The sequence below is a fragment of the Bos indicus x Bos taurus genome, chromosome 20 (assembly GCF_003369695.1).
Source record: "Bos indicus x Bos taurus breed Angus x Brahman F1 hybrid chromosome 20, Bos_hybrid_MaternalHap_v2.0, whole genome shotgun sequence".
Classification (NCBI taxonomy): domain Eukaryota; kingdom Metazoa; phylum Chordata; class Mammalia; order Artiodactyla; family Bovidae; genus Bos; species Bos indicus x Bos taurus.
Window position 1 is genome coordinate 39,583,275 of NC_040095.1, and position 71,801 is coordinate 39,655,075.

General features: G+C 44.0%; 2 protein-coding genes across 3 annotated transcripts; one reads left to right on the plus strand and one right to left on the minus strand.

Moving 5' to 3' along the window:
* Positions 1–5,702: 5,702 nt before the first annotated feature.
* On the plus strand, positions 5,703–44,375 carry SLC45A2 (solute carrier family 45 member 2). 2 transcript variants are annotated; one of them, XM_027520328.1, is made up of 7 exons: positions 5,703–6,716; positions 8,543–8,719; positions 27,148–27,233; positions 31,666–31,809; positions 32,469–32,592; positions 40,646–40,851; positions 44,109–44,375. In XM_027520328.1, the coding sequence occupies exons 1-7, from the start codon at positions 6,188–6,190 to the stop codon at positions 44,331–44,333; spliced, it is 1,491 nt and encodes a 496-aa protein (XP_027376129.1). In that variant the 5' UTR covers positions 5,703–6,187; the 3' UTR covers positions 44,334–44,375. The 2 variants fall into 2 exon arrangements, with proteins under 2 accessions (XP_027376129.1, XP_027376128.1); XM_027520327.1 differs by having other exon boundaries at positions 5,704–6,716; positions 27,148–27,473.
* A 5,695-nt stretch (positions 44,376–50,070) lies between these two features.
* On the minus strand, positions 50,071–53,815 carry RXFP3 (relaxin family peptide receptor 3). The gene has a single exon (XM_027520454.1). The coding sequence runs from the start codon at positions 53,787–53,789 to the stop codon at positions 52,413–52,415; it is 1,377 nt and encodes a 458-aa protein (XP_027376255.1). The 5' UTR covers positions 53,790–53,815; the 3' UTR covers positions 50,071–52,412.
* Between the last annotated feature and the right edge of the window lie 17,986 nt (positions 53,816–71,801).

A 71,801-nucleotide genomic window follows, 5' to 3' on the forward strand; every position in this document is an offset into this window, starting at 1 on the left:
TTCACTTTTCACTTTCATGCATTGGAGAAGGAAATGGCAACCCACTTCAGTGTTCTTTCCTGGAGAATCCCAGGGACGGGAAGCCTGGTGGGCTGCCGTCTATGGGTCGCACAGAGTCGGACACTACTGAAGCGACTTAGCAGCAGCAGTGCTATGCAAGGATTGTAAATCTTTATTTTACATATAGTAGTTTGTATCTGTTAATCCCACGCTCCTAGTTTATCCTTTCTCTACCCCTTCCTCCCCTTCCTCTTTTGTTAATCATAAGTTTGTTTTCTATGAGTGTGTTTCTGTTTTGTATATATATTCATTTGTATTATTTTTTAGATTCCACATATTGGTGATACTATATAATATTTGTCTTTCTCTGACATTAAGTATAATATTCTCTAGGTCCATCTATATTGCTGCAAATGACAATATTTCATTCTTTTTTTTATCACTGAGTAGTATTCTATTGTATATATATACACCACATCTTCTTAATCTGATTGTCTGTTGATGGGCAGTTAGGTTGTTTCCATGTCTTGGCTATTGTAAATAGTGATGCTATGAACATTGGGGAGCATGTATCTTTTCAAATTAGAGTTTTTGTCTTTCCTGTCTATGTACTCAGAAATGAGATTGCTGGTTCACATGGTAGCTCTATTTTTAGTTTTTAAGGAACTTCCGTTCCTCCCCCCACCATGGTGACCTCACCAGCACACACCGCCATCAACAGTAGGATGGTTCCCTTTTCTCCACACTGTCTCCAGCATTTATTAGACTGGCCATTCTGACCAGTGTAAAGTGATATCTCCTTGTGGTTTTAATTTCCATCTCACTAATAATTAGTGATATTCAGCATCTTTTCATATACCTGTTTGCTATCTGTATGTCTTTGGATAGATGTCTGTTAGGTCCTCTGCCCATTTTTTTATGTGAGTTGTTTGTTTTGAGATGTTGAGCTATATGAGTTGCTTGTATATTTTGGAAACTAGGCCCTTGTTGGCTGCATCATTTGCAAATATTCTCTCTCATACCATAGGTTGGCTTTTCATTTTGTTAATGGTTTCCTTTGCTGTGCACAAGCTTATAGGTTTGATTAGGTCCCATTTGTTTATTTCTGCTTTTATTTCTATTGTCTTGGGAGACTAATCTAAGAAAATATCTAAGAAAGAAATGATTTATGTCTGAGAATGTTTTATCTATGTTCTCTTCTAGGAGTTTTATGGTGTCATATCTTATATTTAGGTCTTTAAACCATTTCGAGTTTACTTTTGTATATGGTGTGAAGGAGTTTTCTAGTTTCATTGATTTACCCACATAGCTATCCAGCTTTACTAACACCACTTGTTGAAGAGACTGTCTTTTCTCTATTGTGTATTTTTGCCTCCTTTGTCTAATAGACTATAGGTGTGTGGGTTTTTTCTGGGCTCTGTGTTCTGTTCCATCTACATGTCCATTTTTGTGCCAATAGCATGATATTTTGATTACTATAGCTTTGTGGTATTGTCTGAAGCCTGGAAGGGTTATGCCTTCAGCTTTGTTCTTTCTCCTCAGGATTGCTTTAGCAATTCTGGGTCTTCTGTGGTTCCATAAAAACTTTAGAGTTACATTTTTCTAGTTCTATGAAAAATGTCTTGGGTATTTTGATAGGGATCACACTAAATGTGTAGATTGCTTTGGGTAGTATGGCCATTTTAACAATATTAGTTCCTCCAGTCAAAGAGCATGGTCTTTTCCATTTCTTTGAATCATCTTCAGTTTCCTTTATCAATGTTTTATAGTTAACAGCATATAGGTCTTTCACCTCCTTGGTTAAGTTTATTTCCAGGTATTTTTAAATGCAATTTTAAACAAGATTGTTTTCTAACTTTCACTTTCTGATAGTTCATTGTTGGTATAAAGAAATGCAACAGAGTTCTGTGTATTAATCATGTATCCTGCTACCTTGCTGAATTCATTTGTTGGTTCTAATAGTTTTTGTGTAAAGTCTTTAGGGTTCTCTGTACAGAGTATCATGTCATATCCAAATAATGACAATTTTACTCTTCCCTTCCAAATTTAATACCTTTGATTTCATTTTCTTGTTTGATTGTTATGGCTAGGACTTCCAATGCTGTGTTGAATGGAAGTGGTAAGAGTGGGCATCCTTGTTTTATTTATGAATTTAGCAGGAAAGCTTTTAGTTTTTCACTGTTGAGTGTTATGTTGGCTGTGGGTTTGTGGTAAGTGCTTTTATTATGTTGAGATATGTTCCCTCTATACTCATTTTGATGAGAGGTTTTGTCATGAATGGATGTTGAATTTTTCAAATGCTTTTTCTGTCTATTGAAATGATCATGTGGTTTTTGTCTTTTCTTTTATGTTAACGTAATGCTTCGCATTGATTTGTGCTTGTTTAACCATCCTTGTGACCCTGGAATAAATACCACTTGATCATAGTATATGATCCTTTTTATGTATTTTTGGGTGCAGTTTGCCAATATTTTGTTGATGATTTTTGCTTTTCATTAAAGATATTGTCCTGTAATTTTCTTTATTGGTAATATTTTTTGTCTGATTTTGGTATCAGGGTGATGGTGGCTTCATAGAATGACTTTAGGAATGTTTCCTCCTTTTTAATATTTGGGAGTAGTTTGAGAAGGATAGGTGTAAGTTCTTATTTGTATGTTTGGTAAAATTTCCCAGTGAAGCTGTCCAGTCCTGGGCTTTTGTTTGCAAGACGTGTTTTGTTTTTTGTTTTTTAAAGTATAGGTTCTATTTCACTTCTAGTGATCAGTCTGTTCACATTACCTGTTTCTTCTTGACTCAGCTTTAGTAGATTGCATTTCTGTTGTGTTTGTGGAGGGAGTTAAGCTCAACATCTTCCTACCCTATCATCTTGATTTTCCTCCTTATGTCATTTTTAATCACTAATGGGTCATAAGTGCCTGTTGTACACTGTGCAGCTTCTCATGTCTTGGAATCAGATTGGATGTCAATATCTTCGTTTTCTGTTCCACATTGATATTTGTAATGCTTCTTATGTCTGTGGAAAACCCAGCTTTACAATAATCTAAAGTCAGTGAAAGGATTGTAGTGCAGTCTTATGTTGCGAGTATGAACTGTTTCACTCTTCCTTCAGGTGTTATCTGAAAGATGTTGAGTTTCACTGTGTTTACTGCCTTAAAAATTTTAAATCTCCTGAGATACCCCTTTGAGTTCATTGTGGCTCCCTGGGTTACCTTGGCACACAGTTTGAGAAATACCAGTTTAAGTGATCTACTCAGGGAAATACAGGAAGAAACAGGCAGAACCAGCATTTAAACTTTAATATTTTGACTCCAAGTCTTGTTCTTAGACCATTTTTACTGTCTTTCCTATGAGATCATGTTTCCCTTGCCACGAAGACTTTCATTTGAATTCAATGTCCAACAAGGAAAATACAACCCACTAGAAGTCTTCAAAACAGAGGAAATTAATATCACCAATTATTACATTAGTGATAAAAGAGATGAGAAGCCAAGGGAGGCAACGCAGATACAAGCAACCATAGGAATCTAGGAACACTCCCATAGGTGCAGGATCGATGGGAAAGGTAGTGTTATGGGGACCCAGAAGCTAAGGTTGGCAGCTGGACCCACAGTGGAAATGCAGCCACTGCCAGAGATGTCTCAGGATACAGAAAGAGGGGGAGGAAGTATCCTGATATCTTCCTTTCACCTGCCTCCTGTCTTCCCACCAGTTCCTCCCACTAGACAAATCTACCTGGAAGCTAGAGAGCAAGGGAACCTGGGAAACGTAGTCCCTTAGGTATGGAGCATAAGATGAGGAGGAGGGAATGGATCTGAGCAAACAGGCAGTTGACCAGCACTGCAAAGTGTAGCATATATACTTTATAATTCCTTTAGCAAACATTTACTGAGGACCTACTAGGTGCCAGGTATCATGCTAGATGCCATATGAGCAGAACAGACCTGATCACTGCTCATTAGAGAATCAAAGACTAAAACAGAAGGAAATGACAGATGAATGGATAAAGAAGTTGTGGTACATATACATAATGGAATATTACTCAGCCATAAAAAAGAATGCATTTGAGTCAGTTCTGATGAGGTGGATGAACCTAGAACCTATTATACAGAGTGAAGTGAGTCAGAAAGAGAAAGATAAATATCATATTCTAATGCACATATACAGAATCTAGAAACATGGTTCTGAAGAATTGATTTACAGGGCAGCAACATGGCAAATAGATGGGGAAACAGTGGCTGAGTTTATTTTTCTGGGCCCCAAAATCACTGCAGATGGTGATTGCAGCTGTGAAATTAAAAGACATTTTCTCCTTGGAAGGAAAGTTATGACCAACCTGCTGCTGCTGCTACTGCTAAGTTGCCTCAGTCGTGTCTGATTCTGTGCAACCCCAGAGACGGCAGCCCACCAGGCTCCCCCAACCCTGGGATTCTCCAGGCAAGAACACTGGAGTGGGTTGCCATTTCCTTCTCCAATGCATGAAAGTGAAAAGTGAAAGTGAAGTCGCTCAGTCGTTCCCGGCTCTTAGCGACCCCATGGACTGCAGCCTACCAGGCTCCTCTCTCCATGGGATTTTCCAGGCAAGAGTACTGGAGTGGGGTGTCATTGCCTTCTCTGATGACCAACCTAGACAGCATATTAAAAAGCAGAGACATTACCTTGCCAACAAAGGGCCATCTAGTCAAGGCTATGGTTTTTCCAGTGGTCATGTATGGATGTGAGAGTTGGACTATAAAGAAAGCTGAGCACCAAAGAATTGATGCTTTTGAACTGCGGTGTTGGAGAAGACTCTTGAGAGTCCCTTGGACTGCAAGGACATCCAACCAGTCCATCCTAAAGGAGATCAGTCCTGGCTGTTCATTGGAAGGACTGATGTTGAAGCTGAAACTCCAATACTTTAGCCACCTGATGAGAAGAGCTGACTCATTTGAAAAGACCCTGATGCTGGGAAAGGTTGAGGGAGGAGGAGAAGGGGACAGCAGAGGATAAGATGGTTGGATGGCATCACCGACTCGATGGACATGGGTTTGGGTGAACTCCAGGAGTTGGTGATGAACAGGGAGGCTTGGCGTGCTGCGGTTCATGGGGTCTCAAAGAGTCAGACACGACTGAGCGACTGAACTGAACTGAACTGAACTGAAAGGAGAAACAGACATAGAGAATACACTTATGGACATGGGGAGAGGGGAGGAGAGGGTGAGATGTATGGAAAGAGTAACATGAAAACTTACATTATCGTATGTAAAACAGATAGCCAACAGGAATTTGCTGTATGGCTCAGGAAACTCAAACAGGTGCTCTGTATCAACCTAGAGGGGTGGGATAGGGAGGAAGGTGGGAGGGAGGTTCAAAACGGAGGGGATATATGTATACTTATGGCTGATTCACGGAGAAGGCAATGGCAACACACTCCAGTATTCTCGCCTGGAAAATCCCATGGACACAGGAGCCTGGTAGGCTGCAGTCCGTGGAGTCCCTAAGAGTCGGACACGACTGAGCAACTTCACTTTCATTTTTCACTTTCATCCATTGGAGAAGGAAATGGCAACCCACTCCAGTGTTCTTGCCTGGAGAATCCCAGGGACAGGGGAGCCTGGTGGGCTGCCGTCTACGGGGTCGCACAGAGTTGGACACGACTGAAGCAACTTAGCAGCAGCAGCAGCAGCATGGCTGATTCATGCTGAGGTTTGACAGAAAACAACAAAATTCTGTAAAGCAATTATCCTTCAATAAAAAAATGAATTAAACGAAAAAAGCAGGAGAATAAACAGAACTATGTCAAGTATGGAAGAAAAATATTGCAGTGCTGTGGGAGAGTTAGTAATTTAGAAGGGGCAGCCTCTCACTATTTTAAGTCTAGTTAATTGACTCGATGTGTGTGTATGTAGAAAACTTGTGTTCAAGGAAGGACAGAATATTATATCCAGAAAAAGTTTAGAAAAAACATTGACCCCCTTCATACTTAACATCTACATTATAGGGCTTTATTGTCCCAAAGCTATGTGTGATTGTGTGTAAATGTGTGTGTGTGTGAGAGAGAGAGAGGCAGAATCAGAGAGAGAACAGTACAAAGGAAGATTCCTTTAGAAACACGTTCAAAGGAGCCAGAGGGCTCCCAGCTGGCTAATCTCCATCATGCTTTCCTGGCCCCTCCCCCTTCCTTCTCATCATAACTTGTGATCTTAGAGGCATGAAAGAATTTGAGCCCCGCCCCCAGCCTGGCCGTCTCTGCGGGCCGTGCAGCCAGGCTCCATGTCAAATCCACCTGGGAGCGCGAACCCCAGGGCCACGGAGAAGGTGGTGGGCTTGCAGGCAGGTTCCCCGCCCAGTGGCCATGGGCGACAAGAGCGGGCAGTCTCCCCTACGCACCTATAAATCCCTTGATGAGGAGGGCCTCTTCGGCTCTGCGGAGCTGCCCAAAAGACCCACGGGGAGCCTGGTTATGCACAGCATGGCCATGTTCGGCCGGGAGTTCTGCTATGCGGTGGAGGCGGCCTACGTGACTCCAGTGCTGCTCAGCGTGGGCCTGCCCAAGAGCCTGTACAGCATGGTGTGGCTCCTGAGTCCCATCTTGGGGTTCCTGCTGCAGCCCGTGGTGGGATCGGCCAGCGACCACTGCCGGGCCCGGTGGGGCCGACGGAGACCCTACATCCTCACGCTGGGCCTCATGATGCTCCTGGGCATGGCCATGTACCTCAACGGGGATGCGATCATATCAGGTCAGTGGACTGCACCTGGTAGGCTAGGTAGGCTGGGTGGGAGAAGGTCCTGTTATGCAACTCAGGACAAGGAGAATGCAAAGTTCTTTCTGTGACAGTCAAAAAATGGTTAAAACTGATTCCCTAAGTTACATCGACTTTCCACCTTTGAGTGACCCAGATTCTGTAGTTAGGCACCTTTACTTTTAGAAACGTCAGGATACATTATTTTTTAATTGTTGTGAGAACTTAAAAATGGGATTATATTTTTACCTATTTTATTATATTATGTATTGTTACGTTTATCAATTATGGGGTTTTGTGTGTGTGCCCACCATACCTTATTTAGGACTTTCTCAAATTAACCAGCTGCCTAATGGCTCCATAAATTTTTCCAATAAATGTGTGTCCAAAGAAGAGTTAATGATGTTCACAGCTTTATATGGAGTCTTGTAACAGGTACAGGGCATCAGCCTGGCAGCTCAAGGGGACATTTTTTCATTGCAAATCATGGACATAGACCTGATGGTGAGCACTTTTTCTAGCCATTAAACAGCTGCTGATTAATCAGTAATTGGTGGTAGTATATATCACATTGAAAGAAAGAATTGTTAAACTTAAAAATAGCACACATTTTCTGACCATTAACTCTCAGGGTAGCAGAATGGATGATAATGAGCCATGATAATCAGTTATCATCTCTATGTATTTAAAAGTGGGCATGAATCTATAAATGTATATTTCTGGAAGAATTTATATAAAAAAAAATACCTGAAAAGAAATTTTGCCTCTAAGGAAGGGTGCTAAAGGCCTGGGGGTGAGAGGGGGAAGTTAAGCTTGTCGTTCACTTATTTTTGTAGTGAATTTTTAAAATCAGGTGCATATATTACACGTTTTCTTAAGTTTAAAAAATAAACTGAAAGCATGAGAAATAGTTATGAGGGGGTGAATGAACAGTGGTATGGTCATAGGATGAATATCATTTAGGTGTTAAAATTGTGACATTGCTCTTCATCCACCGAAAGGCAAAGGTACGAAGAGAGTTGGTTAAAGATGCTCACTTACAACCTGCTCCCATTACTCAGTGCTCCTCCAAGCCAAGCCCTCCAGCCTGTGGCATCAGCCTCACTGGAGGCTGATAGAGATGAAAATTCCCAGGCCCTACCTTCCGCCTATTGAGGAATCATAGGAGACTCATGGTAGGTGAGGCCCAACAATCGGTTTTAACAAGTCATCCCGGTAATGGTTAAGGAGCTAAAGTCTGAGAAGCACTGCATGAGGGCACAGATGCACACCTCTCTCTATTTTTGTGCATAAAGGGATGTCTGAAGGATGACCATCTCTTGGGCCTGGGATCTTGAAGTATTTTCCCCAGCTTTCCTATATGGTTGGAGTGGTTTACAGTCAGTACATATAATTTTTTAAACCGGTTTATTTAAAAGAGATGATGCACATACCATAAAAGTCACCATCTAAAAGTGAACAGCTCAGTGCTTTTCAGTATATTCTCAAAGTTGTATAACCACCACCGCTATCTAATTACACAACAGTTTCATCTCCCCTCTACAGAAACCTGGTAGCCATTAGCAGACACTCCCAATTTCCTTCTCCCCCACAGTCCTAGGTAACTGCTCAATCTATGTTCTGTCTCCAGAGAGCTGTCTTTTCTGGACATTCACTGCATGACTTTCAAAACTTGAAAAAATAATGAAGCTGTATTTTATTTGGAAGAGCAAACACAACGAAAGAGTAGGGAGGTAATATGATGACAGGAAGTTTGTGTGGAAATAAAAATGTGGATTGTTCTAAACCGGGATTTAGGAGACCAACGGTTGTTTCTCTTTTAGCTTTGATTGCTGACCCAAGGAGGAAGCCGATTTGGGCCATAAGTATCACCATGATAGGTGTGGTTCTCTTTGATTTTGCTGCTGACTTCATTGATGGGCCCATCAAAGCCTACTTGTTTGATGTCTGCACTCATCGAGATAAGGAGAGGGGCCTCCACTTCCATGCCCTCTTCACAGGTAGGGAATATCCAGAAAGTCTATCCTTCAGGTCTCCGGGCAGGGAAGCCCTTCCACTGAAGCCATCCAGTGTCTCAGCACTCAGATTTTTTGAATGAATGGATCTGTTGATGCATCGCTCCCATCACGCGGGCTCTGTCTTCCAGGGCATTCCTCTTGTGACCAGGCTTTGGAGTTTCTGCAAAGGAAGTTTGTAGGAGAGCTCTCTGAAGAGCCATGTGTGGAGACATTTACAATGAAATGAAAAGAAGCCTTGTAGACTTCATATTTTGTTTTGTTCTTTAGTCAGTAATGTGTATCATCAACATTATTTAGAAGCTTGCAGCTTCTTGGGCCCCTCTTCCTGTTATTTTAATTCAGCAGGTTCGGGGTGGGGCCCAGAAATTTGCTTTTTTAATGACTTTCCCAGATGATTCTGTGGCAAGTGTCCCAGGAATCACATGAACCACATTTAAAAACAGAAATAGGAACAAACCAAGCAAATACAAAGCCCCAAGTCTTAGGGACTTCTTCCTTTTTTTAAATTTATTTACTTATTTGGCTGCACTGGGTCTTAGTTGCAACAATCAGGGCCTTTAGTTGCCCCATGTGGGATCTAGTTTCCTGACTGGATCGAACTCCAGGCCTCCTGCATTGGGAGCTCAAAGTCTTAGCCATTGGGCCACCAGGAAAGTCCTAGAGATGTCCTAGTTATATAAACAGTTGGCAAATCCTCAACCTCCTGTTTTGGAAAATGCCATGCCAAGAGGACACTTCTTGGGGCCATTGCTGGCCTTCTTTTGTGGCTGTTGGGCCCTTCATGTAGAGCAATGCTACTAATGTTCAACATGCATTTCTAGAGCTCCATTTGTTGTTCAGTCACTCAGTCATGTCCCACTCTTTTCAACCCCTTGGGCTACAGCATGTCAGGCTTCCCTGTCCTTCACTATTTCTTGGAGCTTGCTGAAACTCATGTCCATCGCGTCGGTGATGCCATCCAGCCGTCTCATCCTCTGTCATCCCCTTCTCCTCCTGCCCTCAGTCTTTCCCAGCATCAGGGTCTTTTCCAATGAGACTGCTCTTCACATCAGATGGCCAAAGTATTGGCATCAGTCCTTGCAGTGAACATTCAGGACTGATTTCCTTTAGGACTGACTGGTTTGATCTCCTTGCTGTCCTTCCAGTTGGGACTGTTCTAGAATTGGGGTGTCATCCACAGGACAACAGCATGATCCTGTCCTGGGAGCATTGTTAGGTCTAGATGTAAGGACTTTATTTCATTTTCTCCAAGGCCCAGCCAAGGTATTTTTATTTTATGTTTTGTCTCCTCCCATGGTCAGATATGTCCCATGAGAAACAGAATCTTGAATTTTGTTCAGATTATATCTGCACAGCCAAAAGCAGGCCTGCCCACAGAAGCCGTTCGGTCAACAATTTGTTGTTTGTGCAGATATTTGAATGGTGAACACTGGGAAGAATGGGGCTGCCCGGCAGAGAGCGGCCTGGAGGAGCAGGAGTCCAGCCCATCTGTCTGGGACCCCTGAACACTTTGTCTACCAGCTGGAAGGTCCCAGAATAGAGATTCAAACTTCATTCTCCTAACTTAAATCCCACAATTCCTACTGCTATGTAATAATCTGCTGAAATTAATTATGATATTGCGGGAGGCTTTTTGGCTTTTGAACCTGACACGTTGAGAGTTTTGTTGCTCTAAGTACTTTGGGAAATGTGGTCACTCCTTCCCAGCTTATATCAGCGTTAGTCTTGGCCTAACAACCTTTGCTTTGCTGCCTCTGATATTAAAAGACTGAGCTCTGTACTTTGGGAACTTTTCCAGGGTTAATACGTGGTAGTATTTCTGTTGAGTTTGATAAAATGTCTTGAGGTTTTCTTTTGATATTAGTGTATTGTGGTTTCAGCAAGCCTATAATTCATGTGTAATTTTCATGTGACCTCATTTCAGGCTTTCACTGTATCTTGTCTGAGCTTTCGTACTTACCCTTTAACTGATTTTCCAGTCTCTAATTTTTTCCTATTCCAATTGTGCTAACACACAGCTTCTAGAGCCACATTCCTAAAAGACAGCTTTGACTGGGACACTTTCATGTTCAATGACCCGCAGTGGCTCCTGTTGACAAAAAAATTAATGAATTAATCAATAGTCAATTTAAGAAAGAAATAGAGAATTTTATTCAAGTCAACCTAAAGATTATAAATTGGGAAACAGTCTCTCAGAGAGCTCTCAGAACTATTCCTCCCATCAGAGGTCAAAGCACAGTGAAATATGAGACAAAGTGTTGTACATCTAATGACGTACTGACAGTTTATGTAGTCCGGGTCTGCACATACAAGGCGAGTAGTGGGTCATTGTGACCGCTTAAAGGATTGAGAAAGGACTGTTATCTGCTAAGGAGTTCCCTTGCTGGTGCCAGGACAAAGTTGCTGCTGTCAAGGAAGTATTCCTGTGACTTCTATGACTGTGGTCTGATTAATATATTAATGGGAAATAGACGGGAAAACAGTGGAAACAGTGTCAGACTTTATTTTTCTGGGCTCCAAAATCACTGCAGATGGTGAATGCAGCCATGAAATTAAAAGACGTTTACTCCTTGGAAGGAAAGTTATGACCAACCTAGATAGCATATTCAAAAGCAGAGACATTACTTTGCCAACAAAGGTCCGTCTAGTCAAAGCCATGGTATTTCCTGTGGTCATGTATGGATGTGAGAGTTGGACTGTGAAGAAAGCTGAGCGCTGAAGAATTGATGCTTTTGAACTGTGGTATTGGAGAAGACTCTTGAGAGTCCCTTGGACTGCAAGGAGATCCAACCAGTCCATCCTAAAGGAGATCAGCCCTGGGACTTCTTTGGAAGAAATGATGCTAAAGCTGAAACTCCAGTACTTTGGCCACCTCATGCAAAGAGTTGACTCATTGGAAAAGACTCTGATGCTGGGAGGGATTGGGGGCAGGAGGAGAAGGGGGCGACAGAGGACGAGATGGCTGGATGGCATCACCGACTCAATGGACATGAGTTTGGGTGAACTCCAGGAGTTGGTGATGGACAGGGAGGCCTGGTGTGCTGCAATTCATGGGGTCGCAAAGAGTCGGACCTGACTGAGCAACTGAACTGAACTGAACTGAACTGAAAGAACCCTCTGGGTTCAGAGTACTTGGAAATCTTCTGGGCTAGAGGTTCTCTAACTTGTAGTCTGAGAGTCTTTACCTTTGCCTCGGTCGGACATGACTGAGCAACTGAACTGAACTGAACTGATCGTGCAGATGCATATTGCACACTCCAGGGGAGGGAGGAGGCCCAAAGGGGAAAGTGTTATATTTAAATCTAGGCCCAGCAATTCCAAATGTTTTTCAAATAAGTGCCAAAGGGTTCACTGCCAAAATGTTCTCTAGCATGTTTCTGAATTTTTTTTTTTTTTAAAGAAAAGACCCTACTGGCTTTTGGGAATTTTAGTCCTCTAACTTTTTCTGTCTTATGTTTAAAGATAACTCTACCTGCCCTCCACCCCTGGTGTATGTGATAGCCATGCTGGGTTTAGTGGATCCATCTCATCCCTTCTGGATTCCCTGGTAGCTCAGTTGGTAAAGAATCTGCCTGCAATGCAAGAGACCCTGATTCACTTCCTGGATCAGGAAGATCCCCTGGAGAAGGCATAGGCTACCCACTCCAGTATTCTTGGGCTTCCCTGGTAGCTTAGACAGTAAAGAATGCGCCTGCAATGGGGAATACTTGGGTTCGATCCCTGTGTTGGGAAGATCCCCTGGCAGAGAGCATGGCAACCCACTCTAGTATTCTTGCCTAGAGAATCCCCATGGACAGAGGAGCCTGGCTGGCTCCAGCACCTGGGGTCGCAAAGAGTCAGACACAACTGAGTGACTAAGCACAGCACAGCCTCATCCTTTCACCTCATGCCTTTACCTCTGGGGCTGTGGAACCCTCACTCACCGGAAAGAAAGGAAATTCCTCCCTCGAGTCAAAATGCTTGTAACTGAGGATCTGTTGCTATTAGTAAATTAACCCGAGGCCTTGCTGTCCTGAACAGCAGTCTCCATTCCACCCAAGGAGGCTGGGATGAGGGCTGATGGTCAGTAAAGTTTGTGCCAGTTCAAATCCTGGCTCCTCCTCCTGCCCAGTCCCTAGTGTTTCTGAACTTCTTCTCAGGGTTGTGAATCTATCCACCATGTTAGTTACTAATATCCTGGCAATATATTGGGGCTTCCCTCATAGCTCAGTCGATAAAGAATCTACCTGCAATGCCGGAGACCTGGGTTTGATCCCTGGGTTGGGAAGATTCCCTGGAGAGGGCAATGGCAACCAACTCTAGTGTTCTTGCCTGGAGAATCCCATGGACAAAAGAGCCTGGCAGGCTACAGTCCATGGGGTTGCAAGAAGTGGATGCAGCTTAGCAACTGAATCACCAACCACTGCCACCATTCTGGCAAATGGTCTCAAGCAATGGTTCCTGAGAAAGGAACCCTTTAATAGGATTCAGCACCAAATGTATATATTTACTATATGTTCTCCATTCCCACCAGGCTTGCAAAACTTGCGTTTGTTTGTAATGACTTGGTAAGGAACTTGCCCCAAGTGCATCTCTGGAAGAAGAATGGGTAACGTGTTAGGCTTAGCTTCTTTTGACTGTTTGGTTTCTTTAATACTTCAAAGTTTGCATAAAAAATGCTTTTGAAACAAATACTCAGAATAGAAATAATTAAGAGCTAAAAAAAGAGTTCTAAAAATGAAGTTTAGATATGAGTCCCTTTGACCAAATGTATACAAGTGGAAAAAGGCTGTGTTTCATGGTAGAGTCGATTTTAACTCCTCCTTCAGGCTTCATTGCTGCATGAGTGGATTTCTTTCATTAGCTGAGTTTCCTTTGAAGTTTCTGCCCCTAGTGAACTTTCATGTCTCCTCACTCAGGCAGGAAAGGATGTGGCCAGAGCAGAAACCAGGGTACAGGAATTTCAGCTTTGAGGATGACATGGATAACTTTGGGCGAAACAGATAAGGTCTACAAACTGCCATTTCTTATCCCAATTCAGCACCTACCTCTCGAGGAATCTCAAAGGCAGGTTAGAGATAGGAGCCCCTGAGGATATTTTTTCATTTACTCAATACTGTGTATGTGCTTAATCATTCATCTGTGTCTGACTCTTTGCAACCTCATGGACTGTAGCCCGCCAGGTTCCTCTGTCAATGGAATTCTCCAGGCAAGAATACTGGAGTGGGCTGCCATTCCCTTCTCCAGGGGATCTTCATAACCCAGGGATGGAACCTGGGTCTCCTGCATTGCAGGTTAATTCTTCACCATCTGAGCCATGAGGGAATTGTCTACCAGAAATCTCTTTCCCCAGATACCAACTGGCTGGCTTGGTTTGCTTCCTCTCTTTGTTACAATCTCTGGTCACATAGCCCCTCCTCAGCGATTCATGATTACTTGATAATATATTATTTATTCATTTGTTTGTTGTTTATTATCTGCCTCTAGAGCCAACATATAAGCTATCTGAAGACAGGAATATTTCCTGTTTGTTCCAAAATCACTAGTGCTTAGAATAGTCCTGGAAATATGCTGAAGAAATATTGATGAGACAAATATTCTATTTTAACATCCTCCTTTTACCTGTGAGGAAGCTGTGTTGCTGAGAGGTAAGTGACTAACTCAAGGTCACACAGCTGGATGTATGTACTAAGTCGCTTCAGTCACGTCCAACTCTTTTCGGCCCTATGGACCATAGCGCACCAGGCTCCTCTGTCCATAGGGTTTTCCAGGCAAGAATACTGGAGAGGGTTGCCATGCACTTCTCCAGGGCATCTTCCCAACCCACAGATCGAACCTGGGTCTCTTACGTCTCCGGTTTTGGCAGGCATGTTCTTTACCACTAGCGCCACCTGGGAATACAGCTAGTGGAAGATATTGAATCAATCTTTATGTCTGAAATGGAAGTGAATCCCCAACCCAAGGGCTTCCCTCATAGCTCAGTTGGTAAAGAATCTGCCTGCAATGCAGGAGACCGGGGTTTGATCCCTGGGTTGGGAAGATCACCTGGAGAAGGAAATGGCAACCCACTCCAGTATTCTTGCCTGGAGAATCCCATGGACAGAGGAGCCTGGCAGGCATCAGTTCATGGGCTTCCAAAGAGTCAGGCACAACTTAGCGACTAAACCACCACCCCAACCCAAATGTAGTTTAATTGTGTCTGTGTTGAGCCCCATTGGCCCAGGATGGTGAAAACTTAGTGTCAGTCCCTTTGGAATACTCTCCTACACCTTTCCCTGAGTCTTGCATCTAAAAACTTGGAGCTTAGAGGGCAAAAGTTTCAGGTAGCAAGGATCTGGGTTTCAGTATCATGTGTTCTCACTGGCATTTACTAGGCCGTCCTTGGTCCTGCGTTTCCCAGTTGTGAGGCTGAACTGGTCACAGTCACATTCTCGCTCATCCTTGTCCACAGGACCCCTTCAGAACCCCCAGGATTCTCAGCTCCCCACCACCCACATGGCATCCTGCTCTTCCAAGGCCTACAGATGTGAGCTGCAAACTCTCCATGCTCTGGTTTCCTTGTCTCTAAAAGAGAGGTGGAAATTCAGTTGAGCCTTATTATTCAGGGATTCTATATTGTGAAGTCATCTGCTTACTAAAACTTACTGGTACCACCAAAATCAATACTTGCAGCTCATTCTCCAACATTTGCAAGCATCTACAGAGTGGAGGAGGAAAAAAACCAATGTGACTCACCCAGTGTGCTTGCTTCCAACTGTGGTTGAGCAAGGTGACACTCTGCCTTCTTGTTTTGATTCTTACACTGTAAACAGATGTCCTTTTTGTGATATATTTAGTGCCATTTTTTTTTTCTTTTCTGTTTTTTTTTTTTTTTTCTTGGTTATTTCAGTATCTAAAGTGGCTCCAAATGTGGTGCTGAAGGCACTGCTTGGGTTCATAAGTGCAAGAATGTTGTGATGTGACTTCTGGAGAAAATATGTGTCCTAAATGTTGTTCCGGTGTGAGTTACAGTGCCGTTGGCCACAGGCTATTCAATGAGATATCTTTAAACAGAAACACATGTAAAATAAGGTTCTGTGTTGTTTCACTGATGAAAACGAAGACTTGAGGCTCACAGGAACTTAATCCTTAGGGCAGGAATTTACTATTCACCAATTCAGGGTTTAAGGAAACTTTCTGGAACGTAACTACTGGTAATAGTAAGATGCAGCGGTAGTAACTTCCTCAAAGGGTGGTTGTGAGGATTAAGTGAGTTGTAAACGTCAAGCACCTAGAATGGAGCCTGACACTCGGGCTCATCTATCTCTACCCACCACAGAGCCCTTGCTTCCTTGAATTCTGAATGTCCCCCTGGGGTCTTCCTAGGAAATAAAGTGTTGATCCCTTCTGCTCTTGGGTTCTTCAAGCCATCTGGGAGGTTCTGGTCCCCACCCCTCATCCTCCTATGCCAGCGAGGTCCAAGGATCGAGGAGCAGAACCACTACAGCTTTAGGGACACACCAATTCACCCTTCGTGAATGCTTTGCCTACCCTGGGAAGCCTTGTTCTTAAATCACTTTTTTTTTTTTTTTTTTTTACTGAATCTGTTGCAGTAAAAAAGAGAATGGAGGAATGAGTTTTTCTCTTTCCCTTTCCTGAGAAAGTGAAGTCGCTCAGTCGTGTTCAACTCTTTGTGACCCCCTGGACTATAGCCTACCAGGCTCCTCCGTCCATGGGATTTTCCAGGCAAGAGTACTGGAGTGGGGTGCCATTTCCTTCTTCAGGGTTTCTACCTGACCTAGGGATCAAGCCCAGGGCTCTCACATTGTAGGCAGATGCTTTACTGTCTGAGCCACCAGGGAAGTCCAGTGAAGAAGATAAAAGAGAATAGAGAGCAGGCCTGAACAATCCTAACTGGTCCTAACTCTGCATGTCTACAGTTTAAGTTTGCTTTTCTTCCCCCTAACTCTGCAGGAGCTACATTTCTCACCAATTTTACCTTTGACTTTATGCTAAATACATCCTGCATCTAGTTTTTACCCTTACAACATCCTTCCCTTTGTAATTACATATCAGAGCCACCAAACTGCCAGACTCAATTACTGGGTTACTGACACCAGACTCTGACTGTCTTTGAAACACTGCAAGAGGAAGAAATCAAGATCCTAATACCTTTGTTCCTCATCCCTGACTCCTGACTAAGCCCCTAGACTCCCATGGAGAGGGAGCATTGTTCTTGAGGCATGAACCTATTGTCTTTCCCTCTCTGCTGGCTGAGAATTAAAGCCACCTCCCTATTTCCTCCATACTTGGTCTCCGTATTTTTTATTCAGCTCCGGTGGGCTAAGAGAGCCAAGGTTTTGGCCAGCAACAAATCTACCATCAGTGCCTTTGGAGCCTAAGGGCTTCTGAAACTCAGAAGCAAGGAGACACGTTCTTATTTCTCTGCTTTCTACTTTCATGTTCTTCCCCAAAAGCAATGAGCCTGGCTCAGTTTGAACATGAAGGAAGGGCCCAGGGAAATACCAGGGCAGTTGTGGGTGGACGGAAGCTGTGGTCAGCACTTAAATATATTTTCTCACATCTCTTAGGAGATGAGTTGCCTTGCAAATCTCATGAAATGTCAGGTCTTGGATGCTCAGTCTCTAGAAGGGAAGTCATGTCTGCCTGGTTCATTGCTGTGTCTGCAGTGCCCAGCGCAGTTCTTGGTGAGAGTTGGTGTTCCATCCATTTCTATTGATTAAAAAATATCTCTCATACACACACACACACACACACACACACACTCCTAGTAGCTGATACTTATGTTAAGTCTCTGGGATTTTGTGTGTATGGTGTAGGTAGGAACTAATCTGACACCTTCATTGCTATTTTCTCAACACACAGAAAAGAATCAGAAGGACTCTTCCATGAACCTTCCAGGAATGCAGGGTCTTTCATCTGTCCCCTTGCTGAGATACTGAAGCCGGCAGCACACTGATAACTCTCTTCTCCTTGAGCTCTTTCTCCATTGCTGTTGAGGTTGTTTAGTCACATGCCTGAAGCCAGGAAAACAATTACAGATGCATGGTAGGTGCAGAGTTTGACTCTTTAGATTCCTTGTTCCTGAAACTCTCCCAGTTTCCCATTTTACCTATTACATGTTGTGTTAGTCACCCAGTCATATCCGACTCTCTGTGACACTGTGGGTTGATTGTAGCCTGCCAGACTTCTCTGTCTGTGGAATTCTCTAGGCAAGAATACTGGAGTGGGTTGCCATTCCGTTCTCCATGGATCTTCCTGACCAGGGATTGAACCTGGGCCTCCCGCATTGCTGGCAGATTCTTTACCATCTGAGCCACCAGAGAAGCCCTTTACTTATTACAGTTGTAGATTACAGAAAGAAATAATACATATTTCTGTATGCTTGGACTTCTTCCAGGAGGAACCATTGTTTAAGCTATATTGTTAGATATGAAATACACTGCTGAGCCATTCATTCCAGGGGGTTGGCTCTGGTGTGAGTGACATCACAGCCTGGCTCTGTCAGGCTAGGACAAGAGCTAGCTGGACCCTTCTTTTTGCAGAGGCTGGTTATCTAATGTGGTGACAGATGCCCTTGAGATGCCCCAGCTTATCATATGGCCAATAGCCTGGGGACTGACTCCAAGAGCCCCAGGAAGGCTGATGTTGGCAGTAGAGATAAATGTAACCTTGATATAAATGTGGGAGCTGATGTCAGCCTTTGTTGCAACTTTGATGACTAGACTTTGTTTAGGAGACTATTTTGAAGATAAAATCCTTAGTTTAAATAGAGGATGTTAAAAGGAAAGCTTTCAGTAAATTCCTACAGCCCTCTGCTGGGCCTCATCAGATCTGAAGGTGTGAATAGATAAATGTTTCCATCCAGAGTTTTAAGATGCTGCCTAGTAGAAATGGCATCCCACTTCAGTATTCTTGCCTGGAGAATCCCATGGGTAGAGGAGCCTGGTGGGCTACAGTCCATAGGGTTGCAAAGAGTTGGACACTACTAAAGCAACTTAGCATTCAGCATGGCCCCACTATTCAGCAAGGCATACTGTTATAACTTTTAGCTGTGTCCCGCAGTAGTGCTGAGACAAATGAATTAGTTTTGCTTGTTTTGTTTTTTCCTCTTTCCTGAGAGAAGAGAGGACTGGTAAATTTTTTAAGATACTTGTAGCATGTTTTACTTAACTGATTAGTGGAGGAACTGATTGGGAAGACAAAGAGTTTCCCCAAGTTCTTTCAGGATAAATTGTGTGTGTGTGTGTGTGTGTGTGTGTGTGTGTGTGTTTAGCAAAAGAAAAAAAATGCTAGATTAGATACAAACCTGATTAACATTCTACAAGGTAATATAACTGTAGCTCCTCTATAATAGTCCTACCAGGTTATGAAAATATGGTTACAAACCTTATTAATGTCTGCAAATTATCCTTAGTTTTACAGGATTGTACATCATTGCGCTTTATCAGTTGTGGCTTGTTGGTCAAATATCAGATGAGGGTGGTTCAGGTTGCTTAGAAATTGCTCTATCCCCTGAGTGCTCAAAAAGTGATATTTGGACTAACAGGGGTGGATTGGCACTGGGGAGCTTGAAAGGAATGCAGAGCCTTGGGTTCTACTGCCATCTTTAAAATCAGAACTTATGCTATAGACTTCCCTGGTGGCTCAGACAGTAAAGTGTCTGCCTATAATTTGGGAGACCTGGGTTCAATCCCTGTGTCAGGAAGATCTCCTGGAGAAGGAATGGCAACCCACTTCTGTCTTCTTGCCTGGAAAATCCCATGGACGGAGGAGCCTGTTAGGCTACAGTCCATGAGGTCGCAAAGAGTCAGATATGACTGAGCGACTTCACTTCACTTCACATGCTATCGATTGAATGTTTGTGTCCCCCTCAGAATCCATATGTTGAAAACCTCATGCCTAATGTGATGATGTTGAACACAGAGTGCCTGATGAACTATGGATGGAGGTTCGTGACATTGTACAGGAAACAGGAATCAAGACCATCCCCAAGAAAAAGAAATGCAGAAAAGCAAAATGGCTGCCTGAGGAGGTCTTACAAGTAGCTGTGAAAAGAAGAGAAGCCCAAAGAAAAGGAGAAAAGGAAAGATATACTCGTTTGAATGCAGAGTTCCAAAGAATAGCAAGGAGAGATAAGAAAGCCTTCCTTAGTGATCAATGCAAAGAAATAGAGGAAAACAATAGAATGGGAAAGACTAGAGATCTCTACAAGAAAATTAGAGACACTAAGGGAACATTTAATTCAAAGATGGGCTCAATAAAGGACAGAAATGGTATGGATCTAACAGAAGCAGAAGATATTAAGAAGAGGTGGCAAGAATACACAGAAGAACTGTACAAAAAAGATCTTCATGACCCAGATAATCATGATGGTGTGATCACTCACCTAGAGCCAGACATCCTGGAATGTGAAGTCAAGTAGGCCTTAGGAAGCATCACTATGAACAAAGTTAGTGGAGGTGATGGAATTCCAGTTGAGCTATTTCAAATCCTGAAAGATGATGCTGTGAAAGTGCTGCACTCAATAGGCAGCAAATTTGGAAAACTCAGCAGTGGCCGCAGGACTGGAAAAGGTCGGTTTTCATTCCAATCCCAAAGAAAGGCAATGCCAAAGAATGTTGAAACTTCTGCACAATTGCACTCACCTCCCACGCTAGTACAGTAATGCTCAAAATTCTCCAAGCCAGGCTTCAGCAATTTGTGAACCATGAACTTCCTTATGTTCAAGCTGGTTTTAGAAAAGGCAGAGGAACCAGAGATCAAATTGCTAACATCTGCTGGATCATTGAAAAAGCAAGAGAGTTTCAGAAAAACATCTATTTCTGCTTTATTGACTATTCCAAAGCCTTTGACTGTGTGGATCACAACAAACTGTGGAAAATTCTGAAAGAGATGGGAATACCAGACCACCTGACCTGCCTCTTGAGAGACCTGTATGCAGGTCAGGAAGCAACAGTTAGAATTGGCCATGGAACCACAGACTGGTTCCAAATAGGAAAAGGAGCACATCAAGGCTGTATATTGTCACCCTGCTTATTTAACTTCTATGCGGAGTACATCATGAGAAACACTGGGCTGGATGAAGCACAGGCTGGAATCAAGATTGCTGGGAAAAATATCAATAACCTCAGATATGCAGATGACACCACCCTTATGGCAGAAAGCGAAGAGGAACTAAAGAGCCTCTTAATGAAAGTGAAAGAGGAGGGAGAACAAGTTGGTTTAAAGCTCAACATTCAGAAAACTAAGATCATGGCATCCAGTCCCATCACTTCATGGGAAATAGATGGGGAAACAGTGGAAACAGTGGCTGATTTTATTTTGGGGGGCTCCAAAATCACTGCAGATGGTGATTGCAGCCATGAAATTAAAAGACGCTTCCTCCTTGGAAGGAAAGTTATGACCAACCTAGATAGCATATTGAAAAGCAGAGACATTACTTTGCCAACAAAGGTCCATCTAGTCAAGGCTATGGTTTTTCCAGTAGTCATGCATGAATGTGAGAGTTGGACTATAAAGAAAGCTGAGTGCCAAAGAATTGATGCTTTTGAACTGTGGTATTGGATAAGACTCTTGAAAGTCCTTTGGACTGCAAGGAGATCCAACCAGTCCATCCTAAAGGAGATCGGTCTTGGGTGTTCATTGGAGGGACTGATGCTGAAGCTGAAACTCCAATACTTTGGCTACCTGATGTGAAGAGCTGACTCATTTGAAAAGACCCTGATGCTGGGAAAGATTGAGGGCGGGAAGAGAAGGGGATGACAGAGGATGAGATGGTTGGGTGGCATCACCAACTCAATGGACATGGGTTTGGGTGAACTCCAGGAGTTGGTGATGAACAGGGAGGCCTGGCGTGCTGCAGTTCATGGGGTCGCAAAGAGTCAGACACGACTGAGCAACTGAACTGAACTGAACTGAATGTGATACTGTTAGAAGATGGAGCCTTTAGAAGGTGATTAGGTCATGAAGGCTCATGAACGGAGTTAGTGCCCTTAGAAAAGTTGCCCAAACCAGTTCCTTTGCCACTTATGCCAAGTTAGTGATGACAGTTAGAAGATGGCTGTCAATGAGGAAGTAGGTCCTCACCAGACCACATCTGCTGGCACCTTGATCTTGCATTCCCCAGTCTCCAGAACTGTCAGAATAAGTGTCCGGTATTTATAAGTCATGAAGTTTATGGCATATTTGTTATAGCGGCTGGAACAGACTGAGACAACCTGTATCATGACGAGGCATCGTGTGATTCACGTGCACATTAACGTTTAAGAAGCCCTGCTTTATAATGAGATTTTTAAGAAATAAGGCCCTTTTAAATAGTTTTTGCTCTTTCCAGCTTTGAGATACTTATTTTTTCCGCAACAGTTGCCATAGGCCACACTTAGTCTTAGTACTCAGTGTGATTCCCTGATTCTAGTCACTGGACCTAGAATGACTAAGTCCTTTCTGCCAGCTCCAGGCAGCTGTCAGCTTCTCTTGCCTCTGAGCAAGGCTTTGGGATTAAGGTTTCTGTAGGAAGTCAGTAGCACACTCCATTTGAAACCTGGCTCCCTGGTGGCTCAGATGGTAAAGGATCGACCTGCAATGCAGGAGACCTGGGTTCAATCCCTGGGTCAGGAAGATCCCCTGGAGGAGGGCATGGCTACCCACTCCAGTATTCTTGTCTGGAGAATCCCGTGGACAGAGGAGCCTGGTGAGCTACAGTCCACAGGGTCGCAAAGAGTCAGACACGACTGAGGGACAACGCTTCCTGCTTCCTTCCTTCTTCTGCTATCTGTGCTATTGCTTTATATGTATTGTCACACCAACCCTCACAAGACCCATATAAGGAGGCATCACTATGCCCACTTTCAGAGAAGTGCCCAAGGTCACATGGTTAGAAAACACACAAGTGGGCATTGAAATCAGCATAATTATAAACCCTCCCTTCTATGTGTTCTCCTGTCACCCACTGCAGTCTGCAGGTCTCTTATCTAATTCAACTAGACCAGCTGCAAACATCCTTCCACCTCTAAAATCTCTGGATTCCTTGATTTAGTGAACTCTTAGGAGCTTCATTGCTAATTAAGAATTCTATAATAATTAGTAATAATAAACTCATCAAAGCGCCTCTATTCTGTTTGAATATCTAGCTCACAGTTCTCTATTTGTTACAGTTTTTATTTTTTTAAGTAGCTGTTTGTTTCGGAGAAGGCAATGGCACCCCACTCCAGTACTCTTGCCTGGAAAATCCCATGGATGGAGGAGCCTGGTAGACTGTAGTCCATGGGGTCGATAAGATTTGGGTACAACTAAGCGACTTCATTTTCACTTTTCACTTTCATGCATTGGAGAAGGAAATGGCAACCCACTCCAGTGTTCTTGCCTGGAGAATCCCAGGGATGGGGGAGCCTGGTTGGCTGCCGTCTCTGGGGTTGCACAGAGTCGGACACGACTGAAGTGACTTAGCAGCAGCAGCAGCAGCTGTTTGTTTATCTGCTTCTTCTCCTTGGAACTATCTTCTGGGGAGGAAAGGATAGAGGTGCTGTGTCTTATTTATGTTTATATCCCCAGAAGCTAGTAGAGGTTTTCTGTATAAATTTAGTACTCAAATATTTATTGAAGTACATGACGTGGGTAGACATAAAACTAGACTAGGAAACCCTCCAATTGTAGCAGTCAAGTGTTCAAGTCAGTATCTAATATAATCCACCATTATGATTATATCCATATATTTATATTCATAAAATAAAACCAACATTCTATTTGCACAGTGGAAGGTTTATTTCGCACATCAGTTCTTTCAAATGGGCAGGGATCTTCTGCTCTGTATTTCCTCTGCTCAGTGGAAAAGTAAATTTGAAGAAAAGAGGCATACACGATAGGAGAACTTAATGGCAGTATAACAACCATTGATCTAGTCACAAATGGTAGTTTTGAGAAACAGATATATACGTTTTGCATAGGATCAATTAAGAACAAGGGTTCTCAGTTGGTGCCCATTTGTCCCCCTGGGGGACATTAGACAATGTCAGGAGACATTCGTGTCTGTTGACTAGAGGAGAGGTTGTACTGGCATCGCATGGAGGAGGCCAGACATGTTGCAAAACATCCTACAATGCACAGAACAGCCTCCAACAAAGACTTCAGTTCAGTTCAGTTCAGTTCAGTCACTCAGTCATGTCTGACTCTTTGCAACCCCATGAATCGCAGCACGCCAGGCCTCCCTGTCCATCACCCACTCCCGGAATTCACTCAGACTCACGTCCATCAAGTCAGTGATGCCATCCAATCATCTCATCCTCTGTCGTCCCCTTCTCCTTCTGCCCCCAATCCCTCCCAACATTAGAGTCTTTTCCAATGAGTCAACTCTTCGCATGAGGTGGCCAAAGTACTATCCATCCCCAAAATGTCAGTCATGCTGGGACTGAGAAACTCTGGTCTAGACAGACCCTACAATAGAGCTAGGCTTTTAGTACATTTTGTTTGGTTGACTGCTTGGCTCAGCACAGACATCCTCGGCATCTCCATGATTGAATAAAGAGCATCACTGTCTAATGGTGATCCATCGCATCACATGTCCCAGAACTGCCCCCTGAACCAGCAACAATGTAACCACCTCCAGGGCTTCCCTTTCTTCCTGGAGCCTACCAGGGCGCCTACCATCCAAACAGGTCACTCTATGTACCATGTATCTGTTTAAATACATGCACCTCACCCATAACTAGACTACATATTCCTTGTTAGCAGAGAACATATGTTTTTTTCATTGTAACCCATTGGCCACTGTTCCCCATAATTCTGCCTTAAAATGCTTTGTCACTCAGAGCATGACAATGATGTGCTTGGAATTCAGTGGTTAAACATTTGTTCATCTGTAAATACTCTCTATGGTAAATTGCAATTAGACAGAATGTGAGGTGACTAGAATCATCCATTCTTCCAACATTCTGGATAAATTAGGATTCATATTACCTGGCATTCAGATTTGTGTTCCTGGGATCAGGGTTTAGGTAAGTTTAAATGTTTAAGGTTTGAGAGAGAATTCCTTAAGCTCTGTTTTATTCCTTAATTCTCTGATTTGTGAGAATATTGTATTTTTTAGGTTTTTTAAAAAAAAATTATTTATTTATTTGGCTCCACCAGGTTTTAGTTGTGGCTTGAAGGATCTTCGATCTTCTTTGCAGCATGTGGGATCTTTTAGCTGCAACATGCAAATTCTTAGTTGTGGCACGTGGGTTCTAGTTCCCTGACCAGGAATTGGACCCAGGCTCCCTATGCTGGGAGAGGGGAGTCTTAGCCACTGGACCACCAGGGAAGTCCCAGGATGTTGTCTTTACCTGGCAGATAAAATGGAGACTTCACTGCTGCTGCTGCTGCTGCTGCTGCTGCTAAGTCGCTTCAGTCGTGTCCAACTCTGTGTGACTCCATAGACTGCAGCCCACCAGGCTCCCCCGTCCCTGGGATTCTCCAGGCAAGAACACTGGAGTGGGTTGCCATTTCCTTCTCCAATGCATGAAAGTGAAAAGTGAAAGTGAAGTCACTCAGTCGTGTCCGACTCCCAGCGACCCCATGGACTGCAGCCTACCAGGCTCCTCTATCCGTGGGATTTTCCAGGCAAGAGTACTGGAGTGGGATACCGTTGCCTTAGAAAAACAAACACAAAGCTGATCTGACTAGGTAGATAGATATTTCTCTTTGGTAAGACAGGATGGAAGGTTGATGTTTAAAGATATTTGCAGGAGGATCGGCCCTACACTTCGTTGTAGGTAGATGTGTTTGGCATCCCTCTGCTTACTCCCCTGGACATCCTCCGACCCCATGGTATGCTCCTGCTGCAGCCCAGCACTCTTGGATGTCACTGGTGCCCACGGCCAGGCAGACCATCTGAGGAGCACTTACTGCTTCAATATTGAGACCTGCAATAGCTTGTCTGTACCAGGAGCACTTGCTTTTTAAAACAGGAACCCCAAAGAATGAATCACTAATGGCAGAATTTCAAATGTTAGGCTGTAAGGGCAGAATTCTTTTTGAGAAATCGCTTCTCAATGTCCCTCAGATCACACTGTCTTTAAGTGTAAGAAGATAAGGCAAGCACCGGAGAAAGCAATGGCACCCCACTCCAGTACTTTTGCCTGGGAAATCCCATGGACAGAGGAGCCTGGTAGGCTACAGTCCATGGGGTCTTGAAGAGTCAGACACGACTGTGCGACTTCACTTTCACTTTTCACTTTCATGAACTGGAGAAGGAAATGGCAACCCACTCCAGTATTCTTGCCTGGAGAATCCCAGGGATGGGAGCCTGGTGGGCTGCTGTCTATGGGGTCACACAGAGTCGGACATGACTGACGTGACTTAGCAACAGCAGATAAGGCAAGCACCAGAAAGACTTCAGGTCAGGATCCTGGAACAGGATAACAAGATTTTTAAAAATTCATACTTAGGGATTTACCTGGTGGTACAGTGGCTAAGACTCCATCCTCCCAATGCAGGGGTCCCGGATGAAGGAATGAGATCCCACAGGCCAGAGCTAAAGAGTTCAAATGCTGCAATTAAAGAACCCGCATGCCACAGTGAAGACTGAAGATCCCAAGTGCTGAAACTAAGACATAGCATAGCCAAATAAAGAAATAAATATTTTTAAATTCATATTTAAATTTTTGTTTTTATTTTTTCTGTGGTTATCAACTGGTATTAAGTACCTTTAGCTTTTGTTTTCTATTTTGTTTTATTGAAGTATAGTTGATTTACAATGTTTCAGGTATACAGCAAAGGGGTTCAGTTATACAGAGGCTTTTTCAGGTTCTTTTTCATTATAGGTTATTACAAAATATTGAATATAGTTCCCTGTGCTATATAGTAGGTCCTTGTTTTTTTTATCTCTTTTATATGTAGTAGTGTGTATCTGTTAATCCCAAACTCCTAACTTATCCCCCCAAGTCACACTTTTAACTTGTCATAGGGGAAAGAAGAGAGATTCCAAGGCTGTTTGATCTTTGCAAACTTGTGTCACCCTAAGAAACTTATTAATAGATCAATGACAATGCAATAATTATATTTTATTGCAATCAGAAACTAGGGCTCTTAGGGCCAGGAGTTTTAGTTCTTAAGCCATGTTGAGAGTACAGTTTAGAAAATCATGGGACTTCAGATGGTGGCAATGTTTACTAAGTGCTTACTATGTGTCTAGCATGTTACTTTTTAAAAAAAATCATAATCCCCATATTATGAATGAGGAAGTTCAAGTTCACAGCAAGTGTATACTAGAGCCAGGCCTTGAACCCACACATCCAGCCCAGGTGTCTTAGCCTCTCCCTGTGTTACTTCTCCAGTTATAACCAGGCCACCTCTGCTGTCCTCAGGGAACTTTCCCACTGAAGTAGAGGGCCTGCACATGATGAGAGAGAAGACAGTTCTAATTAATGCTAATACAGCTCCTTCTTTCTTTGCAGGTTTGGGAGGTGCTCTCGGTTACCTTTTGGGTGCCATTGACTGGGCCCACTTGGAACTGGGAAGACTGCTGGGCACGGAATTCCAGGTCATGTTCTTCTTCTCCTCGCTGGTGCTCACTTTGTGTTTTATTATCCATCTGTGCAGTATCCCTGAAACCCCACTTAGAGATGTTGCAAAGGACATTCCCCCACAGCAAGCCCCCCAGGACCTTGCCTTGTCATCAGACAAAATGTACGAGTATGGGTCTATTGAGAAAGTAAAAAATGGTTATGTAAACCAAGAGTTGGTGCTGCAGGGAGGAAAAACCAAAAACCCTGCTGAACAGGTAAAGATGCAAGTTCCTTTTTATTTACTCAGGAAAAATACTCTTGTTCTTTCCTTGTGTTCATTCTTTTAACATTGATCCTTGTCTTTGTTTTGCTTGATTATTTGATGTAAAGAGTTTTGTTATCCTCAAATTGAAATTTTGTGAATCTACCAATTGAATCTGCAAATGCCCATTAGCTATTATCCCTTGGAATTAAAACTTTGCACCTAATAGAAAAATGTGTGCATTTCCCTCTTGTCCTTCTGCCTCTGACTCTTTGCAGACCATCAAATCAGGGAAGATGAAGCTGACTGTAAAATGTTAGGCCATAAGATAAGCCTGGAATTATCCATCCTCAGGCTAAATTAGGATTATAAATTTGTTATTCCAAATAACAGCATCCCCAGTTGGCAACTGGAGGAACTAAGAGGCTATTGGGATGGAGCCTTCATTTTATTTTGATCATACAGTGAATAGAGAAAATAGGAGAATCTAGGCCTCCATAGACCTGCTGAGACCTTGGGGCTCCAGACTGCCTGTGGGAAAACATTTATACTCCCTGCTGGTATCGGGTAGGATGGAGTCCCCTTGCTCTGTGGTTCTGCAAGGCAGCAGCATGGGATTCATGGAATAGCTACACAATGGAAGCCATTTGATCATTAGATGTGTGTGTTTTTGAAGCTTTATTTAAGACATATCAGATAGAACACACACATATATACAAAATGAATGTTTTTTTCCCATTCCCTGAGAGAAGAGAGGATTGAAAATTTGCCATAAAGGATATTTACAGATGAACAACTGTTTAACCATGAAATTCCAAAAAGACAGCGTCCTTATCATGCCCTGAGTGACAAAACATTTTAAGGTGGAATTAAAGGAAACAGTGGCCAATGGGTTGAGATGAAAAAACATATATTCTCTGCCCACAAAGAATATGTAATTATGGGTGATGTGCATATATTTAAACAGATCAATGGCACATACAGTGACCCATTTGGATGGTAGATGCCCTGGTAGGCTTCAGGGAGAAGGGGAAGCCCTGGAGGTGGTAACACTGTTGCAGGTTCAGAGGGCAGTTCTAGGATATGTGGTGTGACTAGATCACCTCACCATTAGACAACCATGCTCTTTATTCGATCATGGAGATGCCAAGGATGTCAGAGGTCATTTGCAGAACCAAGTGTTTAACTGCGAAGAATTTTCCACAATGGAGATTGTGGGAAAAGCTATGCAGACACAGAGAAAAAAACAGAAAAGATATACACCCAAAATGCTCATTGAAATTATTGTCTTTGTGTGGTGGGCTAACAGGTGGTCTTTATTTTCTTTTCTAAACCCTTCAGTGTATTCAGCATTTCTGTAATAGACACGTATTACTTTGAAAATAAAGAAAAAATAATGTCAGGGTTAAAGGAATAAAACCAGACAGAGTTTACTTAAGATAAGTAGATATGATGGATTATGACTGCCTCTTTGCCCTCTTTGCGTCGACTGGCTCTCAAAGAGTCACCCAACAGAGGCTGTCTCAGTCTGCCCCGAGGCTGTTGTGATGACTGAATGAAATCAAGTGTGTGGAAGTCTTTTGAAAGGCATAAAACCCTCTACACCATTAGGAGAAGAAATGCATCAAATACAATTAACTTGTGTCAGCATATGCCACATGCACAACACTGTAGGCTCTGAATGCTTCTATTACATAGGGGAAAAAAAAAGAATAATATATCTTAGGCTCAAAGTCAAGCACCTGACTGCTATTCCAATAGTGCATCTCGGGAGCTTCCAGCTGAATAGTGGGCATCTCCACAGTGTCAGGTCCTAACATTCTTGTTTGTCAAAGTCATTACTTTCCAAAATGAGGGTGGCTGTGCAATTTGAGAACTGGGATTTTTTTTTTTTTTTTAATGTCAAGAGGCCTGAATTATTTCATTGTTCAAACTGCATACCATAAAAATCCATCTCTATTTCCTCCCCACCATCAGTTGCTCAACATTTAGTCTCCTTCCGAGGGTACTTTTGTGCAGTTCTGTCTCCCCCTCATGGCTCTGTTCATTTTTCATTTATAGATCCATCATGACCCAATCTCCAGTTGACAAATGCAAGCAGTAAAACAACTCCCAACAGCTCAAAATCATCGCAAGGGCTTTACTAAGGGAACTGATGAGTCAGTGAATAAGATGCTAGCTGAATTTTCATTCTGAGTTAAAATATCCAGAAAGACTGAGTATTTATATTCACAGCTTTTACAGAAAGGCATAATTTTGAAGCTTTTATTTATTTTGGGGAGAAAGGAAAAAATTAGGTTAACAATGAAAACAGGCTGAAATTATATATAAGGCCAAAGCATAAATTAATATTTGAAATGAGGCTGGTCAAATTCACTTTTTAAATTTTTGAATTTTTGGAAAGAAGGGAAAGAAATTAAAGATGAATCACGTGGTCTGAGATATGAAAATCAGGCTGTTATTCCTCAGTCTATATCATTAATTGTTTCTTCCTGTAGTCAAGGGAAAAAGTAATAGTTCTACGTTGGATTTCTGCTATGGTCACCATTTATTTAGACAAATACCATGTGCTACATGCAGAAAATATTTTTTTCTTTACTCCATAGTAATGTCTATGTATTTTTTTAAAAATACTGAGTAAGTAGAAAAAGTCAGTGGAGTCATGGTCATTAGGTTAAATACTATAAAATCCACGAAATAAAAACTCAACTTGTACAACAACCCTACAATGAGTGAATATAATTTCCTGCATCAAAGAAGTAAAAAGCATTATCACAGAAGATTAAGAGTTATAAAACAATTTTCTCTTATAGTTAAAATGGAAAAATCTTGGGAGACTATCTTGTAAATAAACTAGCTAAGATCCAATTTTATTATGTCAAGATTCAGGACAAATAGAAATCAGACAGAAAGAAAGACCCATCACCCTACCATGGTTAATGTTTTCTGTCTCAGTGTCTTCAGGGCAGCTGATTTCTTAATATTCCCAAGATATTTTTCTTCTCTCATATGACAAGCTATTAAAGGCTGTTAAATTACAGCCTCTGGTTTTAAGATAATTCAAGTCTAGGTTAAAGAATTAGGGGGCATATGTATTCATCTTACATGTGTCTAGTTTTGTGCGTATGTGTATGATCTACAATGTTCTCACTTCTGACTAGACTTAGGGCTCATTTACACATGTTGACTGATGGCAGGATCCAGAGAAATATACCAAGAGGAGGTACCTGACCCAGAGCAGGGAGCTGATTGGCTCGATGTAGTAATTTTCTACTGCAGCATAACAAACTACCACGGATTTAGCAGCTTAAAGCCACATGCATTTATTATCTCAGAGTTCTGTAGGTCAGAAGTCTGGGTGGGCTCAGTCAAGTGCTCTGCTCAGGGTCTCACAAGGCTGAAATCAAGGTGTTGGTGTAGCTGCCTTCTCATCCAGAGGTTTGAATGGGGAAGAATCAGCTTCGAGCTCATGCAGGTAGAAGCCAGCTTCTTGTGGTTGTCGAGGTCCTTGTTTTCTTGCTAATTGATGGCCAGGGATCAGTCACTTCCTGGAGGTCACACTGAAGTTCTCCCCTGTAGCCCACTTCACCTTCAAACCCCAGCAATTCTTGTGCTTTGAGACTTTCTGGCTTCCCCTTCTGCTCCCAGCCAGAGAGAAACCTATGCTTTTTAAACGGTTGATGTGATTTCATTAGGGTCACCCAGATAATCTCCCTGTTCATTAACTTGAAGCCAACTGGTTAGTAACCTTAGTTACTTCTGCAAAATCCTTTTGTCATAGAATAGAACAGAATCATGAAGACAGAGAGTATAGAGGCCATCTTGGAATTTGGATGACCAGATTTTAAGAATCAAGAGATCTAAGAATTATAACCATCCAGGGCCTCACTTAAATCCATGAGCTTTATCCTTATACAGTGGTTCTGTCATTCAAAGACAGGAAGTTTGATGGGTGGCTCTTACGTCTTGGCTTAAAGCAAGTCTATTTCTAGTCCCTTCGCTCTTACGTCCTTAAAGCCCTCATATTGGCCTGAAGCTGTGAAGTATCTGCACATACATAACAAAACACCTCCTATGAGAACACTCCATGGAAATGATGGTGCCATGCCCAAATGGTGTGACCTTGTGTGATGGACTACTAACAGATCCCACAGTGGGCTATGTGTCTACACTGAATGTCACACCTGTTTGGTGTTTTATTCCAGACTCAGAGGACAATGACCTTGAGGTCACTGCTGAGGGCATTGAGGAGCGTGCCCCCTCATTACCGCTGCCTTTGCATCAGCCACCTCATTGGATGGACTGCCTTCCTGTCCAACATGCTCTTCTTCACAGACTTCATGGGCCAGGTAACAGACTTGTCTGCACACGCTCTTTGTCTCACACACCGATCGCTCCATCAGCACCTGTGGAGCTTCTGAGCACGTCTAGGATGGGCACAGTAAGAGCAGAAGAGAGAGTACCTTCAGGGAGCTGGCTTATAAACAAGTTCCAGAGGGAAGTTTCTACACCCTGAACAGTTAGAAGACACTATGGGACCAGTACTCGATCAAATACAACAAATAAGGAAAATTTGAGGTGAGCGGTAGTGGTCACAGCAGGCTTAATAAAGGAGGGGCAGTGTGATTTGCTTCTTGAAGGGTGAGTAGGAATTGGAGAGGGAGGGGACGGGAAGGAAACATTCCAGTTGGAGATAGGACTGGCGTGTGTGGAGATGAGTCTGAAGCCTGTTGGCTGTACCAGAATAGGGTGACAGGGTTGCCTAAGCCAGGGGGAGCCAGATGTTAGACAGGAGGAGGGATGTTCAACACGTGAAGGATGTTTAGATTGCAGGCAGTAGGCATTAAGTCGTCCTGAGGGTCCTTGAGTGGAGGTGTGAAAGGATGAAAGGGGGACACAGACACCCTGAGGTCTGTGCCCCCAGCAAGGGGAAGAGACACAGAGCACATGAGAAGGGGTCCTTACCAACCTGCACTGGGAACTCAGCGGCCCCAAATCTCTCTTGCAGATCGTGTACCACGGGGATCCCTACGGTGCCCACAACTCCACAGAGTTCCTCATCTACCAAAGAGGGGTCGAGGTTGGATGCTGGGGCTTGTGCATCAACTCTATGTTCTCCTCACTTTATTCTTGTAAGTAAGCCTCCTCCTCTTGAGGGTGTCTTCTAAGGGCTCTGGTCTAGCAGAATCTTGGACTTTATTTTTGGTAAATATATGGAGATCAGGAAAACCCTTTTACCTTAGAAGAGACTTCATCAAGTAGCCTTTTCCCAGTGAATCCTGGGTACAATTCTCCACAGCAATTACTTTGTACTTGGAATCAGGGGGCTCCTGATCAAGATATTTTGGGAAATAAGAGGAAACCTTGGAAACAACATGGTAAAGTATTGGATGCGTGAAGGATCGTCACAGCCAAGATGACTGATTAACAGCAGGTCTGGGTTCTGCTGCAGTGAGATCACCATGAGGTTTCATAAGTACACTTATTAATCTAGACAGAAAATGGGAGGGATGGTTAATATGATAGGTGACAAAAGTAACATAACCTTAGCTCCGATCAGTAGGGTGGTATGTTATAGGAGCCCTCTTCTAGATTGAGAAGGACAGCTTTTCTTCTCAGGCATCAGCTTTCCATGGGGTCTATTAACTTCACCCACCCACCCCCAACCTTGGCTAAATTTATCTATGGGGACACTGTATTCAAAGGGATTTCTGGGATTGGATTTAACTATGTCCAAATGGATGTCCTCTAACTTTAGGGCATCACACAGGCTCATTTTGTGCTTGCTAATTTGTATGGAAATCTCCAAGTGCTGTACACATTGAGTTAAATGAAAACTCAGGCCTTTAAAATGTATGCAGGTCCCTCATTTGGAATGGAAATTTGGAAGCTTCTTCAGTATTGTGGGAAAAATAGCTGATCTGCAGGGCAGAGGTCCAGGCTTTGGACAGGCCCAGGGGACAGCAGGGTTATGGCCCAAGTGGAAGCGGGGGAGGCAATGGAGGACAATCCGTGGTACCATTCCCAGGGGCATCATTCTGTCACTGAAGTGTGCTTCTTGTTGGGGAGGAAAGTGAATGTAAACAATGTCCCATAGCCTGGCATTTAGCCCTTTGCCCAGCTAAAACACAGCTGAAAACCTGTTTTGAGGTCAAGAAAATCTCTTTAAAGTATAGCCCAAGTGGGGAAAGGGGACCTAATATAAGCATATCCATGAACCCCATAATCATCAGATCAGATCAGATCAGTCGCTCAGTCGTGTCCGACTCTTTGTGACCCCATGAATCGCAGCACGTCAGGCCTCCCTGTCCAACACCAACTCCCAGAGTTCACTGAGACTCATGTCCATCGAGTCAGTGATGCCATCCAGCCATCTCATCCTCTGTCGTCCCCTTCTCCTCCTGCCCCCAATCCCTCCCAGCATCAGTCTTTTCCAATGAGTCAACTCTTTGCATGAGGTGGCCAAAGTACTGGAGTTTCAGCTTCAGCATCATTCCTTCCAAAGAAATCCCAGGGCTGATCTCCTTCAGAATGGACTGGTTGGATCTCCTTGCAGTCCAAGGGACTCTCAAGAGTCTTCTCCAACACCACAGTTCAAAAGCATCAATTCTTCGGCACTCAGCCTTCTTCACAGTCCAACTCTCACATCCATACATGACCACAGGAAAAACCATATCCTTGACTAGACGGACCTTTGTTGGCAAAGTAATGTCTCTGCTTTTGAATATGCTGTCTAGGTTGGTCATAACTTTCCTTCCAAGGAGTAAGCATCTTTTAATTTCATGGCTGCAGGCACCATCTGCAGTGATTTTGGAGCCCAGAAAAATAAAGTCTGACACTGTTTCCACTGTTTCCCCATCTATTTCCCATGAAGTGATGGGGCCGGATGCCATGATCTTCATTTTCTGAATGTTGAGCTTTAAGCCAACTTTTTCACTCTCCACTTTTACTTTCATCAAGAGGCTTTTTAGTTCCTCTTCACTTTCTGCCATAAGGGTGGTGTCATCTGCATATCTAAGGTTATTGATATTTCTCCTGGCAATCTTGATTCCAGCTTGTGTTTCATAATCATAAAACCATAGAATTCATTATTTTATTTATTTATTTATTTTTTAATTTTATTTTATTTTATTTATTTATTTATTTTTTGGGTTTCAAATATGTACTTTTTTATTTTTATTCCCCCAAAAAGCTGGAAAAAATAATTTTAAAAAGAAGTCCCATAAGATGTTCATGCTGCTCTTAGACCATATACTCACTCCTACTCCCAAGATCTAGATTCTGTACTTGGGAAGTGGTTTGGGACTCCTAATGGCAGCATTTCCTATTGATTGGCATTCTGTTTGATTCAGTTTCTTTTGTGTGTGTGTGTGTGTTCTTTTTTTTTTTTTTAATTAATTTTATTTTATTTTTAAACTTTACATAATTGTATTAGTTTTGCCAAATATCAAAATGAATCCACCACAGGTATACATGTGTTCCCCATCCTGAACCCCCATCCCTCCTCCCTCCCCACACCATCCCTCTGGGTCGTCCCAGTGCACCAGCCCCAAGCATCCAGTATCGTGCATTGAACCTGGACTGGCATCTCGTTTCATACATGATATTTTACATATTTCAATGCCATTCTCCCAAATCTTCCCACCCTCTCCCTCTCCCACAGAGTCCATAAGACTGTTCTATACGTCAGTGTCTCTTTTGCTGTCTCGTATACAGGGTTATCGTTACCATCTTTCTAAATTCCATATATATGCGTTAGTATACTGTATTGGTGTTTTTCCTTCTGGCTTACTTCACTCTGTATAATAGGCTCCAGTTTCATCCACCTCATTAGAACTGATTCAAATGTATTCTTTTTAATGGCTGAGTAATACTCCATTGTGTATATGTACCACAGCTTTCTTATCCATTCATCTGCTGATGGACATCTAGGTTGCTTCCATGTCCTGGCTATTATAAACAGTGCTGTGATGAACATTGGGGTACACGTGTCTCTTTCCCTTCTGGTTTCCTCAGTGTGTATGCCCAGCAGTGGGATTGCTGGATCATAAGGCAGTTCTATTTCCAGTTTTTTAAGGAATCTCCACACTGTTCTCCATAGTGGCTGTACTAGTTTGCATTCCCACCAACAGTGTAAGAGGGTTCCCTTTTCTCCACACCCTCTCCAGCATTTATTATTTGTAGACTTTTGGATTGCATATTTTATTTTTAAACTTTACATAATTGTATTAGTTTTGCCAAATATCAAAATGAATCCATCACAGGTATACATGTGCTCCCCATCCTGAACCCTCCTCCCTCCTCCCTCCCCATATCATCCCTCTGGGTCATCCCAGTGCATTAGCCCCAAGCATCCAGTATCGTGCATTGAACCTGGACTGGCATCTCGTTTCATACATGATATTTTACCTGTTTCAATGCCATTCTCCCAAATCTCCCCACCCTCTCCCTCTCCCACAGAGTCCATAAGACTGTTCCATACATCAGCGTCACTTTTGCTGTCTCGTACACAGGGTTATTGTTATCATCTTTCTAAATTCCATATATATGCGTTAGTATACTGTATTGGTGTTTTTCCTTCTGGCTTACTTCACTCTGTATAATAGGCTCCAGTTTCATCCACCTCATTAGAACTGATTCAAATGTATTCTTTTTAATGGCTGAGTAATACTCCATTGTGTAGAATTCATTATTTTAAAATTTATGGTAACCAAATAGTGGTGGCTTGAAGCTTACGTTTCCTTAGCAAAACCCTTTCTTCCCCTTGTTGTTCAGTTGCTGAGCCATGTCTGACTCTACAACTCATGGACTGCAGCCAGGTTCCTCTGCCCATGGGATTTCCCAGGCAAAGAAAACTGGAGTGGGTTGCCATTTCCTTCTCCAGGGGATCTTCCCAACCCAGTGATTGAACCTGCATCTCCTGCATTGTCAGGCAGGTTCTTTACCACTGAGCGACCAGGGAAGCCCTTTGCCCACCTTGGGCTTCCCAGATGGCATTAATGGTAATGAACTCGTCTGTGAGTGCAGAAGTAAGAGACACAGGTTTGATCCTTGGGTCCAGAGTATACAAATTAAGAAGAAGGAAAAAAAAAAAAAAACTTGCAGGAGGCCAATTTTAAATACCTAGAATCAGGGAGCATTAGACTGAAAGGATTTAATAACTTATCCATCTCACTTTGTGCTCTCAAGATGTAGGGCAACTATTTACTACCATCCTCATTCTTTTAAGAGGAAAATATTTTTCTAAAAGTCATTAGCCTTTTAATTTTATGTCAATTTTAACTTGTTCTCCTCAAAGAATCCCTCCCAGGGACTCTTCCATTATCTATGTTGAGCTCCTACATGAATTTCATGGCTTTTGAAAATTCAAGAGCACGTTATTTTTTAGGACCTTTCTACTTAAAATCTCTCTATACAAGAATCCCTCCTATTTTAATAGTTTTTGAAAGTTATATTAATGTATAAACCTGTGATATTCCTAAGACAGTGAGTTAGAACTAAAATATTCTCTATAAAATACCAACCAGTGCCGGGGACCAGCCCCGGCTGATCCAGGGTATTCGAAGGAGAGACGGCGTAGGCGAAGATCAGGAAACAATTGTTTAACTAAATGTTAATTAAGGATATAAAGAGTAATAGAATGAGGATAGCTCAGTGAAGAAATTCAGTGGAGAAAAGAGGCTGAAATAAGGATAGCTCAGTGAGGAAATTCAGTGTAGAAAAGAGGCTGAATAATTCAGCCAGAAGGTAAGAGAAAGAACGACATGGTGAGACCAAGTTTCAGTGAACAAGGCCCGCACTTTATTTTCCAAAGTAGTTTTTATACCTTAAGTTATGCATAGAGGATAATGGGGGAAGGGGTAGAGTCAGGCAGCAAGCCAGGCTTTCTTCCTGCAAACTTATCATATGCAAAAGCTTAGGTGATTTGCATCATCTTCTGGCCCGGAGGCCTGTTAACATTTTAAGACCTTTTCTTCAGAAAACTTATTTTTCTCTAAAGGTGATTGGTCAGGAGCCACCCTCCAAAAGCATTAGATAAAGTTGCATTCCTACAGAGCAAAGGTGTGGTGGGCTATAACAAGAAAAAGAATTAACTCAAGGGTCCCAGGTTACAAACATTAAAGCTACTACTCACACCAATTATATTAATCAATACACTGCCAGGGACACAGCAGGTAAGGGATATGGAAACTTAGCAGCAAACATTGGCCCAACAAGTGAAAATCCCTTCACCAATACAATTTCTAATCAATCTTTTAACTATTCAAAAGAATCTGTGTTTACACAGTTTAGAACATCTCCTGCCTCTCACAGTTGGGAGGCTCTGAACAATCACATGTGGCCGGAAAAACCTATTCAGGCAGGCTAGAGGATTTCCAAAGGAGTTTGTAGGTTAAACACTGTCACACCCAGGAATTATTAACTGGAGCTGTAAGCTAAGTTTTTTCAGAGAGGTAGTGGGGGACAGCCCCCCGTAAAGTCAGAGGTGTAGGTGAAAGCACAAAGCAGAAAGTAGGCAGACTCTGGTTTTGGGGGTAGATTGCTCGAGAATTTCCAGGGAGACTCCTGAGGCTTGATCCCGCCTTTGCGTATGCCAAGCCTCCTTCCTCATGACCTTTGCCAGAGGCGGAGCTCGCTCCCCGCAAACCAGCCCTGCCTAAAGATCTTCAGGGGCTCCCATAAGATAGAGTGGAGGTCCTGACCTTGGTGCTCCAGGACTCACCATCTGGCCTGGCTCATCCTTGGACCTCAGTCACTCCCAAGCAGAAACTCTCCCAATGACCCACTTCCCAGCCGGTCTCATGACTGTGTATTTATATTTGGTTTCTTCCGCCTGAGCTGCTGTTTCTCCCTCCCTACCCAGCCAGACCCAACTCCAAAATGCCCCTGTTTGTGCCATCTCTCAAGTCTTTCCCTCTGCACTCCAACCCACTCTGGGCAGAATCGATCATTTGCCGCAATTCCAGAGTACACTAGATAACCCTGTATTTTGGACTCATCACATAACACCAGGTTGACGACCCAGAATGTCTATCCAGAGGGACTTTGGTAGGGCAATCTGGCTGCTGAGGTAAGAGATGGGGGATGGTGATAAAGGACTGTTTTCAAGCTCCTTTTACACAGCAGGTACACTTAGATTGATGAGTATAGTCACACTGAGTACTGAAATATAGCCAATTGTTCATAGCATAGACTACTATTCAAAGCTGGGGCCTTAATCAGTCATTTCTCTCCAACCCTAAGGAGAGGCACAGTGTTACTTAGTATCAGACACAGCAGAGGGCAAGTCAACTTGGCTGACAGTTACTGATTTCGCTTCATTAAATAAAGCATTCTTTGCCAGATTTTCAGTCTTTGTAGTGAAGTTAGTTGTGTTTCCAAATATCTTTTTATCACCTTTTGCCTTCTTTCTTGTTGGCCCATCTACTTGGTGAGAGCATTTACCTAAAGAATACTGATGGTATCTTTCAGGTACTGAGACAACTTATATTCCATTTTCTGCATAAATGTAATCATTAAGCAAACTAGATTTACACTGCTTTTATTCTCAGCCTTGACAACACCCCTCCAAGCATGGCATGAATTTAATAGAGGAAGCAATGTTGTTCCTTTAACATTTCAGAATTCCAAATTGATACCAATGTAATACATAATAGATACAAATTTAATTCGCCTGCAATGCAGGAGACCCTAGTTCAACTCCTGGGTTGGGAAGATTCACTGGAGAAGGGGTGGCCTACCACTCCAGTATTCTTGAGCATCTCTTGTGGGTCAGCTGGTAAAGAATCCACCTGCAATGAGGGAAGCCTGGGTTCGATTCCTGGATTGGGAAGATCCTCTGGAGAAGGGAAAGGCCACCCACTCTAGTATTCTGGCCTGGAGAATTCCATGGACTGTATAGTCCATGGGGTCGCAAAGAGTCAGACATGACTAAACAACTTTCTCTTCACATATTTAATGCATAATTGATATAACAATAATACAAATGGAATACAGATGAGGTTTCTTGTCTATGCAATGTAAATCTAATAATTATTTGAATAGACATGGGAAATTTCACTCTTAAGTAGGCACATTTCTAGCTTCTATCATGTATCTATCTCCTGGGTTCATTTGTTCTAGAAGCATGGGGCAGAGGAAAGATAAAACTATGGATTAAAATAAATGATTAAAAAAGGAAGATAAAACGTTCTTAGGGATTTTCCCTACTGTGGTGAAAAACATAGGAAAATACTTTAAAGCAAAATTTTCAGTTTTAAAGAATGAGCTCTACCATGAGTCTTTTATGAGCAAGCCAAGTTTACCTGCTTCAAGGAGACCCCAGTGAAAAGTCAACCATATTAAGCAAAGTCTGTGTTTTTGAAATTATGATAGCCAATGTTAACTTGATGTCTTCTGTGTGCTTGGCATTTGGCTGGGGGATTTCACAGCTGTTTTACTTCATTTGATCCTAGTAACAACCGCCAGCAAGGATTTTACTAGTTCCATTTTTCTGATCAAGAAGCTGAGGCTTTGGAGAAGTTATAGAGCTCGTCCAGAGTGTGAGGGTGCCAGCGATGGGGAGGTGCCTGGCACGGCAGGGTCCCCTGACCAGACTGGGAAGGGCTGGTATGTCAGGGCCAGTGTCGGCAGGTGACGTACCTTCTTTACCTGCTTCTCAGGTTGTGGAGACAGCATTTGGGTGGGGCAGAAAAACTCAATGACTCAGCTTATTCCATAAACTCTGGTTGTGTTCATTTCCTCCAACCTGACTTTGGGTCAAGATAGACCTGGATTGTCATTTTGGTCCTGCTGGGATAGATCCCTGCGAATTAGAAAGAACTGCACTTTTCTCGCATGTCCTGCAGCCCCAGGGTCCCATAACAAAGGCGGTTTTCAATCATCTCTTCTGCATCTTGTTGCTATATACAACTGCCCACTACGCAGTACCTGGTCCTTCCCTGCAGAAAAGAAAATCAACCCAGGAAGGCAATCTCCAGCTCTCCTTTATGCAAAGGATTCAAAACTGATTCCCAAAACCAGCTGTTTTCAGGCATAGATAAGGGGGTTCTTTTGTTCCTGACTCAATATCAAAGGGAAGATTTAAAAAAACAAAAGTGAATCTTCAAAAGCAAAGGTTGTCTGAAATTATGAGACGTTGTGAGGCACTGCCAGCTATAATTTCTCCTTCTCTTCTCCCCACAGACTTTCAGAAAGTGTTGGTTCCCTGCATCGGATTAAAGGGTCTGTACTTTATGGGGTATTTGCTGTTTGGCCTAGGAACGGGATTCATCGGGCTCTTCCCGAATGTCTACTCCACCCTGGCCATGTGCACCTTGTTTGGCGTGATGTCCAGCACCCTGTACACAGTACCCTTTACCCTCATCGCTGTGTATCACCATGAGGAGCAGGTTTGTGGTCCAACCCCAGTGCTGAGTGACGTCTGGAGCCCCCTGGGAAGGCGGGGGAGTTGGGGGGGAGTACTTGGGAAAGTGTAGAGCAGAGCTGGAAAATATGGGTTCTTGAAACTGCATCACTAAAATGTCCAGCCAGATGCTACGATGGCCTGGCCAAGGCATGACCACGTTCCCAGCCCACCCTCTCCTCCTTACTCTGAAGCCCAGTGCACTTGGGAGCAGTCAGACAGGCACCATTACTCCCACTTGTCAGATTGGAAAAGGGAGGGTTGGTAATGCTGAGAAGCCAGCCCACAATCACACAGAGACAAAGCAGCGGAAACTTTGGGCTTCTGACATGTGCCATGTACCTGCAGTCATTTCTGGGTGCCACAGCGAGGGCCCTGGCCCTCAACCACTACAGAGGTTCGGTGCCATTTCTGGGAGTTACTGGTTGAGCAATATTTTCCTTGGAAATGGGGTTTTAGTAAGTCACGCCCTGTGTGCAGGGAGGAAAGCTGGTGGCAGCTGGTTAACTCTCTAGCTGCCTCAAGGGAGGCCCACCCCATCTCCGTTTCCATCTGGGAATTCAAGCCAGAGGGCAAGACTCCACGTGGCCCTAAAAAAGCATTAGGTTGGGAATTTCTGCTCTAAAATTACCACCTTTTCTTATCAAAATATGCAACTGTCCCCCTGAAAATAGGCTTACATTTCCCCAAATGTAAAAGCTAAAGAGAACAATTATCTTATTCATCCCAGCAGGAAACTGCAAAAACACTGAACGCATGTCCATGTGACTAGAACACTGGCCTTCTTTTTTATCATTTGATCTGGCAAGCGCAGTGGGGCAGGGTTGCACTAGGTGTTAAAACCTTTAAACAAGAGTTGTAGCTGTCCTTACCCCTGGGAGACATTGTCACTAATGTTTCAATGCATGGCAGGCACTTAGCTGCTAGAGATACAGCTGGCATTGAGAACCGCCCCTCCAAGACAGAGTTGTATGATACTAGGCCCCAAACACTGGAGAAGGCAATGGGAACCCACTCCAGTACTCTTGCCTGGAAAATCCCATGGATGGAGGAGCCTGGTAGGCTGCAGTCCATGGGGTCGCTGAGGGTTGGACACAACTGAGCGACTTCACTTTCACTTTTCACTTTCATGAATTGGAGAGGGAAATGGCAACCCACTCCAGTGTTCTTGCCTGGAGAATCCCGGTGATGGGGAAGCCTGATGGGCTGCCGTCTGTGGGGTTGCACAGAGTTGGACATGACTGAAGCGATTTAGCAGCAGCAGCAGCAGCAGGCCCCAAACACAGAGGCTATGGACTCAGAAGAACCTGGATTCAAATCGTCCCTCCCCCATTTGGCAGCTATGGGACACTGGGGAGTCATAAAGTGGAAAAAATAGTCATTCAGTTGTATCCAGTTCTTTGTGACCCCATGAACTGTAGCCCGCTAGGCTTCTCTGTCCATGGAATTCTCCAGGCAGGAATACTGGAGTGGGTTGCCATTCCCTTTTCCAGGGGATCTTCCTGACTCAGGGATCGAACCTGGGTCTGTTGCATTATAGGCGGATTCTTTACCGTCTTCGTCACCAGGGAAGCCCAGAGATCTTCTCCATTTATTTACTAAGTGTCACTCAAAATGAGTTCACTTTTAGATGGGAACTACAATGACATGGTTCAGCAGCCACAATGATGTGCACGCGTGAATCAAATGGCACCTGCCTACCTCACCCTTCACGCTTTCCCTATTTCCCCAACCCCCTACCCCAGGCCCCTACAGGTAACCATTTTCTTCAGATTTTTGTCTGTCTTTCTAGTATTTTTGAATGAAAATCTAGCAATTACAAATTGCATTTTCTCATTTTCCTTTTCTTATTCAAAGGATACTATGCATTTTCCTGCACAATGATTTTTTTAAATTTAATAGTGTAGGAATTATCGTTCAGACTCATAGAGCCTTAGTTTTCTAATCAAATGGGAATGATACACCCGCCTTATAGAATTGTTGGAAAATTAAATGAAATGAGATAGTATAGGTAATCTGCTTATCATAATGCCCCTGGCACCTTGCAAAGACTCAAAAAATGGTAGGTAGTAGTAGTATTGTTATTATGAGGTTAACGATAATAATATGGGCCTCCCTGATGGCTCAGATGGTAAAAAAAAAAAAAAAGTCTACCTGCAATGAAGGTTACTGGGGTTCAATCCCTGAGTCAGGAAGATCCCCTGGAGAAGGGAATGGCTACCCACTCCAGTATTCTTGCCTGGAGAATCCTCATGGACAGAGGAGCCTGGCCGGCTGCAGTCCATGGGGTCGCAGAGAACCAGACATGACTGAGGGGCTAACACTTAGGGGCTTCCCTGGTGTCACCATGTGCCTCTGGAAAGGTGGTAAGCATGAATGAAATAACGTAAGTGAAAGAGCCTTGCTCAAGCCCTAGCACGTATATGATACCTGACAAATGGCAATGCTATCAGCCAATTCAGACCAAATGTCAAATAGTAATTAAACATTAATCTACTAACCAAACAACAACCCTATTTTAAAAGGTTGAATTGCTTTTTTATGTTGCCTCACCTAACATATATCTGTGATTCAACATCCTCCTGAAAGTGTTTGAACTTTCAACTCTAAGGAAGGGATGAAAAGGGATATTTATTGTTCCTAATCCACTGTATTTATTGAATGCTTGCTGCTAAGTCGTTTCAGTCGTGTCCGACTCTGTGCGACCCCATAGACGGCAGCCCACCAGGCTCCGCCATCCCTGGGATTCTCCAGGCAAGAACACTGGAGTGGGTTGCCATTTCCTTCTCCAATGCATGAAAGTGAAAAGTGAAAGTGAAGTTGCTCAGTTGTGTCCGACTCTTGGCGACCCCATGGACTGCAGCCCACCAGGCTCCTCTGTCCATGGGATTTTCCAGGCAAGAGTACTGGAGTGGGTTGCCATTGCCTTCTCCATTGAATGCTTAGGAAGAGAGAATTTTGTGTTCTTAATCATTTAACTCTCATAGTTAATATTCAAGATTTTGTGGCAGGTAGGGGAAAGGCAGGGGGTGGAGCTTGAATCAAATAGCAGGGTCCTAAGGTTGTGTTGGAACATGTTTGTGTGCTGTGACTACGTTGGCATTGCAACAGCAGAGTTGTGTGTTTGTAACCACAGCTGCAAGTATCTGTTATCTGGCTTTCTAAAGAACAAGTTTGCTTGCTGACTCTGCCCTATGGAACAGTTGGCATAGATCAAATGCTGTCCCTGTTCTTGCCTTGCAGAAGCAACGGGCCCTGGGTGGGGGCCCGGATGGCAGCAGCAGAGGGCAGGGCCTGGACTGCGCTGCCCTCACGAGCATGGTGCAGCTGGCTCAGATCCTGGTTGGAGGTGGCCTGGGCCTTCTGGTCAACACGGCCGGCAGCGTCGTCGTCGTCGTGATCACGGCCTCTGCGGTGGCGCTGATCGGCTGTTGCTTTGTGGCTCTCTTTGTTAGATATGTGGATTAGGTCAATAAAGAGACATGGTCCCTACTTTCAGACACAGTGGCACATGCAGCATGAAATCAGTCTTTATCTAGCTCTGCGTGTTTTGTATCTGCCCTTTGGATGCCACGTATTATGACTTCAACTGCAGTTGCTGCTGCTGCTGCTAAGTCGCTTCAGTCGTGTCCGACTCTATGCGTAACTACCCCTTATTCCCAGCCAGCTCTGTCCACATCAGTCTCAGTATTTCAAGCATGACTTGTCTTAGGACAGACTGGGTCATGCCTCCATTCGCTGGTGGCAAAGGGCGAGTATGGTGACAGCACCTCCTTGCAACTTTCTCCCTGAGTCACTGCAGTGGAATGGGGAGGCAGGGTCTGTTTTCCACAGGGCATTTTAGGCCTTGATGAAACCTGAGACGCCGACTAACACACACTTGTGATGCTGGAATTTATCCTGTGATGTGATTTTTTAATTTTTATTTTTTAACTAGGGGTCCATATATAGACAGGAAGGTTATATTTTTCATCCAATGCATCATTATGCAAAATAAGGCTGGTGATTTGAGGTATTAATTCATTCATGTTCAATTCATATTTAACTCACTCATAATTAATTCATGTTAATTTATACTATCCCTACAAGTCTGCTTGAACATCTCATGCTAGAGGATTTCCCACTTAGAAACAGCTCATCTTGTTGATATAGTAAAAATCTTTCTCTCTAGCCTGCACTTTTGTTCCAGCCCCTGGAGTCTCAATGGAAGCCTTTCAAAGAACTGCCTCCCATTTCTCCTGTGATCCTCTCTTCTCCAAGTGAAGCAGCATTTCTCAGCCGTACCCCTTGAAGTTCATGATGGCAACATGGTTTAACAGAAAGACCGTGAACTTTAGAGCTGGGCTGGTTTGGGATCCTGGCTTTGCTGCTCCCCAGCAAGCTACAGAACCTCAAAAGCTGCACTTGTTCCTCTGTACATTTGGGGTAATATTGAGTTAGCCAAAAAGTTCATTTGAGATTTCTGTAACATCTTGTGGAAAAAACTGAGGGAACTTTATGACCCACCCAATACTTCCTACCGCAGAGAGTGGTGACCATTTGTAATACCTAAGCCGTACAGAGTGCTTACCACCATTCTCAGCATTTTACCCATGTTAACACAGCAATCTTGGGAGAACCTGCTGCTACTGATCTCCATTTTCTAGATGAGGAAACAGAGGCACAGAGGTTTATAGTTCTCATCTGAAGCTACACAGCTCCGAAGTGGCAGAGCTGGGCTTTGAACGCAGGCACTTGGGCTCTGCTGTTTCCTATAAGAGCAGCACTCAGCCTGGAGGCTGGCTGCTGGTCTGCACTTGATACATGACAACCATCGTCGTTATTTTTTAAAGATTCACCGTCCTGCTTCCTCAGGCCTAGATCTCCCCATCACCTGTCCTTCATAAGTGTTTTCTATATAATTCAAGATGTGCCTGAGTGGTGCAGAATGATTTGCCCACATGTTTCTCCAAGTTAAAACATGCTATATGGTTCCTTCTCCTGCCTCATCTTAGAGCTGGTTGTGTAATCGCTGCCTCAGATGAATTTGTAGATTATGGAGACCTCCCATGCTGGAAGGAAATTTGGAGACACAAAATGAGCTGCTTTTAGAACAAGGACATGGGGATTCAGGCTGTTGTCTGGCTTCCTGGTGCATAGCAGAATGGAGGGTTCGGTAGCGTGGCCAGGAGCCTGCAGTGTAGGCTCATTTGGGGAAGGGGTACTGCAAAGGAGAACTGTGCTCAGGAGTTCTTTGGGTTCCCTTTCACAAAACCTCTGGGGGAATGAGGGGTGCAGGTCCACTCCTAACGTTTGCATTTGCAGGGCCTGGGGGAGAGACCGCTGATGAAGGCCCCTCCCTCCCTTTCCCACCCTTAGCCCAGTCCAGCACTGTGAGGGCCCCTGTGGGCACCTTGACACCTGCACGTCCATAGCCTTCCCAACTCCCCACCCTTTACCACAACTGCAAACAGTCACCCTCAGCCTCCCCTCACACCTAAGGGTGCACAGACTCAGCGGTGTCTACCACCTTCAAAAGGAAAGGACCCACGAAGCCCTTAGAGACTCAGAGCCATTTAGATGGGGAATTCGACGTCTTGCACACCAAAGCATAGCCTGGGGGGTGGAGGTGTGGGGCTCAGGCTCCAGGCAGCTCCATAGATTCCTTGCTATGTGGGAAGGGGTACAGGTGGGAGTGGAGGATTGAGCAGCACTCTCTAGTAGGGGACCCGGGGTGGGGGTCCTGGCTGCCCAGGTCTGATGGCTCCAGGCTGCAGTTCTCTTGGTTGCCTCCCTTTTAAGAGCCTGATCTCTGTGCTCTTGGGTTGTAGCAGGGGGAGTGCTAGGGTGTGGGGTGGTATTTCTGGGGTACCCCTGTGGATCTGAACTCTTCTAGCTGTGTAGGGTGGGGCAGGAGAGGAAGGAGGGCAAGCCTTACACCAAAGTGGTCACTCCTTCCTTTCCCTGCCCACACTTGCCACCTGCAGAACACACACAGCTTCCTCATTCAGCACCAGGTTCTCTGGGTTCCCACAGTTTATCCCATTTTCTCCAGATTAATTTTTTTCCAGACTGAGCTGAGCTTTCTTCTCAGACCTCAGTGTGCTGTGGCTCCACTGACCAACCTCTGAGCCTTGTCTCCCTCCTGTTCACAGTGGCACTTATTTTCTGTCCAATCCAGGCCCCCTGCCTTCTATCAGTGTGTGTGTGTGTGTGTGTGTGTGTGTGTGTGTGTGTGTGTGTGTTTGCGCACGCGCGCGCGCGTTTGTGCTGTTGCTTCAGTCGTATCCAACTCTTTGTGACCCCATGGACTGTAGCCCTCCAGGCTCCTCTGTCCATGGGATTCTCTAGGCAAGGATACTGGAGTGGTTGCCATGCGTTCCTCCAGGGGATATTCCCCACCAAGGGATCGAACCCCATGTCTTTTGTGTCTCCCGCATTGGCGGGCGGATTCTTTACCGCTAGCGCCACCTATTGGAATGAAAGTGAAAAGAAAAGTGAAAGTGAAGTCGCTCAGTGGTGTCATATTCTTTGTGACCCCATGAACTGTATCTCGCCAGACTCCTCCTCCGCCCATGGGATTTTCCAGGCAAGAATACTGGAGTTGGTTGCCATTTCCTTCCCCAGGGGATCTTCCCGTCCCAGGGATCGAACCCTGGTCTCAAGCACCGCAGGCAGACTCTTTACCATCTGAGCCACCAGGGACGCCCACTATTAGAATATACACTCACAAATGAAATTATTACATTCACCAGCAAAAAGATCCCATCTTCCCCAGTCTTCCTTCCTCCTTTTCCCCCTCATGTTATCCATCCAAGAGCAGCAAGGTCATGACTGACTTAGAAGAGGACCCAGGGAGGACACCTGCTCCCAATCCCACACAGGACCCCTGCCCTGGGCCTAGGATGAGAATGAGCCAGTGCTCTCAGGGCCTCACATGACACAGGAAAGGAAAGGAAAGGAAAGGAAAGTGAAGTCACTCAGTCGTGCCCGACTCTTTGAGACCCCATGGACTGTAGCTTAGCAGGCTCCTCTGTCCATGGGATTGTCCAGGCAAGAGTACTGGAGTGGGTTGCCATTTCCTTCCCCAGGGGGATCTTCCTGACCCAGGGATCAAACCTGGGTCTCCCTCATTGCAGGCAGACGCTTTACCATCTGAGCCACCAGGGAAGTTTTTCCACATGACACAGCACACAGCCTTAATAAAGAAACAGCATCCGGCCACCTCTCCTGCCTCACCTACCTGTTCTTGACCTCTGCAACATTTGGAAATGGAATTATTTGCTGATTTCAGTGTGTATCTTCTGATCATTTCTCCAAGCACTGCTCTGCTGATTAAAGATTTTGAAATGAATGACTGGGTGGGCTGAAAGGGTGACCTGCAACTGAGAGCCGTCTTCCCTGGACCCCCAAGGAAGTCAAGAGTAGTCATCTGTGGCCAACCACAGGGCATGGTCTTCATTACAAGTGAAACTCTTTTCAGATGGAACACTGGGTGGGCTATGGGATGGAAAAGGGAGCTAGAGCACACACTCTCTGTCTCTCTCTCTCTCTCTCTTTCTCACACACACACACACACACACACACACACACTCACACTTAAGTGATACTTTACTCCTTGAACTCAACTTCATTGAGATTTGAATGAGCAGATAGAATCCAATTTTAAAAGACTTTAACCACCTTAAAGACTTTTAAAGGCTTTTAATCTACCAGGGCTTCCCTGGTAGCTCAGCTGGTAAAGAATCCACCTGCAATGTGGGAGACCTGGGTTTGATCCCTGGGTTGGGAAATCTCCTGGAGAAGGGAAAGGTTCTCACTCCAGTGTTCTGTCCTGGAGCATTCTATGGACTGTATAGTCCATGGGATCGCAAAGAGTTGGACACAACTGAGCAGCTTTCACACTCTCTTAACCACCTTTGGGAACTTAAGTACTTGTTCTTAGTATACCAATTACATATCCCCTCTGGGACAAAATTGTCCTGTTCCCAGACAAATAAAGCAAGTGCAGGGACATTTACATTCTTCCTAGAAATCCCAGTAAATCCTGCAGGAGAAAGGGAGGCCACACTGCTTTGCTTCTCCCTCCATGCACCTGGCCTTCCAACCTCAAAACCTTTGATCACTGAATTTCCCCAGCTTCAAATGCCCTAGCTATGCACCTACTCTCTGTCTCAATTGCCAGATTGCCCATCTAAATTGTACTCATATTCCTAAGAAAGTGACGTGAAAGTGAAAGTCGTTCAGTCATGCGCAACTCTTTGTGACCCCATGGACTATATACAGTCCATGGAATTCTCCAGGCTAGAATACTGAAGAGGGTAGCCTTTCCCTTCTCCAGGGGATCTTCCCAACCCAGGGATCAAACCCAGGTCTCCCACACTGCAGGCAGATTCTTTACCAGCTGAGCCACAAGAGAAGCCCATATTTGTAGGTCCATCTCAAATACTGCTTTGTCCAGGAAGTCTCTGATTCCCCAACAGAATCAAGTTCTCCATCCCTGTGTTCCTGTAAACAGCACTTCTTTTAGCCCTTACTATGATATTCAAAAGCAAGAAGATCAAACCAATCAATCCTAAAGGAAATCAACCTTGCATATTCATTGTAAGGACTGATGCTGAAGCTCCAATACTTTGGCCACCAGATGTGAAGAGCTGATTCATTGGAAAAGACCCTGATGCTGGGAAAGGAGGAGAAGGGGATGACAGAGGATGAGATGGTTGGATGGCATCGCCGACTCAATGGACATAAGTTTGAGCAAACTCAGGGAGATAGTGAAGGACACAGAGGCCTGGAATGCTGCAGTTCATGGGATCAAAAAGAGTCCGACACAACGTAGTGACTGAACAGCAACAACATGACATTTAACTTACTATCCCATGACTCATTTGCCTCATGTACATGGTACTGTCCCTTTCTAAATGTCAGGAATGTGTATGTAACCCCAAAACTCAACACAGAGCTAGGCACACAACAAGCATTCAAAAAAAAAATTGATGATCTCAACTGGATTTGACCATTTCCTTGTTGATGCTTTTGTCCTTGTGTAGATAGGAGTTTTGGTCTTGGCTCCCTCTAGCCATGTTCTCAGAAGTCCACAGATGTGGGTGGGGACAAGGTGACTCTTTTCATAGAGTTCTTTCCTGAAGTCCTTGCCCCCACCCCTTCTGTTTTTCTAGTGCCCATCATATCAGAAGTACACACTTCAACATACTTTCCAAAAAACCTTGGGCAACCCACACATTGTTTATTATTAAATTCAAAACAGCAAGTTGCTTAATAAAGAGAATATCTCAGTAAGTGTCTAATATCAGTGTAACACAGAGATACACTACCATGCTACTATTTGTTCTTTGTAGGTGTTTACTTGTTCACTTACTTTATATTTTGGAGACTTGGGATTATAATTCAATGTTTATTAGCCCACTGGTTCTCAGTATCAATAAGTTTTCATCCTAAATGGCAAAGAGAGGCTAATTTGACTACTTAGCATTATTCTGTTTTCTAAAAAAGCTACCTCCTTCAAGCCTGCTCAGGATTGAGGAGGTCAAACAGCTTTTGTGTTTGTGGCAGGGTCTTAATTTTTGCACTGTGTGTGTTACATAAAGCGGGACATGAACGCTGGAGCTGAGGAGTTCACATTTTGAACCTTAAATCTCAGACAGTCCTGGGAATTTCCAACAAAATCACAAAGTAATTTATGGTTCAAGAGGCTACAGAAGCAGACATGCTTGTATAGTGATGATTTATGCTATGAAGATAAGCACACCAGTAGGTGCCCACATTGCCTGTTTGTGATCTCAAACTAGGTCGCCAAAGAGAAAAACAGTAGCACCTCTGTCAAAACTGGCAGCTGGATGGGTAGATCATTCCATCCCGCCCTCTGAGCAGCCTCAAGAAAGGACTATACTGCTGTGACCAGAACAGAATTGTCATGAGAAAGGTGTCACCCTTCAGAAGGTCCCGTTAGACTGGGGGTTATGGAAAAATTCATCATGTGTGTCAACGTGCTGAACACTCTTTAGAATGAATGGAACTTGGTTAAGGTAGAGTCCTATGGGAATTCTGATTCTTGCCTTCTCTCCTCAGTGTTATGAGCAATAAGAAACCCCACACCTGAAATCCTGGTAATTCACCCAGAACAGACTCTCCCTACTCTTTCCCCTTCAGCACAGAGTTTACTTGAGTCTCCCATTCCCCTTCCTACCCCACAACTCCTCTGGAAAGATCAGACTCCGGCTTCCGGGAATTTGGTTTTCAGGAACCACGTTTCTACAGCATCTCTTAATCTTGTATCTAAGCCTATAAGAAACGCGGCCGACTCATTCTTCTACTTGCTGGTCTAGAGCCTCAATCAAACACGCATTCCGATTCCCAAAGAGTGAGAGGGTGAGGCTGCAGAAAAGTCTCTACTCCCAGTGGCGTGTCTCCTCAGACCTGTTCAAATTGCTCCTGGGCACAGCTCACCTGCAGTGCACGGACCCGACCCGAGCGGACACAGTGTCTCCAGGCACCCGCAGGGCTCTCAAGGGAATCCAGACGCCCAGCTTCCAGCGCAGGGCGCACTCACTTGCTGTTGGAATACCAAGCGAGCACGTGCCCCGCCCGGCTTCTCCTTGAGAATCCCAGGGACGGGGGAGCCTGGTGGGCTTCCTTCTATGGGGTCGCCCAGAGTCGGACACGACTGAAGCGACTTAGCAGCAGCAGCAGCCTGAAGTCTCCCTCTTCAGCCTCTGTAACCTCACTGAGTCCGCTCACTCTCGCAGGGAAGCCACTCCCCGGCAAAGAGCTCTAGTACACGCGAGCGTTTTGGTTCCGGGGACCCTTGGGCGGTGCAGAGTCCCAGTTCGGCTCCGGGTGTGCGCACGCTCCCGGACCCAAAAGATAAACCATACGCCTCACGGGAGGTGGCTCTCTCTCGGTGCATTTCTCCCGCGGGCGGAACAAGATTGTCACGTCTTTCTTTCAACTCCGAAAAAGTTTCCGGGTCCCATACTTTAGGCCTGCCCGCAGCCAAGTAGCAGATCAGACCTTCGCGCCGCGGCTGTCCCAGAACCAGAGCGCAAAGGTTTTGAGGGTGGCTCCCCCGGCTGCGTGCACCTTGAGGACTTTTTCAAGAGCTGCCCCCCAAAAGTTTCTGTAATACATGCGCTCAACTGTCTGCGCACCATTTGGTTGAGGCCACTTCCTCGACCCCGAATTGCTCTGCATTCAGGATGCCTTTCTCCTCCTTCTGGGCGCCCTACACTGCCCAGCCTACACTACAAAGCCTAAGATGAGGAAGGGGGTGCGTGTAGAGAGAAGGGGAACGGAGGCTGATGGCTTGGGCCTGTAAGGTTGAGCTCGGCCCCTTTGCCAGCTTCGTCTCTCCACTTGGGTTCTCAGCCTCCCCTCTCCGGAGGAGGTCCCCAACCTCTTCTTAGGCTGCTCCTTTGTGCTCCTCTCCATCCTGCTCCCTCCTAAACTCTTGATCCGGAGGTCCCCCTAGTATCCCTTCACCTGCTCTGCTCTTTTCCGTCCAGGAAAAAGCGCTTTGCAGTTTGCGTGCATCCTGGGCTTCGGCCCGCGTCAGTAGACCGAGCTGCTGGGCAGCAGGTCATAGCGCCCGCCGCTGTAGACCACCACGCCAGGCGGGTAGTAGAGCAGGTCGGGCTCTGCGGCTTGGTGGAGAGGCGCCAGGGCCTGCAGTCCCTGGTCCTCCGGCTCGGGCTTGGTGGTGGCGGTGAAAGGGCGCATGCTGGTGAGAGAAGGCGACGCGATGCGCCACAGTAGGTTCTTGAGCGCTTTGCGGAACTCGCGGCGTACGAGGCAGTAGAGGATGGGATTGAGACAGCTGTTGGAGTGCGCCAGGCACACGCTCACGGGGAACGCGTACACCTGGCACAGGAAGTACTCTTGGCTGAAGGGCACCGCGTTGAACTTGATGAGGATGCTCCAGGTGGTGAGCGCCTGGTTGGGCAGCCAACACAAGAAGAAGGACAGGACCACGATGGTCACTGATTTGGTGACCTTGGAGCGTCTCCGAGCGCTGGCTCCGGCCAGGCCTCCCCCGGCCGCTGAGGCTCCTCCTTCGGTCCCTGCCACGCGGTGGTCGGAGATGAAGCGCACCAGCAGCAGGTAGCACAGGCTGATGATGCCTAGCGGCAGCACGAAGCCCAACAGCACCTTCTGCAAGTGGTAGAGGCCCAGCCAGAACTGCCTGTCGCGGCCCAGCAAGCTGTCAGGGAAGCGCACCAGGCACAGCTCCTCCCCCATCACCTTGACCGTGGTGGAGAAGATGGCGTTGGGCAGCGAGGCCAGCGCGGCGGAGGCCCAGATCATCGCGCACAGTGCTTTGACGGAGAAGCAGCAGCTGTCCTCCAGGCTCCGGCCGCAGCAGTCGCCCCGGCCGTACCCTCGGGTCCGGTGGCTCTTAAGAGCCGAGGCCACCGAGTGGTAGCGTGCCACGCTCATGGAGGTGAGAAAGAAAACGCTGGCATACATGTTCATGGACGTCACTATGGATACGATCTTACACATGGCCTTGCCGAAGGGCCATTTGAAGTCAAGGGCGTTTTCCACGGCCCAGAAGGGCAGAGTGAGCACGAACTGGAAGTCCGTCAGTGCCAGGTTGGTCACGAAGAGGTTGATGGAGGACTTGCGCCAGCCCTGCTTGCTCTTCATCAGGTAGAGCACCAGCAGGTTGCCGGTCAGCCCCAGCGCGCAAACCACCCAGTACACCACGCTGACGAGGATGCGCACCCGGGCCTCGGGGTCCGCGCTCTCCGCCCCGCCGCCGCTCGGGGGGTGCCCCGGCGCCGCGCCGTCCGGCAACTCCAGCCCCAGCTCCCACCACAAGTCCTGGAGCTGCAGCGACGCGTTGCCGCTGAAGTTGGCCGCCTGCAGAAGGTCCGGGATCCGATCGAAGAGTTCTGTGAGCTCGTCCCCGCCAGCCGCCTTATTCATGGTGGCTGGCGCGGCTGCCGCGGCCACCTGCCCGCGCTGGTGCCTCTAGGTCATGTTTCGGGAGATAGCTCCTAAGGGGAGTCCGGCTCTCCCGGGGTTCCGGCGCACGCGGGGGCTTGCAAAGTAGCTGTGGAAGAGAGCGCCTAGGAACCGGGCGCCAGGCGCGTCCCCGGCGCGCGGAGCTTGGCCTTGGGCGTGAAAATGGGCGCCGAACGTCGGTTCTGGAGGGGTATTCGAGAGTAGAGACACACAGCTCCCAAGGCGAGCGAACGGCGTCGAAAGGTTGTCCGGCCAAGGCTGGAGTCTGCGGGTCTCTACTGTAAAATCTCAGATTTTTTGCCCCCAGCGTTTCCCGCTGGCACTAGCGCGTTCCCTCCCTGCAGCTCCAGACCGCTCCTGGGGGCCCCCTCTTTCCCTTTCAAATACCTTTGCAGGTTTCCTCCGCAGCTGCTCCGACGAGGTTTCCGAAGAGAGTTCAGTCTACCTCGCTGAGACTCTGGAGGGCTTTCGATGCCGGCCTCGCTGCCTCGCTGCCTCGCATCTCCGTCTCTCCGCTGCTGTCGACTCGCAGTGAGTTGCCAGCCGCGTTGCCGCGAGTTGTATTTCCACCCGCACAGCCGAGGCTGCGGGCTCCCGAAGAGCATGCGTAACCCTAGCGCCAGGAGAGGGGGCGCTTTCCGAGGTGCTGAACTTCGTCGCACGCGCCGAGCCGCGGGGCCAGTCTCCCTTTTCAGTTTCAAAAGGTCGTAAAGTCCTTTATTTCCCTCTGTTGCTGGAGAAAGTCGGCTTTGATTTGCGATCGCTTTTCCTTCCTCATCCCCCAACATAATTATGAGAATTTTTTCTTTCTCAGTTCCAAATGCACAATCTTCTGCCCATTTTTCTTTTTTAAAAGCAACGATAGTTGTCTCTTTTCATGCCCATACATTAAATCAGATGGTGGGCTCTTACTGAATACCCAAACGCCAGCTCCACTTCCCCTTACTAATAGCTGACTGTAATTGGCGTCTGTGGTTGTCAGGATTTTCAAAGCGTCTTCACGTAACAGAACTCTGGGTTCAGGTGTTGGTATCTGCTTTGGTGTATTCTGAGAACTGAAGCTAAGCAGAACATGTAATTAATTGGTGCGCTAACCTCACAGGCATTAGATGCTTAGCTCTTAGCCCACAGCTCTTCAATAGATTGTTTACTCACATTCAACCACACTCTCTTTAATCTGATGCAGTTGGAAAAGAGGTTTTCATAGGGCTGTTTTTTGGCACCAGTACCCACACTACTATTATAATCAGAACTCTTAACCAGGTGTTGTTTGCTTGTTTGTTTGCTTCAAACCAATGGAAGTAAATTTTAAGGACTCTTCTAAGTTCCTTTGGGCAAAAGGAATCAATATAAACCATTTGAGTCACTTCTTAAATTGCAGTTTAAGTGCCAGATCAACTGCTCTGGAGTAAAATGTACGCTTCTTATGAAACACTTAAGAAATTTGAAATGTTTTCCTCATTGTGCTGGACTAAACGGAAACAAAAGTATATTAAATGTAATTGTCCTCACTCTTGCAGAGCGCCTGACTTTACTTACAGAGACAAAAAGGTAATGACTTTAAAGCAGAGGAGATGGAAAAGCATACTGAAAAACAAACAAACAAACCACGGTATAGCTCGGTTGGTAAACAATCTGCCTGCAATGCAGGAGACTCCGGTTCGATTCCTGTGTCGGGAAGCTCTCCTGGAGAAGGGAAAGGCTACCCACTCCAGCATTCTGGCCTGGAGAATTCCATGGATTGTATAGTTCATGGGGTCGCAAAGAGTCGAAGACAACGGAGGGACTTGCACTTCACTTCATGCAAAATTAAGAAGAGAAAAGGAAACATCATGATTCCAAAATCGGAGCACAGTTCCAGAGAACACCTTCACTATCGTCTCGGTATTGCTCTGTTTACCCGCTAGGGGGCGCGAGAGTTTTAATAAAAACAAGTGTTAGTCGTTCATTTGTGTCCGACTCTGCATGGACTGTAGCAACTCTATGGACTGTAGCCCGCCAGGCTTCTCTGTCCAGGGGATTTCCCAGGCAAGAATACTGGCGTGGGTTGCCATTCCCTTCTCCAGGGGATCTTTTCGAACCAGGGATCGAACCTGCGGCTCTTGTATCTTCTACATTGCGGCCGGATTCTTTACCACTAAGCCACCAAGGAAAACAGAAACAAAGGCAAACCACTTCCTTTGAGAAGCTGTAATCTGAAGAAGCTCAGCCCTTCTCTGAACCAATATAACACACAAGTTGCTTCTGTGCACACCTCTTATCCCTGCGTAAGTAGCCTCTTCTTCAAGCTCAGTTCTCACTCCAATTTTTACTAGCTTTTTCTCCATCAAATTTTTATTTCTCCTTTAGTTAAAAAAGTTTAAAAATATTTCAAGGTGCTGTTGAAAAACAAGGAAGCCTGGGATATACCCTGAAAGCCCTTTGCCTCAGTTTCCTCCTGTGTACATGGGAGGAATTGTGGTTTTCAAATATTCTGAGGATAAGTACTGAGCAGGTGACATCTGAGTCGGGGGTGGTGGCGGGGGGAAGCTTCCTAAAATGTAAGTTGCAGCTCTCCTCCCAGCCCCATGTGGTCACAGAGATTCTGATTCAACGAATCAGAGTTGGAATTGGAGTTGGAAAGGGGCCTAACAGTCTATACTTTAAACATTCTTCTAGGTGATTCTAATTTCCCCCCAAATTTGGGAACATTTGGATTAATTTTTATTCGTTCTCTAAGCTCTCCATGTGCAAACATTTAAGTCCCAAAGAAATCTTAATTTTCAATGTTGGTTGATCCTAGGATTGGAAGCAAAGAAAGAAAAGGGGGTCTTGCTGAATTCCTTAATAATCACATTTAGACCCAATAATGACATTTCCTTCATTGTAGGATGAGGGGACCATGTGCTCCTGAGATCTGCCAGGCCTTAAGTACTTGGCGGCCAAGACAGACTGAGGCCCCAGGAGAGGCTATTCCCAAGTGCGACTCCCAGAGAATGCTGCTGGAGTGCTTCTGAGCCTACAATTCTCTTCATTTCCAAATCTATGTTCTCTGAAAGTGAAGTACAAGTTGTGTGCAGGAATTTATAGTATCACTTAAGGAAGTCTGTGTTATGGAAGCAAGATGGTCTTTTTTCAAATAAGTTCTTTTTCAGTATGACCTTAAGATATTTTAGGCTGTATTTCTTAAAATCATGAGCCATGTTTTTCTCAGACAGCATCTAATATATTCAAAGAGAGAGGCGTATCAGTTATGGTCAAATATCATTTAGGTATACTGTTAAAATATTACCAAAATCTTACCATAAAAATTCCTAATGGAAAATTTGGAAAACTGACAAATTTTCAAAGGGTATGTAGATTTATAAGGATCAACCCTGTGGAAAAATTAAAAGAGGGGCTTTTTTAGTTGTCTGTTTTTAATAAACCAGCTATGATTCCTTCCCTTGCCCCATGAGTCTAATTGTTAAGTTTTATTGCTGTGGATCCACTCATGGCAATCTGTTTTCCCAAGTTAGTGTCTTTGCTAAAAAATGTTCTTCTGAAAGTTCTTCCTCTATTCTCTTCTCTCTCTTCCCCAAATTCAATGTATTTCGATGTTACCTGTACTGCTTAAAATTACTAGTAAAAGGCTACTGTTTTTTGGGATTTTTTTCTGAATTCTCTAAGAAATAGGTATTGATCCTTTCCCCTCTTGAGTATCATTGAGCCCTCTATCAGCACATCTCTTAAGGCATGCCTTTGATCAAGGAGTGCTGTGGCTCTTTCTGAATATTTCAAGTGTCAGTCTTGCAGAGCAGGATGTATATTGCTGCTGTCTGCCCTTAGTGCTGAGCCTAGGATTTTCACATGTATGAGCACAGAACACATTTATAGATTGGACTCTGCATTCAGATGCAATCTTCCTACTAAGGCAGTGCCTTTAAAAAATAACTTGAAGTTTTTCTGTTTTTTTTTTTTTTCGAAGTTTTTCTTAACTATCCACTCCTATAGAGTATCCAAGTCCAACTCCAGGACAATTGATTTATTTAAAATATGTTTCATTTTTTCCTACACTATGTGAGTGTGAATATATCCCCAAATTTTCTCTATCTTAAGAGTATTAATGAATGTGTTGTCAATGAGGTGCATGTGTGTGTGCTCAGTTGTGACTCTTTGGGCCCCCCATGGACTGTAGCCCATCAGGCTCCTCTGTCCATGGAATTTTTTCAGCCAAGAATACAACCCAGGGATCGAACCCCTGTCTCCTGTGTGTCCTGCACTGCAGGCAGATTCTTTACCCGCTGAGCCACTGGGGGAAGCCTAAGCTTTACCTCCAGCTATAAAGCCACCTGCATACTAAAGCCACTTAAAAATATTGATGCTGAGGACTTCCCTGGTGGTCCAGTGGTTAAGAATCCACCTGCCAATGCAGGGGACATGGGTTCGATCCCTGGTCTGGGAAGCAACTAAGCCCACGCTTAGGTTCACAACTACTGAGACCACGTGCCACAATTACTGAAACTCTTGCACCTAGACCCGTGGTCCACAGCAAGAGAAGCCAAGGCAGTGAGAAGCCCTTGCACCACAACAGAGAGCAGCCCCCACTTGCCACGACTAGAGAAAGCCTGCACACAGCAATGAAGACCTAAAGCAGCCAAAAATAAATAAATAAAATTAATTTAAAAATATTGATGCTGAGTGCTGACCTTACACCAATAAAATGGGAATCATTTGTTAAGAGCAAGATCTGTAGTTCTATACGGCTTATTATTTAAAAATTGCAGCTCCCTTCCAGCTGTGCCCTCCATATTTCTTCTGCCCAGAGGCACATTCAAATCTTTTGATTCGTTTGCTATATACTGCATAACTCTGATTGAAATGCTTGTATTGCTACTTTATTTTTTCATTTTAGGCATGAATTTTTTACTCCTTACCGTGGACGGTGAAAGTTTAGCTTTTTTTCTGACACACACTCTCCTTGTAGTTCTGCCAGCCTTCGGACACCTTCCAATTTCGTTGTATTATACTTTTGAAAGATCCGTCCCCAGCATTTACACTGCAATGACTATGCAAACATTAACAACTGAGCCATAGAGTATATGAGAGCTATTCTTTCCCTTCATAGCTTTCTGTCTCCAATGGAATTAATAATTATCTTTGTTACTATGGTAGGAAAGACCAAGTCAAAGCTACTAGAACTGCTTCTACCTACCAAAATACTAAACCAAAGTCACACTACCAACCTGAAGAAATCTTGTAGAAATTAGCGTTCTCAAGACTTTCAAAGATGTAGAGTTTGAAGTGAAGCAGCAGCCATTCCCATATAGTACAATACGCACTGCTGTGTCTTACCCACATTTTCAGTGACCTACTGGCTCACCCTGTTGCCATTGGTCAGCAGCTGGGGTCACAGCTCCTGTACTGCCCACGAGATCTCTTCCTTCTGCTTGTTTGAGTTCCAAGGCAGGCAAGTATGCAGCCCCATGCCAAAGGTCATCAACTTTCTGCACATCATCTGCCTTGGAGGCAGAGACAGATGTGAATTCAAGTTTGTCTACATGGGTTCCAGCAGAAGAATATTCTTTAAAAGGAAAACACCAGGATAATATGTCTGCCAGTGGTTGGAAGTTCTCTTACTCCAACTCTAAAGAAGGGTTGGCCAACAGAATTAGGCAGATTGTTCCAGCAGGCAAAGAGCAAAAAGTGAAAAGTTGCCTCTGGGTGGGAGACCATGCTGGCAGGAATGGCACCTGAGACTGGTGCCATTGGTTGTAGGCTCCTGTCCTCTGAGAGTGAGATTAAGTCCCCACTGCTGTAGGCTGCCCCACAAACAAGCAAAGCAGCTTCAAAGAAAGGCCACTACGGAAATCACAGGAGCTGATACTTTCAAGTACTTGTCAAGTTGGCAAATAGGGAACTGGTACGTGCCAAGGAGAGATGGGCAGGGCACTGACAACATCTACTGCAGCTGCTGCTAAGTCGCTTCAAGAGTCAGATCAGTCTGGGATGCCATGACTGAGAGTCCAGATTTCATTCAAAACTCAACAGGAAGTTACTGGAGGGATTTGCGTAGGTGTAGTAGATGTTGTCGGGAGAAGGCAATGGCACCCCACTCCAGTACTGTTGCCTGGAAAATCCCATGGATGGAGGAGCCTGGTAGGCTGCAGTCCATGGGGTCGCTAAGAGTCAGACATGACTGAGTGACTTCACTTTCACTTTTCACTATCATGCATTGGAGTAGGAAATGGCCACCTACTCCAGTACTGTTGCCTGGAAAATCCCATGGACAGAGAAGCCTGGTAGGCTGCAGTCCATGGGGTCGCACAGAGTTGGACACGACTGAAGCGACTTAGCAGCAGCTGCAGTAGATGTTGTCAGTGCCCTGCCCATCTCCCCTTGGCACGTACCAGTTCCCTATTTGCCAACTTGACAAGTACTTGAAAGTATCAGCTCCTGTGATTTCCGTAGTGGCCTTTCTTTGAAGCTGCTTTGCTTGTTTGTGGGGCAGCCTACAGCAGTGGGGACTTAATCTCACTCTCAGAGGACAGGAGCCTACAACCAGTGACTGTTGGGAGCTGGTGTACAAATACCCCAGTTTCCTTGCCCCTTTGGAAGATAATTCTGGGTGTGTATTTTAACTTATTCCCCACAGTTCAGAGATAAGCTTCAGTTGGCAGAGTGGTAGCTTATTTAACATGTTTATTGTGTCTCTCCTCTTCCTCTTTATTGTGTCTCTTCCTCTTCTTCACTTCCAGTGATTTCTGGGGTTTCCTCCCAAATGAATTACTTTCACTAGAATTTCTGGCTCCTGATCTAATTTGGGAGGAGTCCAAGTCAAGACAGAAGGAAAATTATGCAGTCCAGTTCACATGTTATAAAGACCATACTGATTGGTGAAACAGTTATAAGGCATGAAGTGTGCAAACTGGGAGCCTGGAAAAAGACTACTGCAGAAGTCTGGGTGGAAGATGGTGGCAGGCTGTCTTAGTCCATTCAGGCTGCTGTAACAAAAACACTGGAGACTGGGTGGATGGAACGACAAACATTTCTTATAGTTCCAGATGCTGGGACATCCAAGATTAAGGCACTGGCAGATTTCGTGTTTGGTGGGAGCCTGGTTCATAGAGGGCCATCTTCTGTTCTTCTCTGCTGGGTCTTCTTATGGGAGGAAGGGCAAGAGAATTTTCTGGGATCTCTTTCATAAGGACACCAATCCCAGTCATGAAGGCTCTACCCTCATGACCTAATCACGTCTCAGAGGTCGCACTCCTAATACTATTGCAGTGAGGGTTAGGATTACAACCTATGAATTTTGGTGAGACATAAACATCCAGTCCATTATACAGCTTAAAGATGAGGATGGAACTTCCCTGGTGGCTCAGTCATAAAGAATCTGCCTGCCAATGCAGGTGATAAGGGTTTGATTCCTGATCCAGGAAAATCCCACATACCGAGGAGCAACTAAGTCTCTTCACCAAAATATTGAGCCTGTGTTTCTGAGCCCAAGAGCCACAACTATTGAGCCCACATGTTGCAGCTACTGATGTCTGAGTACCCTAGAGCCTGTGCTCTGCAACAAGAGAAGTCATTGCAATAAGAAGCCAGCACATCGCAACTAGAAAGTAGCCTCCACTCGCTGCAACTAGAGAAAAGCCTTCCCAAAAATTAAGACCCAGCCCATCCAAAAATAAATAAATAGTTTTTTTTTTTAATGGTGGGGATGGTGAAGATGGAGAGAGTTCCTAATTTGAATTTTATCAACAGGTCAGTGGTTGGACCAAGAAGAAGCTACAAAGCACTTCCCAAAGCCAAACTTGCACCAAAGAAAAGTCATGGTCACTGCAGGTGGCCTGCTGCCCCTCTGATCCACTATGGCTTTCTGAATCCCCAAAAAACCCCATTACATCTGAGAAGTACACTCAGCAAATTGATGAGACGCACCAAAAACTGCAATGCCTGCAGCTGGCACTGGTCAACAGAAAAGGCCAAATTGTTCTCTGCAACAATGCCCAACCACATGTCATCTCATAACCAACATTTCAAAAGTTGAATGAATTGGGCTATGAAGTTTTGCCTCATCTGCCATATTCACCTGACCTCTCACCAATGGACTACTACTTCTTCAAGCATCTTGATTACATTTTGCAGGGAATATGCTTCCACAACCCGCGGGAGGCAGAAAATGCTTTCCAAGAGTTTGTCGAATACAGAAGCATGGATTTTTATGCTACCGGAATAAACAAATGTATTTCTTGTTGGCAAAAGTGTGTTGATTGTTCCTATTTTGATTAATAACAATGTGTTTGAACCGAGTTATAATGATTTAAAATTCACGGTTTGAAAGCACAGTTACTTTTTTAGCAACCTAGTAGAATTACCAGGGTGTGGTGATGGTAATGGATTAGATGGTGTTTGAGGGGAGACAAGGAGTAGTTTCCAATATGATCTCATCCTAGGTGTGGTTAACAGGAATCTGCTGTGATGGAAAGGCTAGAAAACAAAAGATTTTGGTAAAAGACAAACAGATTTCTTATGTATATATTGCCTTTTTTTGACATGCAGTTGGAGAGTTCAAACAGGCAGGCAGAACATGGTTACATGGAGCTTGAAGTTAGGGCTGGATGGTCTTTAAAGTTATAAGAACAGATGAAATCACTCAAGAAGAAAGCATAGGAAAGAAAGCCCAAACCATCATGGGTAGTTCAGGAAACATCAGTTTCTGAAGATGAGGTTTCTATGACTTTTTTGGGAGGAAGTTGTCACAATGAGCCTTTTAATTTTATCATCTATTCTGAAGAATTGCTTCTCAGGAGGAAACTAGAACTATCTCCACCAAGCTGAATGCAGGTAATAGAGACAAATAGAAAATCTTGAAAAGGGAAGTTGAGCATATGTTTACTAGACTTGAGACCTTGAATAATATGATACATGTTTCAACTAAATACAGAAAACATACCATCTACTGAGACCCTTTACAGATCAAGAGAGGCCCGGGACTCCTCTAAGATTTTCCTAAGGGCATGGGAACCCACTCCAGTATTCTTGCCTGGAAAATCCCATGGACAGATGAACCTGGCTGGCTATAGTCTCTGGGGTTGCGAAGAATCAGACACGACTGAGCAACTAACACGCTTTCCTAGGTAACAGATTTGTTTCTGTAAGAAATTACCAGGGTACTTCCTGGTGGTCCAGTGGTTAAGAATCCATCTTGCAATGTGGGGAATGTGGATTCGATTGCTGGTGGGGGAACTAATATCCCACATGCTGGGGAGCAACTTAGCCTGAGAGCCACAACCAAAAAGTCCGTATGCTGCAATGCAAGATCCCAAGTGCCACAAAAAAGATCCTGCATATCACAACTAAGTCAAATAAATAAAACAAAACAAAAGCTTATAAGTCTGATTGGGTCCCATTACATCAGAGAGTGTTTGCCTATAGAACATGTATTTTGAGCATGGTGGAATCAAGCTAGAAATCAATCAATGAAGAAATAACTGTTGTTAGTTGCTCAGTTGTGTCCGACTCTTTGTGACCCCATGGACTATAGCCTGTCAGGCTCCTCTGTCCATGGGATTCTCTAGGCAAGAATACTTGAGTGGGTTGCCATTTCCTCCTCCAGGGGAATCTTCCTGACCCAGGGACTGAACCCAGGTCTCCGGCATTGCAGGCAGTTTCTTTCCCCTCTGAGCCACCAGGAAAGCCCTAGCTTGGGGTGGGGTGGGTGGACAGGGAGTCTAAGTAAAAGTACACAGTAACGGCAAGTCCTTCTAAAGTCTATGGTCTGAAAGATTAGGTTTGTAGTTCTAATTCCCCAGGCAGTTATGGAATGGTCAAAGAGACCAGGAAAAGCTGAGCGAGAAAGGAACGTTTTGTCCACATGCTTTGCCCATAGGCTTTCGACCACTGACACACACAGGTACAATGTAGAGTTAGTAAAATAAAGGAGGAAATGTGTATACTGAGAAAGCAGAGGGGCTAGAACTCTGAATGTTCTTGCCTTGTCGTGAAGATCCTGGACGAAACCCCCAAGATGGTAGCTTACGGTGAACGATGTTGGATTCGTGATTTCCAAAGAAGATTTAGCTTCAGGATCAGGGACCAGACTTGATCACTCAGAGCTTTTGTGTGGCATAAGTTTTATTACAGTGAAAAAAGACAGAGAAATCTTCTGACATAGACACCAGAAGGGAGATGGAGAAGCCCTCACATATTTCAAAGTTAAGCGATACTTTGAACAACCCCATGACTAAAGAACTAATACATAAGATAAGTTATAAGATGTTTTAAAGTTAATCGCAATAAAGTATGGCACATCAAATTTTGTGGGATGCAATGAAAGCATAAGTACACACCTTTAAAAAGAAGAAATGTTAAAGATCAATGATCTAAGCTTTTAACTCAAGATACTAGATGTAAAAAATTAAATCCAAAGAAAGAAGTATATGGAAATGTTAAAGATAAGAGCAGAGATACATGCAAGCCCCTGGTATGTCAGGGATTAACCTTCTAGTTACTGGATCCTAGAGAGATGGGTGGAGTGGTCTCAAAAGAGGACCAGAGCAGCCCCAGGTGGGGTTACTCAGGGGCTTGGGGCAGAGGTGAAGCATTAGATATGGAAGTATATGGGCTTTCCTGGTGGCTCAGTAATAAAGAATCTGCCTGCCAATGCAGGAGACAAGGGTTCGATCCCTGATCTGGGAAGATCCCCTGGAAAGGAAACAGCAACCCACTCCAGTATTCTTGTCTCAGAAATCTCATGGACAGGGAAACCCGGCAAACTGTGGTCCATGGGCTCACAGTCAGACATGAATTAGCAACTGAACAACAACAATCAAAGAATATAAACATTCTTAAAAACCATCACTGTCGAAACTTCCTTGGTGGTCCAGTGGTTAAGACCCCTCCCCTTCCAATTCAGGAGGCCTAGGTTTGATCCCTAGTCCAGGAACTAGATCCTGGATGCCTCAGCTAAGACCTGGCATAACCAAGTAATAATAATAATAATAATAAAGCAGTAACTATTATATTTTCTCATACCACTTGAATATAAGTTTTCTTATTATGGCCCCACCTCCTGTTTAACCTTGTATTTTCATATCAACTTTTCCCCATGAGCTACCACGTCCCTAACACTTACTGATTTGCATTCATACTACCCCACAGATCATTCCCATATTTTAGTAGGCAACCTCCTAGTCCATTTCTTTGCCCACAGAGCTCTCTTTGCCTAAGTGGACATTTCTCTCTTATCCCTGTTGCCTTACTGTTGACCTACTAATTGTTCTTCAAGGTTCAACTCACACCTTATTTCCTCTTTGAAGGATTTTACTATTCCCAATATTTCCTAGAGATAATTAGTCACTCTTTCTGTGCCCTCCTAGGACTTTGTATAAATGTTGATTTTAGTGCTTATTACTGTCTCAGACACAAAATAAACTAGTCCCCCTCTAAACTGAAAGCCTCTTGAGAACTATAGCCCATATCTAATCCATCTTTATACCATAGAGCCTGGAAAAATGCATGCAGTTTGAACCCATGGATGAGTCATTAATCCCATTTCTTTACTAATCACAAAGATTCATTCAACAATAAAAAAGCAACTCCCAGTTGGAGTATCCAGACTGTAAAGTCCATGGCAAAGGCTTCTCCAGTCTTTCTCACCACATTCTACACACTCACAACTTGGCAATTACCATTCTCAATGCACAGAAAATGATGTTTCCCCTGATCTTTGCCCTCAGGGACCTCTCAAATTAGGGAAACAATGCCATTCTTTTTTTTTCCATTTTTAAAAATCGAAGTGCAGTTGATTTACAATGTTGTGCCAATCCCTGCTGTGCAATGAAGTGATCCAGTTATACACATATAGACATTCTTTTTAAAAAATTCTTTTCCATTATGGTTTATCATAGGATATTGAATATAGTTCCCTGTGCTATACGGTATGACCTTGTCGTTTATCCATCCTGTATATATTAGTTTACATCCACTAATCTTAATACAGCTCTTAGTCAAATGGTTAGTGGGGACTTGTTTCGTCAGAAGATATTAAAACAAATCTGGATCCCTTCACAGCCTTCTGTGGGCAAAAAATGTCACATTTCATTATTTTTCTGAATCAACTTAAACCTGGCTTAAGTTTCCCCCTGACTAAGTTGGAGGGAAATAAAGACAGGTCAAATTTAGTGACTTCTTGCTTTTCATGGGAGTTCAATCACAGGATTCATGCAGTCTAGAGAAAAAAGGGGAATCTTGGTCCTCATGCCATGCCAACACACATGCTGTGGTGGCCTGTCTAGACGGGACCTAACATTTGGGGACAGCTACACTGGAAGTTTTCCCAGGTGATGCTAGTGGTAAAGAATCTGCCTGGATTCAAACCTGGTTTGATCCCTGGGTCAGGAAGATCCCCTGGAGAAGGAAATGGCAACCCACTCCAGATATATATATATGCATACATATATCACATTTTGTTTACTCATCTGTTGATGGGCATATATGTTGTTTGCACTCTGGCTATTGTGAATCATATTTCTGGAACATTGTGTACCAATATTTGGGTCCTTGCTTTGAATTCTTTTGGATAAATACCTAAAAGCAGAATTGCCAGAGCACATAGTTGTTCTATATTTAACTTTTTGAGAAACTGTCAAACTGTTCTCATCATGGCTACTATACTATTTCACATTCCCACAAGTAATGCATAAGAGTTCCAATTTCTTAACATCCTTGTCAACACTTGGCATTTTCTTTTTTAAAAATTATAGCCATCCTAAGTAGGAAGCTTGCCTGGTGGCTCAGATGGTAAAGAATTGGCCTGCAATGCAAGATACTCAGGTTTGATCCCCAGGTAAGGAAGATGCCCTGGAGAAGAAAGTGGCTACCCAGTCCAGTATTTTTTTTTTTTTCAGTTTTTATTTTATTTTATTTTTACATAGCAATGATTTTATTTATTTATTTATTTTTACTTTACAATATTGTATTGGTTTTGCCATACATCAACATGAATCTGCCATGGGTGCACACGTGTTCCCCATCCTGAACCCCACTCCCACCTCCCTCCCCATATCATCCCTCTGGGTCATCCCAGTGCACCAGCCCAGAGCATCCTGTATCATGCATCAAACCTGACTGGCAATTTGTTTCACATATGATATTACACATGTTTCAATGCCATTCTCCCAAATCATCCCACACTCCCCCTCTCCCACAGAGTCCAGAAGACTGTTCTATACATCTGTGTCTCTTTTGCTGTCTCACATACAGTGTTATCGTTACCATCTTTCTAAATTCCATATATATGCATTAGTATACTGTATCGGTGTTTTTCTTTCTGACTTACTTCACTCTGTATAATAGGCTCTAGTTTCATCCACCTCATTAGAACTGATTCAAATGTATTCTTTTTAATGGCTGAGTAATACTCCATTGTGTATATGCACTACAGCTTTCTTATCCATTCATCTCCTCATGGACATATAGGTTGCTTCCATGTCCTGGCTATTATAAACAGTGCTGCGATGAACATTGGGTACACATGTCTCTTTCAATTCTGGTTTCCTTGGTCTGTATGCCCAGCAGTGGGATTGCTGGGTCATATGGCAGTTCTATTTCCAGTTTTTTAAGGAATCTCCACACTATTCTCCATAGTGGCTGTACTAGTTTGCATTCCCACCAACAATGTAAGAGGGTTCCCTTTTCTCCACACCCTTTCCAGCATTTATTGCTTGTAGACTTTTGGATCGCAGCCATTCTGACTGGTGTGAAATAATATCTCATTGTGGTTTTGATTTGCATTTCTCTGATAATGAGTGATGTTGAGCATCTTTTCATGTGTTTGTTAGCCATCTGTATGTCTTCTTTGTAGAAATGTCTGTATAGTTCGTTGGCCTATTTTTTGATTGGGTCGTTTATTTTTCTGGAATTGAGCTGGAGGAGTTGTTTGTGTATTTTTGAGATTAGTTGTTTGTCAGTTGCTTCATTTGCTATTATTTTCTCCCATTCTGAAGGCTGCCTTTTCACCTTGCTTATAGTTTCCTTTGTTGTGCAGAAGCTTTTAAGTTTAATTAGGTCCCATTTGTTTATTTTTGCTTTTATTTCCAATATTCTGGGAGGTGGGTCATAGAGGATCCTGCTGTGATGTATGTCGGAGTGTGTTTTGCCTATGTTCTCCTCAAAGAGTTTTATAGTTTCTGGTCTTATGTTTAGATCTTTAATCCATTTTGAGTTTATTTTTGTGTATGGTGTTAGAAAGTGTTCTAGTTTCATTCTTTTACAAGTGGTTGACCAGTTTTCCCAGCACCACTTGTTAAAGAGATTGTCTTTTCTCCATTGTATATTCTTGCTTCCTTTGTCAAAGATAAGGTGTCCATAGGTGTGTGGATTTATCTCTGGGCTTTCTACTTTGTTCCATTGATCTATATTTCTGTCTTTGTGCCAGTACCATACTGTCCTGATGACTGTGGATTTGTAGTAGAGCCTGAAGTCAGGCAGGTTGATTCCTCCAGTTCCATTCTTCTTTCTCAAGATTGCTTTGCCTATTCGAAGTTTTCTGTATTTCCATATAAATTGTGAAATTATTTGTTCTAGCTCTGTGAAAAATACCATTGGAAGCTTGATAGGGATTGCCTTGAATCTACAGATTGCTTTGGGTAGTATACTCATTTTCGCTATATTGATTCTTCTGATCCATGAACACAGTATATTTCTCCATCTATTAGTGTCCTCTTTGATTTCTTTCACCAGTGTTTTATAGTTTTCTATATATAGGTCTTTTGTTTCTTTAGGTAGATATATTCCTAAGTATTTTATTCTTTTTGTTGCAATGGTGAATGGAATTGTTTCCTTAATTTCTCTTTCTATTTTCTCATTATTAGTGTATAGGAATGCAAGGGATTTCTGTGTGTTGATTTTATATCCTGCAACTTTACTATATTCATTGATTAGCTCTAGTAATTTTCTGGTGGAGTCTTTAGGGTTTTCTAAGTAGAGGATCATGTCATCTGCATACAGTGAGAGTTTTACTTCTTCTGTTCCAATTTGGATTCCTTTTATTTCTTTTTCTGCTCTGATTGCTGTGGCCAAAACTTCCAAAACTATACTGAATAGTAGTGGTGAGAGTGGGCACCCTTGTCTTGTTCCTGACTTTAGGGTAAATGCTTTAAAATTTTCACCATTGAGGATAATGTTTGCTGTGGGTTTGTCATATATAGCTTTTATTATGTTGAGGTATGTTCCTTCTATTCCTGCTTTCTGGAGGGTTTTTATCATAAGTGGATGCTGAATTTTGTCAAAGGCTTTCTCTGCATCTATTGAGATAATCATATGGCTTTTATTTTTCAATTTGTTAATGTGGTGTATTACATTGATTGATTTGCAGATATTGAAGAATCCTTGCATCCCTGGGATAAAGCCCACTTGGTCATGATGTATGATCTTTTTAATGTGTTGTTGGATTCTGATTGCTAGAATTTTGTTAAGGATTTTTGCATCTATGTTCATCAGTGATATTGGCCTGTAGTTTTCTTTTTTTGTGACATCTTTGTCAGGTTTTGGTATTAGGGTGATGGTGGCCTCATAGAATGAGTTTGGAAGTTTACCTTCCTCTGCAATTTTCTGGAAGAGTTTGAGTAGGATAGCTGTTAGCTCTTCTCTAAATTTTTGGTAGAATTCAGTGTGAAGCTGTCTAGACCTGGGCTTTTGTTTGCTGGAAGATTTCTGATTACAGTTTCAATTTCCATGCTTGTGATGGGTCTGTTAAGATTTTCTATTTCTTCCTGGTTCAGTTTTGGAAAGTTGTACTTTTCTAAGAATTTGTCCATGTCTTCCACATTGTCCATTTTATTGGCATATAATTGCTGATGGTAGTCTCTTATGATCCTTTGTATTTCTGTGTTGTCTGTTGTGATCTCTCCATTTTCATTTCTAATTTTATTGATTTGGTTTTTCTCCCTTTGTTTCTTGATGAGTCTGACTAGTGGTTTGTCAATTTTATTTATCCTCTCAAAGAACCAGCTTTTGGCTTTGTTGATTTTTGCAATTTTTGCTATTGTCTCTTTTGTTTCTTTTGTGTTTATTTCTGCCCTAAATTTTAAGATTTCTTTCCTTCTACTAACCCTGGGGTTCATTATTTCTTCCTTTTCAAGTTGCTTTAGGTGTAGAGTTAGGTTATTTATTCCAGTATTCTTGTCCAGAGAATTTCATGGACAGAGGAGCCTCAAGGGCTGCAGTCCACAGGGTCACAAATCGACTAAGTGATTGACACAACACTAAGTAGGTATGAATTGATCAGTTGTTAACAAGGAAGTTATTTTGACCTCTAGGGGATATTTAACATTTTTGGCTGTTATGTTTCAGGGGGAAGAGTTTCTTATGGCATTTAATGAGTAAAGGCCAATGATGCTGCTACAGTCTGATGCATAGACCTCTCCACAGCAAAGAATATGCCAATAGTGCTGAGGTTGAGATAACTTTTTCTAGATACATGTACAGTAGTCAGAGCTAGGGTTCTTTAAAAAATATTTATTTTTATTTATTTACTTATTTGGTTGCAGCAGGTCTCAGTTGTGGCACGTGGAATCTTTAGTTGCAACTTTCAAACTCTTGGTTGTGGAATGTGGGATCTAGTTCCCTGACGAGGGATCAAACCCAGGCCCCCTGCCCTGAACCACAAGGAAAGTCCCCAGAGCTAAGCTTCTGACACTCAGTCCTTTTATACTCTTTGCCATTGAAATAACTTTATATACATATATACACATTGGGGTATAGTTGATTTACAATGTTGTGTTAGTTCCAGGTGTACAGCAGAGTGATTCAGTTATACATATCCATATATCTATTCTTCTTTAGGGTCTTTCCCCATATAGGTTATTACTCATTTCTCAAGAGTATTCCTCTTGAGAAATGGAGTGAGTAAGTAGCCCTCCAGGCTCTTCTGTCCATCGGATTCTCCAGGCAAGAATACTGGAGTGGGTAGCCATTCCCTTCTCTAGGGAATCTTCCTGACCCAGGGATTGAACCCAGGTCTCCTGAATTGCAGGCAGATTCTTCATCATCTTAGCCACCAGGGAAACCCTGGAGTATTTCCTACCATATCAGTAAACAAGGATGTCACAGTCATCAGCACTTGCAGCCCTCCTACACGAATTCCTGAGCCCTAAGGGCAGTTTCTTAAAGGAAATCAACTCTGTAATATTCATTGGAAGGACTGATGCTTAAGCTGAAGTGCCAATACTTTGGTCACCTGATGTGAAGAGCTGACTCATTAGAAAAGACCTTGATGCTGGGGAAGATTGAAGGCAGGAGGAAAAGGGAAAGACAGGGAACAAGATGGTTGGATGGTGTCACTGACTCAGTGGACTTGAGTTTGAGCAAGCTCTGGGAGATGGTGAAGGACAGAGAAGCCTGGAGTGCTGCAGTTCATGGGGTCCCAAAGAGTTGGACATGACTGAGCCACTGAACAACAACAAGGGCAGTCAGGAAGGAGAATACTGGCAGCCATCAGAACTGCAACCTCTCCCTATGGTAAGCCCCAAGAGAGTTCAGGATGTGAAAAACACGGGGTGCTGGCTTCAAATAGCAGAGATGCATATGAAAGGAATGACTTCAGTGAGCCTAGACTGTTTGCATCTTTCCATACAAAGAACAGCACTAAATTCCTTAACTTGGGAAGTGTGGTTTTCTTTAATTAACAATAATTTTTGATATTAAGATTACCTGCCCTTTGTTGTAAAACTTCTATATAATCTGGCTCCTCCCCTCCCCTCCTCTGAGCAGTTCTCTCATGGTTACTTGAGATTCTATCTCCCAGGCTTGAAGTCCTAAAAATTCCCACTAAGTAAAATAATAACTCTCAACTTTTAGATTGTGACTATTTTTAAAGTGGACCCTGTGTTAGATGTCTCAAAATTATGACCCTAACGCCATGAGTCATCCACTGTAGTCATCTTTGCTCTGGGATGCTGCATTGAGGCAGGTTCTGAACACTTCTGAAATCTCCAACCTTCCTCCTAT

Excerpts from the sequence above, each read along its gene's own strand:
- SLC45A2 (XM_027520327.1), top strand. The coding sequence starts at position 6,188 with ATGAAAGAATTTGAGCCCCGCCCCCAGCCTGGCCGTCTCTGCGGGCCG. Across the intron at positions 27,474-31,665 it reads CCAAAAACCCTGCTGAACAG|ACTCAGAGGACAATGACCTT; the intron begins GTAAAGATGCAA and ends GTTTTATTCCAG. Across the intron at positions 40,852-44,108 it reads TGTATCACCATGAGGAGCAG|AAGCAACGGGCCCTGGGTGG; the intron begins GTTTGTGGTCCA and ends CTTGCCTTGCAG.
- RXFP3 (XM_027520454.1), bottom strand. The coding sequence starts at position 53,789 with ATGAATAAGGCGGCTGGCGGGGACGAGCTCACAGAACTCTTCGATCGG.